Source organism: Sorex fumeus, unplaced genomic scaffold (assembly GCF_029834395.1).
Source record: "Sorex fumeus unplaced genomic scaffold, SorFum_2.1 ptg000008l, whole genome shotgun sequence".
NCBI lineage: Eukaryota > Metazoa > Chordata > Mammalia > Eulipotyphla > Soricidae > Sorex > Sorex fumeus.
Window position 1 is genome coordinate 34,104,978 of NW_026606065.1, and position 71,718 is coordinate 34,176,695.

Sequence of the window (71,718 nt, forward strand, 5' to 3'; positions counted from 1 at the left end):
AGGTAATACAGTGGCTAGGGCCCTTACCTTGCAGACAGCTGACCTGTGTTCAATCCCAGGCACCCCACAGGGTCCCTTGAGCCCTGTCAGGAGTGATCCCTGAGCACAGAGCCAGGAGAAAGCCCTGAGCACAGTTGAATGTGGTCCCCATTAGAAAACAAAAACAGAATATCTCTAGTTTCCCAGAAAACTTTTTTTCCCTCTTCTTTTAATTAATTCTGAATTAATGTTTCTAACATCATTGATTAGTTTTTGCCTATTCTAGAATGTCATCTAAATGCAAGCATACTCACTCAGGGAGTGGTCTCCTGCTTCACATTTTTCTGATTCATCCATGATTTGTGAGAAGATCAGTCAGGTGTGTGTGTGTGACACCAGCTCATCACAACACCAACCACAACCAATTTGTGTATATTTATTAATATGTTGATACATACAATATCTAACATTTTGTATCTATTTGCTTCTTTTCATTGCTGAGTAGCACTATCCTCCTGTTGTTCATCGATTTGCTCGAGTGGGCACCAGTAACATCTCACAACAAATTGTGAGACTTGTTACTGTTTTTGGCATATTGAATATGTCATGGGGAGCTTGCCAGGCTTTGCCGTGTGGGTGAGATACTCTCGGTAGCTTGCCGGGCTCTCTGAGAGGGGCAGAGGAATAAAAGCCAGGTTGGCCATGTGCAAGGCAAATGCCTTACCCGCTGTGCTAATACAATCAGACATCCCCTGATGACATGTGGGTCAATGATGAAAAGCAGAGAAACTGTGTCCCGATGTTGCCTATTAGCAGGCAGTGCCATCAAGGGCTGTGTAGAAACTGATCTTTGCACAATGACAGCACCGCCTCTTTCTTAGATTGTCCCCTCATCGTGAGATGATCTGTGACTATACGCTTTAATTTGTTGGGGTTTTGGGTCACACCTGTTGGTGCTCGGGGTCATTGCAGGTGCTGCCAGGATGTCATCCTCCTGCCCCAAGGCATGAGCTCAGCCCATTGGATCATCTCTCAGGTGTATTTGTTCATTCTTTTCCCTGTAGATCTCTGCACTGTTTCCCGGGTTTGGACTGCTGTGAATGCCACGGCGATCAACTATTTCCAAGTCAAATATCTTGTGCATGTGTGGGTTTGGGTTTTGTGTTTTTCTACGATAAGGTCTTCGGAGTGGAATTCCTAGGTCTTCCATTTAATGTGTGTTTAATCGTAGAAGAAACTGTCAATGGATTTTTCTAACATAGCTCTATCGCCCTAGACTTCCAATCACGATGTGCATGAGTTTGTGTTTCTCACTTTCCAGTGGATAGTGTCAGTCTTAGTGGTGCAACGAGGTACTTGGCTGTGGTTTCCCTTTGATATATCCCTGAGAGCTAATGTTGCTGAACAGGATTTCATGAGCTTGCTGATGATTTATCCTGATTTTGGGGGGCCGCAGGGGTGAATGTGGGTAAAAATGTCATTTCAAAAGTTTGCCTTCTTTTGTAAGTGAGTTTGCAGTTTTTCTATTTACAGGACTACATTATCTATCCTGAAGGAAGTTCTTTTCAGGAATTTTGTGTCAAAATTCTATGAGCCTACGGCTTGCCATTCATTTTCTTCATGGCTGTTTTTGAAAAGCACAAGTTTTGATTCTGATAAATCCCACTCCCTCAGCTTTCTCTGAGGTTTAGAGGTCTTTGTGTGTGACTTAAGCAATATTTGGTCAACCCCCAAAGTATAAGTTTTCTTCTAGACATTTTGTTGTTTTAACTTTTATATCATAGACATATTTTTCCACAAAAATTGATATCGGGGGTGTAATATTAGGTCTGCAGGGGGGTTGGTGGGCTAAGCTTCATGAGTTTGTTGTGTTTTTATACATCTATCCAGGCACTTCACTACGAGCTGTTGCACAAACTTCCCTCAATTTAATTGTTGTGGCATTTCTGTGTTATAAAACAATTCACTGTACAAGTGTAAGCCAATTTCCATTCCATTGACCCATGTAGCTATCTTTACGTCAAAACCATATGATCTTTTTTTTTTTATGACTGTAGCATTACAGCAAGTCTCTTATTTATTTCGTTTTGCAGTGTGAGGTCTCACATAGGCAAGGTCTTTGCCATGGAATCACATCCCTGGTACAGTAAAGTCTTAAATCAAATTCTAGGGATCTGTTTTTGCTCTTCTTTCCAAGCATTATTTTGGCTATTTTACCATAATGACTCTGTCTGAGGATCTTGACCAGTCTGTTTATTTATTTTTGCTTGGGGGGGGGGGGGCATACTTAGTGATGTCCTGGCTATACACACAGGAATTACTCCTAGTGGTGCTCAGGGAATCATATGAGATGTTGGGGATCAAACCTGGGTTGGGGGATTGCAAGGCAAAAGCACCCTATCCACTTTACTACCTCTCCAGCCTCTTGATGAGACTATTTAAACTAACAACCTATCAACCTATTTAACATCTGTCCCTGGGGCAGGAGTGATAGCACAGCAGGTAGGATGTTTGCCTTGTACGTGACCCGACCAGGGTTCGACTCCCAGCATCCCATATGGTCCCCTGAGCAAGGCCAGCAGTAATTCCTAAGTGCATGAACCAGGAGTAACCCCTGTGCCTCGTTGGGTGTGACTCCCCCCCAAAAAAAAGCAAAAAAAAAAAATTCTGTCTCTAAAATCATCCAGGGATTCTGTGAACAGAGCAAACTTTGACCCGAATTTTAACATTTCATTTAAAAAATGTTTATAAAAACAAAACTGAGAGGTGAGAATCTCACATTAATGGTAATTGCTACCACAGAAGAGAGTGTTTTATTGCTTCTACCCGTGACTCACATATTCTTGAGGCCAGTTTTTCCCCTCCTTGACACACCCAGCAGTACTCAGGGGACCCGGTGGTGCTGGGTATTGAACGTGGGCTCAGTGCTTGTGCTCAATCCTTCCAGCCATCTCCCCACACAGCCAACGCTTCTTTGTGGAATATCACATATTTGAGTTTGGCATGAAAATATAATTTTTTTTTTTACTTTTTGGGTCACACCTGGTGATGCACAGGGATTACTCCTGGCATTGCACTCAGAAATTACTCCTGGCAGTGCTCAGGGGACCATATGGGATGCTGGGAGTCCAACCAGGGTCAGCCATGTGCAAGGCAAGCACCCTACCTGCTGTACTATCACTCCAGCCCCTGAAAAAGTATTTTAAAAGTACTTTTTTATCAATGGAATGGATGTGTAGACAGCCTTAAAATAACAAAAGTAAGTTTCCTTTCTTCTTTAACATACCTGAAGAAAGCATAATAGCTCAGAAAAATGAGTGCTAAGCAGGTTCTTTAAGCAGGCATGAGGCTTCTGAAGAAAATCAGCATACAGTGATCCAAGGCATTTGAATACTTTACCAACCTCTCCTCCACAAATCAGTCACAAATAGCACAGAGGAAAGATTCCGCCCAACAAGGCTTTTCCCTCCTACTTGTCTCCTGCTGGGGCCAGGAATGTTGTAGCTAGTCTATCAAAGCATCTTTTGCAAACTACATATGCAATTCTGGGGCACTTCAGAGGAAAACATTTTTAAATTTAATGAAAACATGACATTTCTGAATGTTAAAAAAAACACATAAAACACCTCAAAACAATCAAACTGAATAAGAAAATCACAGAACAGGAAAAAGGTTCCTAATAAACAGTCCCAGCAATGCTCTTGGAGAGTATAAAGGCAATATTGAAGAACTAAATACAAGTTTTGGTAGAGGGATATTCCCTAGAAAAGCAAACAGTCTCTAGGCCTCTGGAGATAAAAACCATTTCCTTTTTTCAATGAAAGACCAGCTGAGCTTTACTCCCGAATCCTTTTCTCCTCCACCAACTCCGTCCTCAGAACTCAGGGCTGCCAGGAATACCTCGGAGCTTCAGCTTCCTTAGAAAAATAAAAATCAAAAAAAATTCCAACTCTATGTAAGCAATAAAAACTGAGCTATGAATCCATCCAGAAGCCTCTCTGACATAAAAATAAGAGGCAAAGGACGGGGTGCCCCCCTGGGTGGCTGCCCCACTTTGCACAGGTGCAGGCTGCAGTAAGAGGGTCATCTCTCTCCAAGGTGGGAACAGCGAGCCCCTCTTTAAGGATGCGCACTCATTATTTCCCTATTCCTCCTCTCCATAGAGCTGACCACTTTGTCCCTCTGTTCCCACACCCCTTGTGCGACATTGCTGTTTTATCTCTAAAGACCGATAATAAATCACTTCAAACATAATAGCCCGCCAGAGAATGGGTTTTATTGGAAAAAAAAAGGCACACCTTCCGAATGATCGCAATCATCAGATGCTCCAATTCTCAAGCATGCACGACCCAGCCCATGTGCATAGGCGGGCTACGGGCGGGCGAGCAGAGCCAGGAGGGGCCCCCGGCTGGGTGGGTCCGCTCCACCCCGCGTGCACTTCCTGGTCTCAGTCGTCATAGGAACCTTTGGAAATGTTTTGTTGTCTTTGCTTGGCTCCTGTCTCTTTGTCACAAGTGCCAACACTTTCCAGATAATGCAGTTTAGGCATGTCACAGCTGTTGAAACACACAGCCTGGGCTTGAGCTGACAAGGGGTGCAGCATCCAGAATGAGTTAACACCCCAACGACATTATGATAAAGGGAAGAAGTCAGAAACCTCACCAGACAAAGGGCAGGAAACGTTGCCTTTGCCTGCCTGTCTGCGGAGAGCAGAGCCCTGAGGAGAAACAGCTGTTTCTGGGCCGGGATTTCTGTGGGGGTCTCTCTCCAAGGGTGGGGTGACCCGGAGGGAAGACAGTGGGTTCCTGGGAGCTGAAGGGCAGGCACTGAAATATTGCCCTGAATAAGGGATTTTTACTTATTTTATTGGGGGTTTGGGGGTGGGGTGGGGGGATCCTCCTGCAGGACTCAGGACCCTCCTGCCTCTGTGCTCAGGACTGACCCTGACAGTACTCAGGGGACCATATGTGGTACTGGGAATGAAACTGAGATTAGCTAGGTGCAAGGCAAGTGTCTTAATTCCTATATCATCTCCCCAGATTCAGGTATTTTAATTTTTTAGGAGGGTCACACCCAGCGATGCTCAGGAATTACTCCTGGTTCTGCACTCAGCAATTACTCCTGGAGGTTGGGGAACCATATGGGATGCGGGGGATTGAACCAGGGTTGGCTGAGTGCAAAGCAAACACCGCCTTATCCATTGTGCTATTGCTCCAGCCCCATATTTTATTATTTATTTATTTATTTATTTGCTTTTAGGGGTCACATCCAGCAATGCACAGGGGTTACTTCCGGCTCTTCATTCAGGAATTACTCCTGGAGGACCATCTGAGATGCTGGGAATCGAACCCCAGTCTTGTGCAAGGCAAACGCCCTACCCACTGAGCTCCAGCCACTGGCCCCATATTTTAATTTTAAAGGGGAAAATAACTTTGAAATCTATAGAAGAATCTTATTTGTTGATGTTGGCTATTGTGTTTAAAATCCGACAAAACTGTGTCCTGAATGCTTTTGATAGTGAATACTCATAATTAATTTTCCAAATTATTTTCTATGTATTTTGAGGAACCATTTAAATACAATTTCCAGGAGGTTCAAAGGATAGTTAGTTTGGAAGCACTGAACTCTAACAAGTATTGAATATCATTTACTTCTATGTAAGCTGATGTCTGTACACAGAGAAATAAAAGAACATTTTTGTTTACTAATTTGATAAGAAACTTCAATCATAGTAATTGGTATATTAAAGAAGTAGCCACATGCACTTTTTGGTATGTCTTAAAAAGTAATCTTCTGAAAGATCTAGGATCTCAGAGCCTAGGCAAGACATTGAAACGTTTGCTTTGTGTGGGTGTAAGTTGGAATGTAGTCGTGTGTGAATTAGATAGAATCTTGACTGTATTCCAATCACACCTACTTGCTGTTCTAACCACATATGTATGATTATTTAAGACAAACGCTTTCATCTCATGGACATTTAAATATTATCTCCATGAATGAATAGACGAGAAACAATCCCAGGTTCACTGAAAGCTTTGCGCACAAACTTCAGGTTTGTAAATCAAGATGACTGTGCCAAGCTGGCACAAGTACCACACCAATCTTTAAAACAATCTCATGAGTGAGTAATATTAGGACCCATCTTTCACCTCTGGCTGTTCCTCGTTTTATCCAGTGAGACCCCATGTCTGTCCTAAAAGTATCATTGTTTTCTCCAGAACCAGATGACAAATTAGAAAAATCATTGAAAAATAGCAAAGCTAAAATTTGAATTCACTTTGTCAAACGACTATACTCTTGGGCCAGAGCAATAGTATGGCACTTGTCTTGCATGGAACTGACACCCCAAAGGGCTCCCCAAGCCCCACCAGAAATGTGATCCCTGAGCACAGAGCCAGGAGTAAGCCCTGAGCACCGCTGAGTGTCACCCCCACCAAACAAAACAGCTATACTCTTTCCAATAGATTACAAGAGCTTCTCTACCATGAAAGATTTTAGCACCTCTTATGCCTAACAACTATATTCTAAAGCACCTAGTACCAATTTACTCAGAATAAGAATTGCAAAAAACAAAAATTCAAACAATCAATTTTTATATTTTATAATAAAAATATTTATTTTATACATTTATGCTTTTTATTGAGTCATCATGAGATACAGAGCTGATCATGGTCAGATTTCAGTCCTACAATGTTCCAACACCCATTTCTCTACCAGTGTACTTTTCCCACCACCAATGTTCCCAGTTTCCCTCCAGCTACCCTCTCTCCAGCCTATTTCTATGGCAGGTACTTTCTCTCTCTCTCTCTCTCTCTCTCTCTCCCTCCCCTTTGGAGAATTATGGTTTGCAGTACAGGTACTGAGAGGCTATCATGTTTGTTCCTTTACCTGTTTTCAGCATGCAGTTCTTATCCAAAGTGATCATTTTCACCTATCTTTGTTATGGTGTTCCCGTCTCTATCCCAATCACCTTCTCCCCCAGCATTTGAAGGATTTGAAGGTAGGAAACTCAATAATTTAAAAGGATTTGCTTTTGGACCTTTCTAGACCAGGACTAAATTAAAAGGCCTCTAAACTGAGTTTTGAGCATGAGGAGAAAGTGAAAATCTCAATCTAGATCTTACTGGAAAAGGTTAAAGGGTTCCCGATTCCTGAAATTCTCTCAGGTCCAGAACCTGCACTGTGTAATACAATAGATTTTTTGATACACTTTCCAGCACAAACAAGAGTCTTAACTTTCATGGACATCCTCAAGAAATGTGAGACTGTGAAAATGTTCTTTTTCCAAACTTACAGTTTATATCCTATTAATTATCCAGGTTCCTTATTGCATCAATTTTGGACAGCACATTTTATTATTTTGGGTCCAGGCATACCCGTAGATGCTCAGCAACTACCCCTGGCCTGTTGCTCAGGTGACTATATAGTGCTGATGATTAAACCCAGGCCTCCATCTTGCAAAACATACACTCCAGCCCTAGGTGCTATCTCCATAGCCCCTGAGATGACAAATGTAAAAATACGAACAACAGTTTCACACCAGGAGGTCAATGAAACATTCACTATATTAATACACAAAGGAGAAAAATGATGCCCCGAGTTTGATTCCTCTGCCCCTCTTGGAGAGCCCGGCAAGCTACCGAGAGTATCTCGCCCACACAGCAAAGCCTGGCAAGCTACCCGTGATGTATTCGATATGCCAAACATAGTAACAAGTCTCACAATGTTACTGGACTCACTCGAGCAAATCGATGAACAACGGGAGTACAGTGACAGTGACAGTGACTTTTTGGATGCCAAAAAGCATTAGAAAACACCTATCCTGACATGGAGAGTATCATGCTAAGTGAAATGAGTCAGAAAGAGAGGGACAGACATAGAATGACGGCACTCATTTGTGGAATATCACTTGATCACTTGACTTCTCGTTAATCATCGATTTGCTTGAGTGGGCACCAGTAACGTCTCCATTTGTCCCTGTCACATGCTAGTGTAGCCCAATGGCATCTGTTCACTCTAGGAATACGAAGAGCCTCAAACCGATCGTTCGTGATCTTGATGAAGTCTGACCATATGGTAGGTGGGCGGCCACGCGGTCTTTTGACATCCCCTGGAATCCAGTCGGTAACAGCTCTAGTCCAGTGGTCATCTTTAAATCTCATTACGTGACCAGCCCATCTGATTTTTGATACCTTGGCAAACAAGACAGCGTCCCTGATTCTTGATCGTCGATGGAGGTCGGAACTCCAGATTCTTTCTCTCATTTGAGTGAAACATGATATTCCAAGCATAGCTCTTTCAATTCCTCTTTGGGAGACCCAAATAGCATTCTCATCCTGTTTGCGTAGGGTCCAGGTCTCTGAGGCATATGTTAATGCAGGAAGAACAGTGGAATCAAAGAGATGTGCCCGGAGCCGGAGGTTCTTCATCCTCTTAGCTATTTCTTCGACGCTCTTGAAGGCGTTCCAAGCCGCTCTCTTCCTCCTGTGCAGCTCGGGTGCCAGGTCATTTGTCATGTTGACTTCTCGACCTAGGTACACATAGCTGTTGCATTCGGAGATGGTCGTTCCATTAAGAGCGAATGGGGTATCAGGAACGAGGCTGTTTCTCATAAACATTGTCTTCATAAGATTTAGCTGTAGACCGACCTTTCCACACTCACAGTCGAAGTTGGCCAGCATTTGTGCCGCTTGCCTGATGTTTGGTGTTTATTAAAACAATGTCATCATCAAAGCAGAGGTGGTGTAGTTGCTGACCATCTATCTTCACTCCCATTCCTTCCCATTCCAGTTGTTGCATGATGTTCTCGAGGGTGGCACTGAAGAGTTTCGGTGAAATGGTATCACCCTGCCAAACCTCTCTCTTGACATCAATGATTATTTCTTTGTAGAGTGGTGAGATCCTGGTAGTGAATCCGTAGTACAGTTCATGGAGGATCTTGATGTGTTGAGCTTGAATGCCCTGATTGGCTAGGGCTTCAAAGACCGCTTCTGTCTCAACAGAATCAAAGGCCTTCTTTAAGTCAATGAATGTTAGACAGAGCGGCATCTTGAACTCCCGAGAAACCTCAATGAGCTTGGTTATAGTGTGGATATGGTCGATGGTGCTGAATCCTTTGTGGAACCTGGCTTGCTCGCATGGTTGTCCTTCATCTAGTGTTCTGCCAATCCTATTTAGGATGACTCGAGTGAACAACTTGTAGATGAAAGACAATAGGCAGATCGGGCGATAGTTGCCAATGTCATGGATGTCTCCCTTCTTGTACAGTAGTACAGTCCTGCTGGTTTTCCATTGGGACGGAATCTTGCATTGAGACAGGTAGCGTGTGAAGAGCCGAGTCAGCGTATTGATGAGTACTGACGGCAGGTTCTTCAGGTGTTCAGGTCTGACCTTGTCTGGGCCGGGTGCTGTTCGTTTCTTTACTGACGAAACGGCGTGTTGGATTTCATAAGGGAGAACATTGGGAACGACATATCCATCTTGTGGAATTTAGTATGTCGGCAAGTGAACATGGCTATTGAAGAGATTTGAGTAGAAGTCATGGATAATCTGTGGAATATAAAATAACGTAATATGAGACTGACACCCAAGTACAGTAGAGACAAGGGCCAGGAATATTGCCCCATAGTTGGAAGGCTGTCTCATGAACTGGGGGAGAAGACAGCTGGAATAGAGAAGGGATCACTAAGTCAATGATGGTTGAAGGGATCATTCGGGATGGGAGATGTGTGCTGAACGTAGATAAAGTACCAAACATGATGGCTTCTTGGTAGCTGTATTGCAAACCATAATGCCCAAAAGTAGAGCAAGAATATGGATAAAATTGTCTTTCATAGAGGCAGGGAGAGGGTTGGAAAGGGGGTGGGGGGTAATACTGGGGACATTGGTGGTAGAGAATGTGCACTGGTAGAGGGATGGGTGTTTGATCATTGTATGACTGAAACTCAAACATGAAAGCTTTGTAACTATCTCACGGTTTTTCAATTAAATAAAATTAATAAATAAAAAAGAAAACAATCATATATTAAAAAAATTATCAGTTATTAATTTTGAGCCATACCCAGCAGTAGCACTGGGGGACATTACCAGGAGTGCACAGGGGGCCATGTGGTGCTGGGTGTGCTTGAACACATGCATGGATCTCCCACATGCATGACATGTACTCAGTCCATCGAGTTATCTCTCTAGCTCCTAGTTTGTTTCTCTTTATGTATGGAGAGATTGTACATGACCAGCTCAGAAATCACCATTGCTTTCAGCTTTTTATCATCAGGTCTAAAGCTCCTTTAAACTTCTGTATACCTATACTCACGTGGATATAAGCTTTCTCTTCTCTGGGGTTAACACCCAGGAGTGGGTTTTCTGGGTCACTTGGTAATTTAACTTTATTTTGTTGTTTTGGGCCACACCTAGAAGTCTCAGGGTTTACTCCTGGCGCTGTGCTCAGGGATCACTGCTGGCAGGGCATGGGGGGGCACAGGGGGTACCAGGGGTTGAACCCAGGTTGGCCACGTGCAAAGTAAATCCCTTACCCACTTCACTATCCCTCCAGTCCAGATCAATTAATTTTGTTTGCTTGATTTGGGGCCACATCTGGCAATGCTCAGGGGTTACTCTTGGCTCTGTACTCAGGAATAACTCCTGGCATTGCTCAGGGGACCATATGGGATGACAGGGATCAAACCATAGTTGGCTCCATGCAAGGCAAGTTCCCTCTCTGCTGTATCATCATTCTGTGCTCCCCCATCAATTAATTTTAAAATTTGTAGCAATATTATTTTCCAGGATGGCCAGTCCATTTTGCGGTCCCAGCTTAATGTAAGGAGATTTACCCTTACTTCATATTCTTGGCAGGATTTGCTCATTTTGTTCGTGCTTTGGGACCACACCAAGCAAGGCTCAGAGTCCACTTCCAGCTCTGTGCTTAGTGATTGTTCCTTGTGGTGATCAGGAAACCGCGTCATGCTGGGAATCAAAGACGGTCTCTTGCATACAAAGCATATGCTCAGCCCACTAAGCTATGTGCAAAATACTAAGAATTTGGCATTTTCAGTTTTTTAATTTTAGCCATTCTAATAGGTATGCAGTAGGACCATGCCAGAATTGTAGTTTCTATTCCCATAAGGGACAACTACGTTCAACATTTCTTCTCAAGTTAATTGGTCTTGTGAACATTCTTTGTGGTGAAGGGCTGTTCAAGAGCTTGGCTCATTTCTTAATTGAGTTGTCTTCTTGCTGTAAGGTTTAAAGTTTTTATAAGTCCCATACAGTGTCCTTTATAAGATATATGATTTAAAAATATTTTCTCCCAGATCATCCCTTATCTAGTTATATCTTTAACTGTGTATTTTGCACAACAGAAAAATTTAATTTGAATGAAGTCAAATTTAGTAGTATTTTTTGTGGATCGTTCCTCTATTGACTGAACCTAACTGAAGTCACAAAGATATCATCATTCTAAAAGCTCTATAGCTTTATGTCTTTCATATTTAAACCTAATTCATGAGTCAATTTTTGTATGTGAGGGTTCAGTTGAGGCTCACTGATGCTATTCATGAATGTCTGTTACTTCCAGTACTCTTGAGTAAGCAAATATACATTTCTCCATTTAATGTCATTTGCATCTTCCTCCTCTTCTATTTTTTTCGCTAGAAGAAACTAAGTAGAATTGCTGGTATTTATTTGGTAGAATACATTGCTGTAACCAAACCTAACTATCTGAACTTGGAGATTTCTACCCCAGAAGGTTTAAATAAGAAATCTTTGTTGTTTCTTTTTTCTTTTGAGGTCACATCTGGCAATGCACAGGGGTTACTCCTGGCTCTGCACTCAGGAATTACCCCTGGCAGTGCTCAGGGGACCATATGGGATGCTGGGAATCAAACCCAGGTTGGTCGAGAGCAAGGCAAACACCCTTCCCACTGTACTATTGCTCCAGCCCCCTAAATAAGAAATCTTTAATAGTTATGGGTTATTTCAGATGTTTAGTTCAGTTTGGATGAATTTTGGCAAATGATTGTGTTGAAAGAGGTTATTCACCATGGTTCCTAGGCAACATAAGTGTTCTAGGCCAAGGATGCAAAGCCTTAACCACTATTTAAAAAAAACAACAGCAATAATTTATTTATTATTTGGGTTTCCTCCACCCCTCTCAGAGAGCCCGGCAAGCTACCGAGAGTATCTCACCCGCACGGCAAAGCCTGGCAAGCTACCCGTGACGTATTGGATATGCCAAACACAGTAACAAGAAGTCTTACGATGGAGATGTTACTGGGCCCGCTCAAGCAAATCGATGAACAATGGGAGGACAGTGGACAGCGGATTATTTGGGAACATGGTTTATGGTACGGATGTACAACGTTGCTGCACCATCATACCACCAAAGTGTCCAAGGCGCTCCCTCTGTGTCCCTCTGTCACCTCTAGTTCACCAGTTACCTGAGTTCATTCTCAAGGTCTGCTAAGAGTAGGAAGGAGATGCTGTCTCCTCTCAACAGTCAGGTAAGAAGGAGAGGAAATCCTGATGTGAACCATGGCGACTATTTAAACTTACCGCAAGTATAACATGCTTCTAGTTCCAGCCCCATGGACCCCATAGACTGGACAGTTTTAGTGCAAACTATAGAGAGGCTTGGGGTGCAGTGGGATGAGCACTACAGCCTATGTTTTCTGAGAGTTGCCCATTTAGCTTGCTCCTTCCTTCCTTCCTTCCTTCCTTCCTTCCTTCCTTCCTTCCTTCCTTCCTTCCTTCCCTCCCCCCTCCTTCCCTTCCAGCCTTCCGTCACTCTTTTCTTTCTTCCTTTACTCTTTCCTTCCTTCTTCCCATCCTCTATTTTCTCTCTTTCTCTTTCTTTCTTTCTTTCTTTCTTTCTTTCTTTCTTTCTTTCTTTCTTTCTTTCTTCCTTTCCTTCTCTCTCTCTTTCTTTCTCTCTTTTTGTGGGTATTTTTGGTGCCAATTTTGGGAGAAGCTTACTAATTTCAGTGACCTTTTTCATAGAACCTGCTTCGGTTTCACTAATTTTTCTTCATGCTCCTCAATAATCACCTTCATGGATTGGTGCTCTCATCTTACTTCCTTCATTCTGCTTGCTTCAAGGTTATTTTTCACATCTTAATTTTTTTCTTTCTGTTTCAGACTTAGGTGACTGACTTGAGTCATCTCTCCTTTCCTCGCTTTCATGACCACAAGTTCCCAACAATCTGCTCAATTGCCCTCCCTCGTGAATTCATTCCCATTTCATCTCTCTCATTTCTTGACATCATCTCCTAAGCCAAGAACTTGGCTCAAGACTTATTTTGTGAGAATCTGCACAAGAGTAAGTTAAACAAGAATAATCAAAAATAAATTAAATGACTGGGAGAAAATCTGGAGGGTTTATGCAACCACAAAGAGGCAAAGTTTACATGTGACAAAGGGATCAGAAAGAAACCACTGCAAGCTGGAGAGATAGTCCAGCAGGTAAGGTACTTGTTTGTCATGTTGCCTACCCCATTTTGATCCCTGACATCATATATGATTCACTGAGCACTGCCAGGAAAGAGTGATCCCTGAGCACAGAGGCAGGAGTAAGCCCTGAGTATGAACAGGTGTGGCCCCAAAACAAAATATTTTACTGGGACCAAAGTGATAGGACAGCAGGTAAAAGCACTTGCCTTGTACCATATAAGCTCATTAATAGCCATGATCCAGAGACTCACAAATCTCAGAAGAGATCAACAAGCTGCAGAGATGTCTCCAGACCCTAAAGTAACCATCAATTAAATTATCAGTTAAATTATCAATTTAATTCCGTCTGTATTCAGCCCTATTTATTTAAAATTTTAGAATTCCTGAAGCAACATCTCACACTCTACACCACTGATGTACCAAAAGTAGCACACCACATTGGATGGGGTATGAAGGAGAAGACAACCAATATCAATAAAAAAATTATATATATATATATATGCACACAAGGTTAAACCTGTAACATCCTGTTAGTAATCTCTTATACAAGGGCTTAATGGCTCCAGGGTGAGATACAATAATCGTCACACACTTTCCTCTAAGGAAACCCATTTTTTTTTTTTTGCTTTTTGGGTCACACTGGCAATGCACAGGGGTTACTTCTGGCTCTGCGCTCAGGAATTACTCCTGGCAGTGCTCAGGGGACCATATGGGATGCTGGGAATCGAACCCGGGTTGGCCGCATGCAAGGCAAATGCCCTACCCGCTGTGCTATTGCTCCAGCCCCTCTAAGAAAACCTTTTTTGGATCATTTTTAGTGGACTACTCATAACAAGAAATATAAAATAAATTATTTAAGACCTGCTGTTGGGGCAGGATTGGTTGGTAATTGGTAAAATTTGAAATAATGGTGGTGGGAAGGTGTAACGGTGGTGGGATTCGTGTTGGAATATTGAATGTAATAAGTTATTGTGAACAACCTTATAAAAATAAGATCAACTTTAAAAGGACAAAAGAAAATAAAAGCCCTTGTCTTGAACTCAGCTGGTCTAAGTTTGATCCCTAGCACCCCATAAAGCCCCCTCCCACCAGCACCACCAGAAGAGATGCTGAAATGCCACTGTGTGTGGCCCAAACACCAAAAAATAGATAAATAAAATAAATTCTACAAGCTTGCCTGAACTTCAATATTGAGCTTTTATTGGGGTTCGCTGCATAAGCATGATTGATTGACTCATCAGTGGCCACGAGGTTGGATTCAACCCCCACACCTCCTTCCTTCCCAGAGGTCGAGGCTGGTCTCTCAGTGACTCAAAACACTAGCAATTGCAACAGATGGTTGGCCTTTGCGGTGTGGCCAGTTCTCATCTTGAGTCATCTGCTTAACATAAACTATCAGGCTCCACCACAGACAACAAAGACACATCAACCATTCTGGAAATGCTAGAGCTTGGGATTTGCCCTGGGGGAAGGTGTGCAGGTGGGGTGAGGTAGGGAGCAGGAAAGGAAGACCAGGAACAATTTTCATTCAAAGGTTCAGTGACTCTATGGTATCCTGCGAAGTGAAATGAGCCAGACACAGAGGGACAGACACAGAAGGACTGCACTCATTTGTGGAATATAAAGTAAGAGAATGGGAGACTAACACCTAAGGATAATAGAGATAAAGACCGGGGAAGATTGCTCCACGGCTTGGAAGCCGGCCTCACATGCTGGGGTAAAGGCAGCTGGGATAGAGAAGGAACCATCAAGTAAAGGATGCTTGGAGGGCTCGGTCGGGATGGGAGAAGTGTGCGTACGGTAGACAATAGACCGAACATGGTAGCCACTTAATGCCTGTACTGCAAACCACAACAGAGAGAGAGAGAGAGAGAGAGAGAGAGAGAGAGAGAGAGAGAGAGTAAAAAGGAATGCGCCTGCCACAGGGTAGGGGGTGGGGTGATGGGGGGAGGGGGGAGGGGGAGGTGTAGGAATACTGGGAACATTGGTGGTGGAGAATGGGCACTGGTGGAGGTCTGGGTATTTGATCATTGTATGACTGAAACATAAGCAGGAAAGTTTGTAAGTTTGTAACTGTACCTCATGGTGATTCATAACAAAACAAAGGTTCAGAGACTCTCTGTAATACCAAAAGACTAAAACCTAACACTGTCCAATAGCAGACTGAGGAAAACACATTCATATACTAGGGTTCTAGGTAATCAGTAGAATGGGCATCAGTGTAGGCAGCCTACAGAAGAAGCGATGGGAAGGAGAAACTGGTTGCTCTTGCTGGCATTGGTATATAGATTTGCATGTATGTGTTTACACAGCAGGACTCCAGAAGCATGTTTATATAGCAGAAGCTTTAGAAACATTGTTTCAAATCACCGTATTTCATTATAACTCTAATTAAAAAATATCTTGGCCAAATGTGGATTTTTTTTTTGAGGAGCAGCTTTTGTTATACATGGCTTTGCTTAAAGTCTGTTTCCAAGACCCTCTGATGCTAAATGAGCACTGACCATATGCTCTCAGGACCATCTCTAGAAAAATAGACAGGACAGGGTAACAGGCACTGGATCTAGAAAAGAAATGAGTAGATGGAAGATGAACTCTTTTTTTTTTTTTTTTTTTTTTGCTTTTTGGGTCACACCCAGCAATGCACAGGGATTACTCCTGGCTCATGCACTCAAGAATTACTCCTGGCAGTGCTCGGGGGACCATATGGGTCCTGGGAATTGAACCTGGGTCGGCCGCATGCAAGGTAAACTCCCTACCTGCTGTGCTATTGCTCCAGCCCCTGAACTTCTGTTTTTTAAACTTTATACAACGTGCACATCCTACCTACTTTATAAGAATAAAATTTGACAACATAGGTGCACATTTCTTCACAGGCAATGAATGTAATAGTGTAACCCTTTGGTGAATGAGGTCCAGTCTCATGAATGATTACAGAGAAATAAAGCTGTTCTCAGTCACACTCAGCGACCCCCAGGCCACCATGATTGGAGTCATCAGGCCAATAAAAGCGTGTTAAGAGTATATGGAGTCTTTTTTTTGTTTATCTTCTCCCAGTGACATCTACCTACCATCAACATCCCTCCCTCAAGCTCACTCAAATGTCTTCCAATGGGGTGCCTGTAGCTGGAGTGAGCTAGGGGTCAACACGGGGAGGGGGTGGGGATAAAGGGGCCAGTCTTTGCTGTGAGGGGAAAAGATCAGGAAAGAGATCAAACATCGAGCTGGGGGTGGGGCCGCGGCTGGAGCGATAGCATAGAGGGTAGGGCGTTTGCCTTGCATGCAGCTGACCCGGGTTCAATTCCCATTATCCCATATGGTCCCTGAGCACCTCCAGGAGTAACTCCTGAGTGCAGAACCAGAAGTAACCCCTGAGCAACCCCTGAGCATAGTTGGGTGTAACAAAAAAGAAACAAAAACAAAAACAAAAAACATCGAGCCAGGGACTGGGTCACAGTGTGTGTGTGTGTGTGTGTGTGTGTGTGTGTGTGTGTGTGTGGTGTTGTGGGGGGGGCTTAAGAACGTTCTGCCTGTGTGTGTGTGTGTGTGTGTGTGTGTGTGTGGTGTTGGGGGGGGGCTTAAGAACGTTCTGCCTGGCGTGGGCCACTTTTTGGTGGAAGGTGGTGGGAAGGAAATGGGCCATTTTTCACAGGGCAATGGTAATTTGTGTTCATTTACAGAGTTTGGGTAGCTTCTGAGCTTGCATTTGGTGGGAATGGTGTGGGGCATTTATTTGGCTCAGGAGTGATCCCCCGGTGAGGACCATATGTGGTGAGGGGGATCAAACTGGGGTTGGCTGCATGCCAAGTAAGTGCTAAACCACTGTACTATCTTTCTGGCCTCTAATACACACTCTTTTTTATTTTTCTTTTTGGGTCACACTCGGCGATGCACAGGGGTTACTCCTGGCTCTGCACTCAGGAATTACTCCAGGTGGTGCTCAGAAACCATATGGGATGCTGGGAATTGAACCCAGGTTGGCCATGTGCAAGGCAAATGCCCTACCCTCTGTGCTATCACTCCAGCCCCACACACTCTTTTGTTTGTTTGGGGGCCACACCCAGTGGTGCTCAGGATTTACTCCTGCTCTGGTCTTAGGGGTTGCTGGCTGGACTCAGGGGATGCTGAGGACTGAACCCAAGTCAGCCATGTGCAAGGCAAGTCCCTGCCCACTGAGCTATCACGCCGTTCCCTAACTCTACGATCACGATCATGATCAACCTGATGTTCGTCGATTGTCTTGAGCAAGCACCAGTAACGTCTCCTTCGTCCTAACCCTGAGATTTTAAAAAGTGCCATATTCAAGGCTCTTTCAGGGTTAGGAGAATGAGACCCATCATTGTTACTGGTATTTGGCATACTGGGTCCACCACGGTGAGTTTGCCAGACTCTGCCGGGTGGGCAGATTACATTCGGTAGCCTGCCAGGCTGTCCAAACTCAAACTTTAAAAAAGGACAGAAGGTTAACACTGACATTGATCATCAGGGTGATTTGCCTTTGTTTTGTGGACAGTGGCTGTGGAGCAGGATTGTGGTGGGACCAGGGTTCACGACCCCCTGAGGCACACACATGCGCGAGAGGCTCCAGGAGGCTGCTGCAGTCCCTTGTCATGCAGCTGCACACTTCAGCCTGGCAGCCTCACCAGGGCGCAGATCTCAGAGAAAATCTATCTTTCCTCCCCCACGCAGCAATATTCAGCTTTAGTCATTATCAATACTTTGTTAGCATAGTTTATATCTCCAGAGCTTTTTGATGAACCCATTTAAAAATATTTTCCATTTATTTATTTTTAATTGAATCATAGTGATAGACACATTTACAAATTTGTTCATGATTAGGTTTCAGTTGTATAATGTTCCAACACCCATCCTTTCACCAATGTACTTTTTTTTTTTTGGCTTTTTGAGTCACCACTGGCAATGCTCAGGGTTAGTCCTGCACTCAGGTTAGGCTCTGCATTCAGAAATCACTCCTGGCGGTGCTCAGGGGACCATATGGGATGCCAGGGCCCGAACCCAGGTCCTCCGGGTGCAAGGCAAACACCCTGCCCGCTGTACTATCACTCCAGCCTTCACCAATGTACTTTTGCCACCACCAATGGTCCCCGTTTCCTTTCTGCCTCCCCATCCCACTCCCTGCCACTATATCCCTTTAACTGTATCCTTCACACTCCACACATTCTTGTGGCAAGCTTCCAACTGTTAATCTGTCCTCCTGGGCCCTGTTTCCCCTCACCTTGGATATTAGTCTCATACTAATTAGGGCATTTGCCTTGCATGAGGCCAACCTGGGTTTGACTCCTCTGTCCCTCTTGGAGAGCCCAGCAAGCTACCGATATTATCCCGCCCACAAGGTCTGGCAAGCGCCCCATGGTGTATTTGATATGCTAAAAAACAGTAACAACAAGTCTCACAATGGAGATGTTACCAGTGCCTGCTCAAGCAAATCGAAGAAAAACGGGGGGGGGGGGGGGGGGGGGGGGGGGGACACAGTGCTACAGTGCTACCATCTATCTATCTATCTATCTATCTATATCCCACAAATGAATGCAGTCATTCTACACCTGACCCTCTCCTCTGACTCAGAAGAAATCAATCTCATGAAGTTAGCCTCATTCACAAAGCCACACAGGAAGTGGAAAAATCATAGAGTTCATGAGTTCTGATTACGGTTCACGGAAGTCACTGCATCATGCACTGCTCAGGGGGGCTACTGCCAGTTCAGAAGACTTAGCAAGCAGAGGGCTTCGCTTCCCCACCCCCACCTCCCACCCCAGCATCATCAACTGCAGCGCTGTTGAATATTATGGGCAATAACAGGCGTCATCTGTGACATCTGGTTAAAAACAGCAACAACAACAACAAAAAATCAGGAGTCCACAGCAGATCGTGACACCCCAAAATCTGCCCCGACTTTCCTGTCTCAACCTGCCGCTCCCATTCATGACTTCGTTACTAAGTACCGAAGAACCATGAAACAATGTCACAAGCAGGCCAAACCTGGTCACTCTGTCCTTCTGCCCATCACAAACATGTATTTTTATGAAATACCCACCATCTGGCTGGCCGAGCTCCACAACTAATGTCCAAAAGAACACCGTGCCACTGAATCTTCCGAGACACACTGGCCCAGGATGTTGATTCTGGGGCCTTCTCAGAACAGTGTGTGTGTATTGGGGGGGGGGGGGGGGGATGGGATATTTAAGAACTGCTAGGAAGCCCGAGGCTCTCTCTCGCCATATGTGTTCAGTGGTCTCGGGTCACTCTTCCCCCCTGCCCCCCCCCCCCCACCCAGACGGCCAATGCCATGGGTAGATGAAGGAGGAAAAGAGGACCAGGATGGTTAATGATCAGTTGCCATTTATTCCATTCTCCCTACGCTCCTGTTCCAATCTAAGCCCCTCATTCCCGTCTCCTTCTGTCCCCCTTGCTAGTCTCTCTGCGCTCCCACTCACAGCTCTGGTCTCTCTCTAGTCTCTCCCCAGTTCCCGGTATTGAGGGTAGCCACCACACACCCAGGCTGGGTAGTGCAATCAACATATATGAAAGCCCTTCCTGATCACTGATCAGGCTCAAGGGCAAAATAGCACTTGGGGGTGGGGGGAGTTCTCCTTTCTTTAGTCCAATAACTTAATGAACATCTTAGTTAACATCTTAATTCTATTAATATTAGTTATTTTGTATGGACACAGAGATAAATTGAGCTTGTAGGGTGGCTCTCCTGGAGACATCTCTCTATAGATCTCAAACTACAGTGCTCAGGTCAGATTAATCTTTCCTAACCCTAGCAGGGTCCTAATCTAGTTGTTACATTTTGGATCATGACAGAATTTGTCCATGACCATACTCTTAACTCATAGTTAAGTATTATGGCACTTGGCCTGGCCCATTTTGATGCCAGGGTAGCTCACAGCTTGCCCTGGGTCCATCCGGTCCCTCGTCTGGACCCTGCTCTTGGGATGCTAGGAAGTAAGGGCAACTGAAGCTTAAGTCAAGAGAACAGATGCCCAGGAGTGAATATTATTTGGAGTTAATCAACTCCCAAGTTACAAAAGCATAGCATTAACTCTCTTCCTGTATCTACACGAAAAGGACATTTTTCTAAATTAATTATGCAAAGGATTTAAGGAGAAGAGAAAAAGCAATATTTACAAGTTAACTGAGTCTGATTAGGAGATAAAGGTGGTTGACAGGTTGGGGAAGCAGAGCACAAAGAAAGAGATTACCAGTAAACACAGAGGATTGGGAGCACTGTGATGGGAGTAACCCAATAAGCCTAAGCTCCCTGTGGCAAGGCAGAAAGGACAAACTAATGTTATCCTACAGGGGGGTGACGGGGAGGCAGATTCCCCTTCCTGAATGAAAGTAAAGCTGTCCCAAGCCACACCTGACTCCCTCCCACACAGGAAGTCCTAGCTCCTCAACTGATCTCATGGAGAGTGACAACCAGCTCAATCTTTCCAGGTGCAACCAGTCGAGGGGCTGAAAACTCTGGGGTGGTTCAGGGGTAGGGCTAGGCAGATTTTCCCCCACCCCTCTAAGCAAACCCCAAAACCACCTTCCACCAGGAAACCCAACAGCGTTCACATGGCATCTTGAGAGCCGAGAAACTGCCCAGCTTCACATCAAGCTGATATGATTGAACATGATGCGGTCGAATCTTTCCGCGTAGAAGGGTCTGACTGAGAACCCTGAGACCTTTCACAACTGAACCTCGTCAAACGGCCAAGCCACCAAATCGTTCCAGCTCTTTAGCTCCTGGAGTGCGCTGTTCCTCCAAATCCCCTAGTACCGTCAGCCTGGTGGAATCACACATAGAGGACCAACAAGCTCAACAGGCAAAAATAACACAGAAGGTTCAAGGCATCAACCAGCCCAGTAGGTCCTCAAAGGCGTCAGTGACACCACTGGGAGACACAACAATCCTCACAAATTGACTTTTATTGGTCTGCGTTTTGATAATTCCATTTACTTTTGTGTTGTGCCAAATGATACAAAGTGCACTTGTGCCTGCTAAGGTCTGCTCAGTGGTGGGTGGGAAACTGAGGATATTGGTGGAAGGAAAGTCACACTGGTGGTGGGATTGGTGTGGGAACATTGAACGTCTGAAAACACTGTATTATGAACAACTTGGTAAATCATGGTGTAGCACTACACTGTAGTACGGTCCTTCCGTTATTCATCGATTTACTCGAGCAAGCACCAGTAACGTCTCCATTGTGAGACTTCTTACTGTTTTTGGCAAATTGAATATGCCATGAGGAGCTTGCCAGGCTCTGCTGTGCGGGTGGGATACTCTTGGTAGCGTGCTGGGCTCTCCGAGAGGGATGGAAGAATCGAACCTGGGTCAGCCATGTGCAAGACAAACGTCCTACTCACTGTGCTATCGCTCCGCTCAAATCATAGTGGAATAATAATTGAAAAATTCCAAGGAAATGAAGGGTTTGGGGAAAAAAAAGTCATGGATATTGTGCTGTTATTTTATCTATTAAATTTAAAATATAATTTCCTCAATCATCACAAAGTGACTTCTGATTTACTTTCTGACAATTCCGTTTGCTGTCCTTTAAGTTTCATTGGAGCAAGTAATACAAAATAAATTTGTTGTATGATTGCCAAGGGGACAGGCTATGGGTGGATGAGGACCTGGGCCATTGGTGGAGGGAGGGGATATTGGTGGTGGGGTTGGTGTTGGTACACTGTATGTCTGAAACGACTCTATTATGAACAACTTTGTAAGCGATGATGTCTTCTTAAAAATCAAAAAGAAAAAAATTTAATTGTCAGATCAGTGCACCATATCTTGGTTGAGAGTGAACAAAATATTTTAATAAGCTCAGGATGAAAAAAAAAAGAAAGAAAATCCTGAAACAACTTGACAGATTAATTTCAACCAGTAACTATGAGTGTGAACCCTCATTTTACACAGTAGGATCAACAGCCATTCAGCAAATATTTAAATAGGTACTTTTGATAGGGTAATTTTTTTAAAAACTAGCATCCTCAGTATTTGAGCACCACGAAAACTATGGCTTTATTACAAAGGATTCAAGATGGCAACTATGTAGAATCCAGTGCCAACACGGATTATAACAAATCCATTGAGTATTTTGTTTTTCAATTATTCATAGAAAATTTAATCCTGATTAAGTATCCTTGGGCAGGAATTCATGGGTAGTTGATGACTGAAACCAACATTTATGTGAAATGCTTCTGTTAATTTAATCTGTGTATACGGCTTAATTATGATGGGGGATTCACTGTTAGAGAAATGAATTATATCAGGATTAAAATTTTAGTACCATATCACAGAGTACCTTTCCTTCTTTCTTTCTGAACATGTAAACCTGCTTGTCCCTTCACCCAAGTGTTCCTATTTTTAAAGCCTTTGTCCTCACAATGTCTCAAAGTTTTACTCTTAATAAACCACCAGAAGCTCATAACTAATAAAATCTGGGCCAGAGAAAAAAACAGATACTTACTCCACTCACGAAAATAAAACAAAACCTTATTCATTCAACTGTCGATGTATTTTATATTCATTTTCTGAAGTTCACTTTCAGTTCCTTCCAACTTCATTATGAAAAGCAATTCCTTAAAGCTTGAAAAAAATATTTTTGTTTTTATGGTTTTGTTTGGGCTGGAGCGATAGCACAGCGTGTAGGGCGTTTGCCTTGCACACAGCCAGCCCGGCTGAGCCGGGTTTGATTCTTCCGCCCCTCTTGGAGAGCCTGGCAAGCTACCGAAAGTATTGCCCGCATGGCAAAGCCTGGCAAGCTACCCATGATGTATTTGATATGCCAAACACAGTAACAAGAAGTTTCAAAATGGAGACATTACTGGGCCCGCTCAAGCAAAATCGATGAACAATGGGAGGATAGACAGGACAGTTTTGGGCCCACATCCAGTGATGCTTAAGGCTGACTCCTGGCTCTGTGCTCAGGGATTACTCCTGGTAGGCTCGGTGGACCATATGGGATGCCAGGGATTGAAAGCAAGTTGACCACATGCAAGGCAAATACCCTCCCCACTCACTATCGCTCCAGTCCTCATTAAAAAAAAAAAAGCATTGCATTTTTAAGTTAGCATACCACACTGATTTCATAAGAGGTATAGAGGTATTCGAGCAAGAAATCATTTAACTGATTACTTTTTATAAGACCATCAAACCTGAGTTTACTACTGATATTATATGCTTACTGAGTTTTACTGATCAGTAAAGTTTTTCAATATACTGATATTATAGGTTTACATATGATATTATGCTTACTGAGTTTACTACTGATATTATAAGTGGTTTGAACCTCTTAATAAAATGTATCATCTCTTTCATCTTTATTCCCATATGGATATGCACAGATCACCTAGCAACACTCTTTCTTGAAAGTTTATTAAGTATAATTCAAAACATTCATGTATTTTTTTTTCTGGTTTGGTACTGCTTAAATGCAGTCATATAAATAACATGCTCTCCTTTCTTGGTTCAATTTTTCATAGCAAAAGTATGAAAAAAAAGTCACTGCATTTGAACTGCTGATTGCACTGTTCCATCAATTGGCTTTTCCTTCCAACGAAAATCGAGCATTAGAAGTGAGGCCGACTCTTGTGTCCAGAGGAGATGGTCAGTGGCAGCGTTACGGAGGAGAGAGAGGAAACTTCCCAGTATAAACTGTGGGACAGGAAGAGTCTGTAGAGAATCACCATGGAAACAGACTGGCAGAGGATGACGCCCATTGTAATAACCTGCAAAGAAAAGAAAGGAAATGTACTTACTGCTCACAAAGGCACGGAAGAAATCAACCCACCTATCATGAACCAGTGACTTATACACACACATACACACACACATGCTATCTACACCACTTTATCCTTCATCCTTAACACTGGCACACCTTAGCAAAGAAGTGTTCAAGAGGAAAAACAGGATGGATGTTCAGACCTGTAATTGTTCAACGGTTAAGATTCCTCTAAGAGTCAGTTGCCAAAAATAAGACAGACAAGAACAATTTGCAAAGCCATCCTGGGCTTGGGCACACATGGTACAGACAGTGGTAAGGCCAACCAGATCTCGGGCTAATCCCGCAATAGCAGTAAAGCCGGCCTCCCCTGCAGAGAAGATGCATCCAGAACGTTCCAGTCACTTCTGCTTCTGTAGATGACATCCCTACCCTTTCCCGCTCGGTAAGGATCTCAGGCTCAGACAACAGTTGTGTGATCACAGGCCGTGGGGGGGGGGGGGGGGGGGGTTGGGCAGGGGGGCATGTAGCAGGCTCCCCACACTCTTGGGAAGGGAAAAGATAGAGGCCCTGCCCGGGGCGGGGGGGAGGGGGTAATTACACTGTGATCACAGGGCATGCCTGGGCGTGGCATGCAGTCCACAGGACATGCAAGCCATGGACTGAGCTTTGGAAATCCACCTGACTTGGGGCCTGAGACAGAGTACGGTGGGGAGGGCGTCTGCCTTGCATGAGACTGACCACGTTTCAATCCCTGGCACCCCAGCTGGTCCTGAAGGACTGCCAGGGGTGATCCCTGAGCACAGAGCGTGGAGTAAAACCCAAGCACTGCTGGATATGGCCCCCAAACCAAAACAACAAACGAAGCCGCCCCCCCCCCCCAAATCTAATTGGCTCTTTACCATTATGGAGCAAAGAATTTCATCCTGTCTTCATATAAATACTTATGATGATGAATTCCCTGATCTGTCTTATGAAATGGATGAAATAAACTTAAGCTAAATGCCAGTTTATATACTGCCTGGTTCAGTATTTTGTTTCAAACTTTTAGAGAATTGAAAAATAGGGGCCAAAGCAATAGTACAACAGATAGGTAGGGTGCTCGCCTTGCATGTGGATGACCCAGGTTTGATCCCTTGAACCCCATATGGTTCCCTCAAACATCACCAGGAGACTAGGAGAAAGCCTTGACCATGCTGAGCAGGCCCACCCCCTACCCCAGTTCCCTGAACAAACCAAAAAAGAATTAAATAAAAGCCCCCAAGTTGGTCAATGGGCCAGGAAGAGCTCCCGGGCTGCAGGGCGCACTCTGCAGACTCAACTCCAGGTACCGCACTTCCCCTCCAGTACTACCGGGACTGGGAGTAGTCCCCTAGCATCACCCGGTATGGTCCCCAAACTAGAACTTACCAATCAAGACTACAAAAAGCCATTATTTCAAGACAGGGGCCTCCCAGAGATGGGGGTGGGGGGTGGGAGTGGGGCCAGGGATGGACACATGCCCCAAGCAGGCAGAGTGCAGGCTCCATCCCTGAGTGACCTCCCCAGCCCTGAGAAGACTCCTCTGATGATGTACGTGGCTTACCTTATCTCTTTGGTAGTCGCTGAAGATGATGGAAATGCAAGCAAGGCCTGGATGGCACAAGAACCACAAGATACAGCCCTGAAATGGGAGGACATCGAGTGAGGCGAGCAGAGACCCTCGACTCCAACTGCCGTGGGAGAAGCTACTCCTCCTTGCTAAGGAGGTCTCTCGAGAGGGCATCTTGCCCCTCAGTGGGTAGTTTGTGGTGAACCATGAAAATACATTCGCTGTTACTGTGACAACATTTTGCTTATAAAAAAAAAGGATTCTTTTTTATTTCCTGTACTTAAAAATCCTTCATATTAAGTGAATTGCTTACATTTAATAAACTACAAAGGCAAAAGAAGAATCAAATCAATGATCAGGAAATAAAAATTGTAAGGTCCCAATCTGTAATACTACTGGAAAAGGGGAAAAACAAGGATGCAGACTCTTAATGACTGCTAGGAGCACAGAGGGGTTCTGGGGTTGAGGAAAGAGCTAGAAGGGCGCCTAAGTCAGCTGTACAAGAGAGAGGCTGGGCTTGACTCCCGGCACTGGGAGGTCTCCGGAGCACCAACCGGGGGACTCCCTGGGTGGTCCCCCAGAAAGTCAAAAAGAAATTCCGTGAGAGTATGGCAATATTTGGTTACCAGTGAGTGTCACTTGTCTGCTGAGGGTCAGGGCACTGGAGAACGGAACTGGGAAGGGAGGTGGGCCAGAGCGGCTGCTTGCTGCATGGGTCTGCCCAGAGCTGCTGGGACCACAGAGCCACACTTGGGGCTGCCCGGGCAAACCCGCAGTTCTGGGGACTGATCCCAGTGCCCCCGTGCGCCCGGCACATGGCTGGCACCAGAGCTGTCTCTCCAGCCCAGATGTGAGAAACATCATAATGTTGGACTCTGCAAACATCTTTCTTGTGTTCCCTAGAACCGTGGAAATAGGGTCTCTTTTTTACAAAATTAAATTTGGAAATAAAAAAAAAATAAGGTGGGGACCAGGAAGATAGTACAGTGGGGAAGGCATCTGCCTTGCACACAGCTGACCCAGGTTTGATTCCCAGCATCCTATATGGTCCCCCAAGCACCACCAGGAGTGATTCCTGAGTGCAGAGTCAGGAGTAACCCCAGAACATTGCTGGGCATGACCCAAAAAGCAAAAAAAAAAAAAAAAAAAAAAAAAAAAGTGCTAATATTACAATGACACACTGAAAATAAAGGTTAAAAACCAAAGATGTTAAAAACTGTATAGAGCCTGCTACTCTTTGTATCTAAAATGCAGGAAAACCATGTCGAAATGCAGGTTAAAACTACGGGGCTGGAGCTATAGCACAGCGGGTAGGGCGTTTGCCTTGCATGCAGCCAACATGGCCAACACAGGTTCGATTCCCAGCATCCCATATGGTCCCCCAAGCACCGCCAGGAGTGATTCCTGAGTGCATGAGCCAGGAGTAACCCCTGAGCCTCATCACCGGGTGTGACCCAAAAAGCAAAAACAACAACAACAACAACAAAATAAACCTTCTCTGAGCGGATAAACTAGGAATGACCAATTGCTGCTATTTTGCTATTTGAGAAGGGAGTGAGGTGATGGGAGAGACCCAGGAAACACCGTCTGCTACTCTTTCCACACACTGGCAACAGGGAAAATAAAACAGACCCAACAACACTTTTCCAAGGAGAAGGGAAAAGGTTGGCCCACGCAGACACAGAAAACGGCCAAGACGAGACGCCAACCCCAAGGAGCTGGGCTTCACACTAACTCTCCAGAGAGGCAGAAGGATGAGGGCATGGAGGGGCTCTGTGGGGGGACTGAGGAGGAGCCCGGCTGTCCTTCCCCAGGGGCACCCCAGACTGTGGGCCAGCGGGGGTGACAGGCATGGTCTGTTCATTACTCGTGGCTCTGCGTCGCCCCAATAAAGGCCTAAGGATTTTCTCCATCTGACAGAAAGAAAACAAAAAACAAAAAAATGGCACCTTCTCCAGAGGAAGCTTCCGGCATGCCACTGCACCCCCATCCCCGGTCTCCTTCATGGGATGGGGTGAGAGATGCCTCCCATGTGCATGGGCTCCGCAGGAGCAGGATAAAAAGGCCTCAGACCCCGCTTCCAGTCGCTCATGCTGAGGAAACGGTCTGCATGGTTTGTCAGAAACCATCACCCAATCCTGAGAGTGACAGTTCCATGGGCAGGAACTTGTTTGTGAAATGCAAATCACATTCTAATCAAATTTAAAAAAAAAAAGGGTGACGATTCTCACACCTCAGGAGACAAAAGTAAAATGCCTATCACTAAAGAAAGGATGATTTTGGCCCCGCTGATCTGCCAATGAGGATGACGTGGAAATGACTGCTCCTTGGGTTTGGGACAGTAGCATCTACTTCCGGGTCAGAAAGGTCAAGTGCACTGAAGCCCATTAGGGGTTCAGAACAGAGCGTGACACATCATACATAGTTAAAGGACATGAGCGAGTGAAAAACCATTTTTCTCAGGACTAGAGGGATAGGAGATAGTTCTCCATAGGGAACTTGCCTTGCATGAGACCAACCCAGGTTGGACCCCCCAGCGCCCCATATGGTTCCCTCAGCCCTGAACACAGAGCCAGGAGCAAGCCCTGAGCGCTGTCTTATGTTACCCCCAAACACACAAACACTCTTTTCTCCCCCAAAAGCATACTTTGGCAAATGTGATGTAGAACTCCCTTTTCAGGGTACTTCTCTCCACCGTGATGATCTGGTACAGGCCGCAGCCGAAGGACAATGCGAGGCCAACTCGCAAAATGATTAGCAGAATCCCGGCTAGGTGGTGTGAGTGGTGGCTGTGAGGACTGGCGTCTTCAAACTGCTCCCAAAGCAGCAACACACTCTGCAAGGACAAAAACCGAAAAACAAAATACAAAAAAATAACAGGATTTCATTGAGAGGGGATGGAAGGAACAAGAAAGACACCTACAACCAAGGACAGTTTCTGTCTCCTCCATTTTCCCCTTAGGCGCAGGATCTACAGTACAGGAACAAAGTTCCCCACATACCAGCCGTGTTGTGTCCCCCCACCAAAGTCTCAAGTTCCCCTCCTGCCCCCACCCTTACCTCCTTGGCAAAGTTCTGTGGGTTCTAAGTCTTATAGACTATTTCAGGGGAAAACTTCCCTAAAGGGTTCTAAAACTGATGAGATTATAAAGGTTGTCCAGAAATAAAGCACACAGACTTTTCCTAAGTCTGAGAGCCCCGAAGCTAGAGAAGAGGCTTACTATCTATCTAGCTATTTATTTATTTTTGTTTTTTTGGGTAACACCCAGCGATGCACAGGGTTTACTACTGGCTTTGCAGTCAGGAATTACTCCTGGCAGTGCTCAGGGGACCATATGGGCTGCTGGGAATTGAACCCAGGTCGGCTATGTGCAAGGCAAATGCCCTACCCGCTGTGCTATCACTCCACCCCGAGGGGCTTATTATTTATTATTATCGTCATTGTCATTTTAGTCAAATGAGAGTACACACAAAAACTTTGAAAACATACTGAAAGAATGATCGTGACTCAAGGAAAACATCTCTCAGGCCAGAAACAAGTCGAAAAGATGAAAAGAACAAATAAAATATATCTTCAAAATCCACCCTCTTCTTACTTCAGCATCGTGTCAGGAATTCAACTGCCCTGCCTGCAAGCCCGTTGTTTCAGGGTAACTTTCAGAGAGCTCATACCTTCAGAGTATCTTTCGCTGCCTTCAGACCTGATGCCAACTCTTGCCATAACACAATGTCTTCCCTACCCCTTCACCCCCTCCTTTCCTCAGGGGAAAGTGCAAATGCAGTCCCCTCACTGCCACAAATTGTACTGTCGAGTTTGTCACATTTGGGGCAATCACAGAAGTCAGCACACACGGGGTGCAACGAATCCGCCTTGCCCTGGGAAAAGCACCTTCATGATCATGGTGCCTACCCAGCCCGTAAGGACTAAAAGGTTTTTTTTTTTGTTTGTTTTGCTTTGTTTTCTGGGTCACACCTGGCGATGCACAGGGGTTACTCCTGGCTCTGCACTCAGGAATTACTCCTGGCGGTGCTCAGGGGGCCATATGGGATGCTGGGAATCGAACCCGGGTTGGCCACATGCAAGGCAAACGCCCTACCCACTGTGCTATTGCTCCAGCCCCTAAGATAGTTTTTAATGTTCGCTTGATGCCAGCCGGAGCGTGGAGTTCCCTTCTCGCCGAACTTTTCTCCCATGACTGTGGCAGTGAGTGCTTGGTGGGCCCCTGCTCCCAAAGCTCCTGTTCCCTTCCTCTTGATCCAATACCCCCTTGAAGGATGATCAGGTTTTCACCACTGCATGGCATCGCACAGCTTTCATTTGCCAACTCAGCCCTCAGAACTGAGTGCTCAGGGTCTGCCGAGGAACTCGGACAGAAACCCACATGGTTCAGTCCCCTTCCTGGGCTTTCTGGGTTCCCAGCAACCTCGTCTTTTCCTCTTTCTCAGAGGCCGGAGCAGGGCGGGGACTTGCCACACATGCAGTCAACCAGGATTCCATCCCTGGCATCACATATGGTCCCCCAGGCACCGACTGCCGGGAGTGAGTCCTGAGCACTGCTGGAGGTGGCCCCCAAATAAAAACTCTCCACGCAATTTCACTCCTGCAGCCATTCGGGACAGATCCTCCCCGGTCCTCCTGCACACAGGCTCCTTCCTGGACCCAACAGTGTTCCCTTATCACTCCAAGTGTCACCGCCCCACCCTGATCAACCCAACAGCCATCCCAATTCCTCAACCTGCATTTCCACACCTAAGTTGGATATCGAAGCAGTGCTGCTGGACGATCCTTGGCTTGTGGTGTCCACAGATGGGGCAGCCCACTGGCCACGGTGACCGCTGCACAATGCACGAGTGTACCGAAAGGCCAGTGTGTGCGCCCTAAGCCAGGCGTCCTTCAGTCTCTTTACACCCACACACTGGCCCCTGTCTACCGACCAGCCCGCAGGCCAGCAGCTACACCCAAGGCTGGTGACTAAGCTGCTTGAAACGTGCAATTTCTAGTTGTCAATTATACCTCATAAGGGGGAAAAAACACTCTTCCATTCCCTGTCATCCATATTTTTCCATAGTCAAACTTCCGAATTCTCGTATCTGTGACACTACTCTGATCTGTGGACGCTGTGCATGGATGATGCGTGCGTGTGTTCTGTGGTCTCTTGCTGCCTACTTCAGAATGTTCATACCAACTCCGGAGGGCTGTCACATCCAACCCTCATTTGCATTTGCTTATGATAACAAATCATGACAAATCATGATATTTTGGTCGTTATTGGGCTGGAGCGTTAGCACAGTGGTAGAACGTTTGCCTTGCACGCAGCCAGCCCCGCTGAGCCGGGTTCAATTCCTCTGCCCCTCTTGGAGAGCCTGGCAAACTACTGGGAGTATCTCGCCTGCACAGCAAAGCCTGGCAAGCTACCCGTGACGTATTCGATATGCCAAACACAGTAGCAAGTCTCAAAGTGGAGACATTACTGGGCCCGCTCAAGCAAATAGATGAACAACGGGAGGACAGTGTTTGTTTGTTTGTTTGTTTGTTATGATAACAAAAATCCAATTGAATAACAGTTACTGAGAAATGAGAACTTAACTGTCACTGATGCTGCTCTTGAAAAGTTCTGCATCAAAACCGTTTACCACTAGAACCCTGTCCGGCATCGGTTCAGAGTTGCTTCTCCTGAGTCCCTCCTTCCTGGCACTATCTCCTTTCTTAATATCTCTACCAGTGTTACGTTCTCATTCCAAATCAATCATCCAATTTAATACACCTACTTCGCTCAGGCCCCTGTTGTTTCAAATAAATGCTGGGTATGTGAAGATGAACAAAGCACAGGTCTTACCCTTCACTCATTAATTTTTCCATTTACTCAATGCATTAAAATTTAGATTACAATGTCCCTTGTGGACACTGCATATACATTTCATTCTCGTGCACAGCTAATAACCATCACAAACTCAGCATAAAATCTTGATCTTGATACTTCTCTTAAAATTTTAATTCTTTTAAATTAACTGCACATAGCCAGATGGAGATCTTAGGGTACTGTCAATTGCATTGCAATTTCAAAAAGATCAAAAATTGATTTTGCATTGGCTTTTAAAAAAAAGAGCCCATTCCTTTTTACTGCTTTCCTTTTTTATTCATCTCAGTTTATCCAGGTGCATTCTTCAGTATATAAAGATCTTTGCCAGTGCTGAATCTCAGATTTGCTGATTTAATGTTAGGTACTTACTCTGTGTTAGAAAATAGGAAAGAAGGCTATTAGGCGGGGAAATGAGACTCTCACCTCCCATTAAACACACTGCACTTAAATAAGTTGACAGGAAGCGCCAAACCGGGTGAAATACCGTTCAATTCCGCAACCCATGCAAAGTGGCATTCAGGAGCCTAATGAGTTATTTGATTTACCACACTGGTCCCCCCCACCCCCACCCCCACTCCTTCATGCCTCCAAATGACAAGATTTCAGTTCTTGTCATTTCAATTCTGACAGAGGATGGGCTCATTTGCATTTCTGAAGAGGTAAGGCTGACAGCGGGGCAGAAGGCTGCCCCTCCCTCTGCTCTGCACTCACCTGGGTGATGACGATGAACACAGCAATGCCCGTGGAGGCAGGGGTGGAGTCCCACTGGAGCGGTCGGCTCTGGGACTTCTTCATCCGGACGATGGTCCAGCCCATGCACAGGCTCAGAAGGAGGTACAACATCTGAATTTGGGAAGCGATGTCAAAGACTAGTAGGAAATGTAAAGCAGAGTGAACCGAGTTTTCACAGTCCAAAGAATGTGATCCGTCTGTATTAAGAATACGATTCTTTTCTTTCTCTTTTTAAACAAGAAAAAAGAAGGGCATTTTTCCAGGAGCAGCTGATGAAATCCAGTAACATACGCCTGCACAATGACTCTAAGGAGTTAAAACTTTGCCAGTCCATTTGTAGCCCTGACGAAAACAGTTACAAGTGGCAACCCTCCTATTTGAAAAGAAGTAAGTCTATTCCCATTTCCGGTTTTCACTAAGGCAAGCTCCAAAGCTCTTTGCAGGCTTCGAAGCTTTTCAAGCTACATAATCTTATTTTCTAAGTTAACTGCTTATTTTTTTAAAAAATTAACATTTCAATATAATTTTTCCAAGGTGGAGCACACAAGTGCCTTCTCTGCTGGAGCGCTCACTTCTCTAATGACGGGATTAGACTGGGAAACCCTGGCCTGAGCCCGGAGGCCGCCCCCAGACAGACCAGCCAATGCATTAGTGCGAGGCGCCACCAAGTGGCCACCATGCACGCTGCAGAAGAGGACGAAGCCAAACTGCCCACAAGTCCCTTGGGGACACCAGCAAGAACCATCTACCAAGAACTCTAGGTCCATACCTATTTATTTTAGATGTCAACGTTTACTAGGTATTTTTTTTTTTTTTGCTTTTTTGGGTCACACCCAGAGATGCTCAGGGGTTACTCCTGGCTCTGTGCTCAGGAATTACTCCTGGTGGTGCTCGGGGCACTATATGGGATGCCGGGAACTGAACCCAGGTCTGCTGCATGCAAGGCAAATGCCCTCCTCGCTGAACTATCGCTCCGGCCCCTACTGGGTTTTTAAAAGGCCAATTAGTTTATCAGGTGTCTTGTTCTTGCTTTGGGGGCCATGCCTGGAGGTGCTTGGGGTTACTCCTCGCTTTCCACTCAGGGGTCACTCCTAGGGAGGTCAGGGGGACCATATGGGGTGTGGGGGATCCAACCTCACCGGCTACACTATCGCTCCAGCTCCACCAAGTGTCTTTTGGTGTGGACTCTGGAATAAACACTATTTTTTTCAATTACCACACATGAAAGGTACTTATGGAAATGGCAGGTGGGCCGGGGGCTGGCGGGGGCCTTCGTGGGTAGGAGGCAAGGTTTGGGAACAACGGGTGGAGGGAAGTTAACACTGGTCATGTGTCACCATTGTTTATCAATTTGCTCGAGCGGGCACCGGTAACATCTCCATTGTGAGACTTGTTGTTATTGTTTTTGGCATATCGAATACATCATGGGGAGCTTGCCAGGCTTTGCCGTGCATGCGGGATACTCTCGGTAGCTTGCCAGGCTCTCCGAGAGGAACAGAGGAATCAAACCTGGGTCGGCTGCATGCAAGGCAAACACCTTACCTGCTGTGCTGTCGCTCCAGCCCCCTGAGGCAGCTATATTTATACTGGTGAATTCTGACCATGACCTATCATTAATCATTACACTGGAATGACAGAACATGCCCTCCAATTAAGCACTTTCTCTTTCAGCACAGAATTCTTTCACTGGAGATCTTCAGTGACTGTTAGGCCAACTGTGTCTCTAGAACGATTCACAACTACATATTCAGTTTTTATAAAACGCAAGTTCACCAAAGGAATATTCTCATTTTGTTTTGAGGCCACACGTGGCAATGCTCAGGGGTTACTACCAGCTCTGCACTCAAGAATCACTCTTGGCGAGGCCCAGGGGACCCTATAGGATGCTGGATATTGACCCGGGACAGCCACAAGCAAGGCAAAGCCCCTGTACTATCACTCTAGCTCCTCACCAAAAGAATAGTGTATATATGTTCTCAATGAACAAAATCAAATACTGGGGGGAAGAAGGCTTGGATTTCTGATTCCTTTCTTTATACACCAAATAATGAGCACAGGATGTGATAAAAGTCCTCAAGGTGAGATTAAGGAGAGCAAGGTTTACCTTGCTGGTTGGTTTGGTTTGGTTTGGGGCCATACCCGGCAGTGCTTAGGAGTTATAAAAATAAACAAATATAAAAATATAAAAATAAACAAATTATGTGAAATACACTGACCCACAAAAATCTCATTGTATGGGATTTGATTAAAAATCTTAAAATTTTGGGCTGGAGCGATTACACAGAGGGTAGGGTGTTTGCCTTGTACATGGCTGACCTGGGTTCGATTCCCAGCATCCTATATGGTCCCCTGAGCACCGCCAGGAGGACCTGAGTAGCATGAGCCAGGAGTAACCCCTGTGCATCACTGGGTGTGACCCAAAAAGCAAAAAAAAAAAAAAAAAAAAAAAAAAAAAAAAAAATCTTAACATTTTAAACATTTGACGAACCAAACCTTTTGCAAGTACTACATAAAAATTAGTGACACTGATTTATTATTTTTAATAAAAACTTTGGGTTTTTACCCTCTGGTCAAGATGATAAACAGTCTGAACACAGTACTGAAGATAGGAGACGCTCACAAAAATTCCAGTCTTTGAACTCAGTATTAGCTTTGCCACCAGAGGACTTGATGTGCTCTGGCCTTTTGAGGGCAGCGATTTCCTCATCTAAAATGCATAAGGCCGGAGAGAAAGTACAGCAGGTAGAGAGCCTGTCTGCATGTGGCCAACCCAGGTTAGCTCCCCAACAATTCATATAGTTCCCTCAGCTCTGTTAGGAGTGATCCCTAAGCAAAGGTTAGGAGAAATCCTTGAGCACTGTCAGGAGTGATCTCTGAGCACAGATCCAGGAGTAATCCCTGAGCATTTTCAGGAGTGATCCCTGAGCACAGATCCAGGAGTAATCCCTGAGCATTTTCAGGAGTGATCTCTGAGCAAAGATCCAAAAATAATCCCTGAGAACTGTCAGGAGTGATCCCTAAGCAAAGATCAGGAGTAATCCCTGAATATTATTAGGAGTGATCCCTGAGCACAGATCTAAGAGTAATCCCTGAGCACTGTCAGGAGTGATCTCTGAGCACAGATATAGGAGTAATCCCTGAGCACTGTCAGGAGTGATCCCTAAGCAAAGATCAGGAGTAATCCCTGAGCACTGTCAGGAGTGATCCTTGAGCAGAGATCCAGGAGTAATCCCTGAGCACTGCTGAGTATGGCCCAAAAACAACCCACCCACCAACCAATAAATAAACACTGAAATATGTAAGCTAAGCTATTTTCTAAGGCTCTATCCAGCTTTTAAATTTTAGGACACTCAGAGTCACCTCAAGAAAAACTGGGAGATCCTAGGGCTCAACGGTCAAGGGGAACCAACATTTGTTCATGCCCACGGGTACATTTCCTCTTCACAAGGGAAACGCAGATTATAGAAACTGTAGTTTTAAAAGAGGTGGCAACAGCCCCAGAAGCACAATGACCTAATGCAGAACCCAGCAGCTTGGAGCAGAAAAGTGAAAGGACTATGCGTTAATCCAGGCAATCATTTCTGCCCAGAGGGGAAAGGGTGTTGCTCCCTTCCGCCCTCCTCCCTCTGGAAAGAAAGATGGCGGCCACATGGGAGCCTTGTGGACAGCAGGTATGAGCCGGGGGTGTGGGGGCGACTAAAACCTCATGGGAAGGGGGGCGTTCTGGTCCGTCCTTCACGCCCTACCGAGGTCACCAGTTGCCCCCCGCGAGCAGCTCTCCAGCACGGCCACGGCCCCAGAAGCACAAGGACTTAATGCAGAACCCAGCAGCTTGGAGCAGAAAAGTGAACGGACTATGCATTGATCCAGGCCATCAAGTCTGCCGGAGGGGAAAGGGTGTTGCCCCATTCGCCCTCTCCTCTCTGGAAAGAAAGATGGCGGCCACATGGGAGCCTTGTGGACAGCAGGTATGAGCCGGGAGTGTGGGGGCGACTAAAACCTCATGGGAAGGGGGGCGTTTCGCTCCGCCCTTCACGCCCTACCGAGGCCACCGGTTGCCCCCCGCGAGCGGCTCTCCAGCATGGCCAGGACTCCAGAACACAGAAACCAATTTCTTAACTATCTGACTTTCAGTAGAAATACTTCCAGGGTCAATAGGTAAAAGAGCAGAAATCCAAAACCAACATTTAATTCTTGAACCCAGCCGTAGAAAGCAAATCACTTCACAATGCTTTTTCAGCATGTCTGATTTGGGGGGGGGGGGTAAACTCTAAATAATAGTGGTGAATCTTTTATTGAAACAATGAATCTAATCAAAGCAGATAGAGTGTTAACTAGAATTCATCTGCCTCACAGGGACGGGGAGGGGTGGGGGGGTGAGGTTTTATTGGGGTTCTTCATGGTAAAAAATAAGTATTGGTAAAGGGAAATGTGTTTGATATTTGCATGACTGAGACATAAACCTGAAAGCTTTGTAACCTTTCCCACAGTGATTCAATAAATAAATAAAAAAATAAAAAATAAAAAAAAAAAAAAAGAGGTGGCAAGATCAGTGTCACAGAAGTGACCTCAGACATCCTATTGAAGAATGAGACCAAAGTGTGGAAATACAAGGAAAATAATTCTCAAGACAGTATCCAACTCAGAATCTTCCTTTTGCAAGCCAGTCTTCTTTTTGCCTTTAAAAAAGCAGTTTTCCAGGACCGAGTACAGCAATGACCTGCTGTCTTTGTGAAGTTTCTGTTTTTAAAAATCTGGATCAGGGTCAGAGCGACAGTAGAGCAGGTAACAGCAACTGCCTCGCACACGGCCGAGATGGATTCGATCCCTAGCACCCCACGTGGTTCCCCCGAGCCCCACCAGGAGTGATCCCTGAGTGTAGAGCCAGCAAGAGTAAGCCCTGAGCACCACCAAGTACAGCCCAATAATATAATTACTAGATTTACTAGAGTGGGCCCAGCAATGTCTCCATTTTGAAACTTGTTACTGTGTTTAGCATATCAAATACGTCACGGGGAGCTTGCCAGGCTTTGCCGTGCGGGTGATATACTCTCGGTAGCTTGCCGGGCTCTCCGAGAGGGGCGGAGGAATTGAACCCGGGTCGGTTGGGTCAGCCGCGTGCAAGGCAAATGCCCTACAGCTATAATAATTTAAAATAATTAAAAGTCTGGACTAATAGAAAATTTTTATGATTTTCCCCATCATGCTTGATTGGAAAAATTACTTGATAATACCTCTAATAAAAGATTTAAGTTATGAGGTTAGCTGATTTGTAGGTATATGCTAATGACTCAGAAATAGAAATATAAAGAGTCAGAGAAAGAGAAGATAATGGGAAAAATGTCCAGCTTGGGGATCGGAAAGCTTGATCTGAGTCTTGGTTCTCACATTTGGTGGGCAAGGCACACTCGGGAGAGTGCTTCGGGCCACTGGGCCCAGTCTTGAGACACAAAATGGGGGAAAAGGACACCTTCTTCACTGAGCTTTTACTGAACAGAAATGAGAGAAACGCACATTTTTTAGAGAACTATGCTCTAAAAACAACAAGGAGACATGGGCATCAACTAGGAAGAAAATAAATCAGACATGTAGGAACTAAACCTGAACCTTGTTCTCATCTAACTGAATCCTAACCAAGCATGGCTGGGATCTGTGCTCTGTGACAAAAAAAAAAAAAATGGCACTGTAGCACTGTCCTCCCGTTGTTCATTGATTTGCTCGAACAGGTACCAGTAACGTCTCCATTGTAAGACTTGTTGTTACTGTTTTTGGCACATCGAATACACCACGGGGAGTTTGCCAGACTGCCGTGCGGGCAGGATACTCTCAGTAGTTTGCCGGGCTCTCCGAGAGGGATGAAGGAATAGAACCCCGGGTCAGCCGCATGCAAGGCAAATGCCCTGCCCAATGTGCTATTGCTCCAAATAATTTACAAAAGTCAGGGAAAACTAACAAGAAGCAGAGAACAAGATTACATTAAAAATAATAACAATAATCACAAATAATAATAATAATCACCAGAAGACACTTACATTCGGCCAAACTCCCCATGAAAGGTACTCCCGTGCCGTCTCTGGAGTACCTGGGGGATGGAAAAGGAGAGTATTAGCAGACGTTACAGATGCAGGGGCGGGGAGGAGGGGGAGATCACGCTTCACAATCAAAGCGAGCATAATTCTGGTGGACTAATTAGGATTAATTAGATGGAACGATGACAGCGGTGGTGGTGTGGAGTTACCTGGAGAAGTGTATGTAATTAGCTAGAGCCGAGGCAGCCTGCAAGAGCAGCGCAGTGGTCAGGACCTTGAGGACCCCGTGCATGGGCCCGCCCTTCCTGATGGCCTGCCACAGCGACTGTGCGTAGATGCAGGCAACCACGAAGTACACGAGCACCAGCAGGAAGAAGAACTCGTGCAGCCCTGCAGAGAGAAGAACGAAGCTGGTGAAGGGGGTGGGGTTGTTTCGCACCCTGTCAGGCAATCTACTTCCAGGACTACTATTTATTTATTTGTTTTGCTTTTTGGGTCACACCCAGCGAGCGATGTTTAGCGATCACTCCTGGCCCTGCACTCAGGAATCTCTCCTGGCTGTGCTCGGGGGACCATATGGGATGGTGGGAATCGAACCTGGGTCGGCCACGTGCAAGGCAAACGCCCTCCCCGCTGTGCTATGGCTTCATCCCCCAGAATTACTTAAAAAAAAAAGAAAAGAAAAACTGGAATCACAGCATTTGCTTTTGTAAGAGGCTAGAACACAATGTGAAGTTTAACTTTCTACTCTAGGACAAAGCATTATTAACTATATAAGAAGGCAGATTATATGAAAGTCATTGAAATCTCATTTATTTATTTATTTTTTAAGGCACAGTGATCAGCAATGAAACCTGAGGAGTAGCCAGGCTGGATGTGCGGATGGTATAAGGAAAACAAAGGGTGACTGCGGCTGTCACCTAGATGGTCTTTTTACCTCCAGAGCGGATCCGTATTCTATGAAGTCGAGGAACAAGGAACATTTGAGGTCTGCAGGATGGCCTGGAGGCAAAGGGTCCTGCCTAGCCAGCACAAGGCTGCGAGTTCGATCCTCGGTACCTCCTGCGTGCACCTAGCACGGTGCCATGGGCGGCTCAGAGTCTGGGACACACAGCATAGCCACGCACTGTGTGATCTCTGGCCAAGTGCACGGGGGTGTGAGAGTGCATGGCGCACATGTGCAACACTCTGTACCCCCATGCACCTCCACTGGGGAGTCACAGGCACCGAGGCCAGGGCCGCCCCGGCAAGCATGGCAGCCAGAGTACAAGGTGAAACTAGAATCCCCAGCCAGTGCGGCAGCCGGGACAGAGACCAAGCTGCTGGAATGCCAGCAACAAGGATGTTCGGAACCTCTAATACACGAGGACAGGGGTCGGGGTTCTCCGGAGGGCGAGCCCCGGGGACCAGACGTGACATTGGAACCAAAGGGAGCATGGCCTCGAATGTGGCTCACCGTGGATCGGGACAAGCAGCTCCAGCGGAGACCAACGAATGGGGTCACCGCGGAAGGAGAGAAGAATAATATACTTTTCCAGCCCCCCCCCAGCCCAAACCCCCACCCACACACACACCAAATAATTTTGAAAAGGCAACTGTAGCACTGTCTTCCCATTGTTCATCGATTTGCTTGAGTGGGCACCAGTAACGTCTCCATTGTGAGACTTGTTGTTACTGTTTTTGGCATATAGAATACACCACAAGGAGCTTGCCAGGCTCTGCCATGTGGGCGGGATACTCTCGGTAGCTTGACGGGGTTTCCGAGAGGCGCGGAGGAATCGAACCCGGGTCGGCTGCGTGCAAGGCAAACGCCCTACCCGCTGTGCTATCGCTCCAACCCAAATAATTTTGAAAAGGCAACTAGTAGGGAAAACAAAACAAATTGAAACAGTGGCCCATAAAAAGTTCCATCTCCATCATGCTGCCTGCACCGGGTAGAGAAATAAAGACGTGTGAGAATTTCAGCCACTGGGTGTCTCTCTTGCTCTACGCAGGGAAAACTCAAGCGTCCACTTCTCTAGTGGGAGGGAAAAGTTTGGCTGAAACCGGGAAGAAATGATCAAATAACAGGAGAGGCCGTATTTTCTTCCCCAATATCTGACACCGAAAGTACTTCAGCTTTAGATGTAATGAGCACCCCGGCCTGGGGTTGCTTTAAGGACAGAGCGAGCCACGATGTTGAAAACCCCATTTACTGGGGGTCAGTGAAATGCATTCTGTGATCTTGTGCTCTGAATCTTTGTCTTTCTCTTTTGGCGTAAAGAATTGGGGATGGAGGAGCTTGAGCAACAGCACAGTGGTTAGGGATTTTGCTCTGCACGCGGTGGATCCCGGTTCAATTCCCAGCATCCCATGTAGTTCCCCGAGCACCGCCAGGAGTGATTCCTGAGTGCATGAGCCAGGAGTAATCTTTGTGCATCGCTGGGTGTGACCCAAGAAGCAAAAAAAAAAAAAAAAAAAAAAAATCAAAAAACCCAACAATTGGGCTTGGCATTCTACTTAAAAATCTTACCTCCCTCTAAGCTTCATGGGTTACTCATTGCAAGGTATTCGTAACCCTCAGATGGCTCCACCGTTAGACCAACACAGAGGAAAGAGTGAAAACAGGACATACCAGTGGCATGTCCCATCCCTGTGATCAGAGATTAAGTAACCTGAACTGGTCCCTTGTTTTGACCTCTGCTCACTGGAGGCGCAAAAATTAATTCTTGCTTCAACCCTACTCCAATACTTGGAGGGAAAACGCTGGCTCTGCCCTCGGTGAGGTTTCAAACAGACCCCCTCGATCAGCAAGTCTGGAGTTTGTTTCCTCAGCAAACCTCCCTCTGCCATCTGCTTACATGGCGTTGAAATTAAAAATCTAATTTTAGGGGCCAGAGAAGTAGTACAGCGAGTAGGGCACTCGCATTCTACACTGCCCGGAGTAGTCCCCAAGCAGAGCCTGAAGGGAGCCCTGAGCACCACTGGGTGTGGCCCAAATTGCCTCCGCAATGTAATTTAAAAACAAGTGGGTACTTGGGGGCCAGAGCGAAAGTACGGCGGGGAGGGCATTTGCCCCGCACACAGCTGACCTGGGTTTGGTCCCCAGCAACCCATACCGCTACCCCTGAGAACCACTAAGAGAAATTCCTGAGTGCAGATCCAGGACCAACCCGAGTATCTCTGGGTGTGAATCAAAAACTAAAATAAAGAGTGACCCCCTTGTTCTAAGGGCAACCCCTGGGCATAACTGGGGAGCTGCGTGGGGCAGGATGGAAGCCACGGGGTTCACATGAGCTGAGCACGTGCTTTGCCACCCGACCCTCTTTTCTAGTGGAGCACTTCCAACGCTGAGGATTCTGGGAACTATTTTTCTCTTAACATGAGCACAGATCCAATTAACATGACTCTACCTCTTTTAAGGGGAAGTTCTGTTTGATTCTGACTTAAGAGGATGGTATTCCTATGTATTGTTTTTAATCAAAAGGCATCAAGCTTTCCTTCTTCTTTTTTTTTTTTAAAAAAAAACTTTCTTGGAAAAGTCTAAACAAGATCTAGAAAAACAGAAGATGAAACAAAGCCTGGTTTCATTATCGCTATAAAAATTGGTTTGAAAAATACAATGTGCAAAACGCAACCAAAATAACATCTAACACATCTGCATCAATTTGCACCAGGTTAGGCTAATTCAAGCCTCTCAGATGTATGGCTTAACAGTCAATTCACAGGAAAAAAGCAGAGCAAATCAATTTTTCCCGAGGCAGGGCAGAAAATTAAACAAATGAGCAAAGGTTACAAAAAACAACAGCAACAACTAACCAGGGGTGGAGAGGGGAGGGAGTTACTCCCTAAAAGTCAATTTAATACCTGACGCTCTCAGGTAGGAAGAATTCCCCTTAAGGGTCCACTTTACAACCAACGTGTTTCCGAGGCGATGTTAAATGTACGGTCTGCACACAGCAGCATCCACCTCCCAGACCAAGGCTGGGGTGTCTGAGGTGGACATCTGGGCCCGGAGATCCGAGGGAGCTGCCGACTCAGACTTCAACAGGGAATCAATCACAGAGTCAAGCATGGGGAATTTTATGTTTGGCTTTTGGGGCCCCACCAGGGGCTTCCTCCTGACTCTGTGCTCAGGATCACTCCTGGAGGTGCTCGGGGGATCACATGTGGTACTCTGGCATGTATGAGGCAAGTGCCCTACCCACTATACTACCTCTTTGGCCCCCAAGTTTGGGGAATTTTCATCAACAAAAATGAAGTGGTCCTGAGCAATTTAAGACAGCCATTTAACAAATCTGCACTTTCTGACAATCCATCCATCCAGATTCGCTTGCTGCAGGATGCCATGCTTAGTGAAAGTACACACGATGGTCTTTTAGTCACAGCCAGGGTTGGTGACATGCTGGTGACCTGACCAATGTCATGTTCCATCCCAGCATAGAAAAGGCAGATTGAAGACACAAGGAAAAGCACTGACTCAAAATCAGAGAAGACAGGGACAAAGGGCGGTTCATGGGGATTGAGAAATCAACCTGAAGGGCCAGCCTAAAAGAAAATGCGGCTGGCCTTTGGGACACTGGAAGAACAGGAGAAGCCAGGGGCAAGGTTCAGGCTGAGAACAACCAATAGGGACACTAGGCCCCTCCCTGGGCCATTCACCTGGTGGCCTGCGCTCAACGTTCAGGCGGCAGGGTGGGAAGGAAGGCAGGCATCTGCAAAGTGAGGAAATGAAAGTCTGGTTAAGAAGACAAGAAACAGGGTGATGGAGAATGGGCACTGGTGGAGGGATGGGTACTCGGTCATTGTATGACTGAAACATAATCATGAAAGTTCATAAATCTGTAACTGTATCTCACGGTGATTCGTCAAAAAAAAACTTTAAAAAAACAACAACAAAAAGACAAGAAACAGCATTTCAGGAGGATCCACCCAGTGAATAAAGGAAGCCCTTGGGCTGGGTTCGGGATGGGCTCCTGGGCAGGACCTCTGGGCAGGTACTGGGGTCTGAGTGTCTGGGCCTGAGGTAGGCTTGGTTTCCGACGGAGTCTGGATCAGTCTGAAGAGACTTTACACGAAGACTTCAGGTTGGAAGGCACCCGACAGAAGCGCCCATCCGGACCAGCGCCGTCTGGGGCTCAAGATTCCCCCGGCCCACCCAAAGGGACAGGAAGCCAAGACCAACAGCTCTTTGGAAAATAAATGGTGGGACCACATCAGCACCCTGCAAGATGCCCTGTGGGACCGGGACCAAGGCAGCATTTTGTGGGATTTAATCTGTAATGTACAAAGTCTCCAATGGAGACGTTACTGGGCCCGCTCGAGCAAATCGACGATCAACGGGAGGGCCTTTACCTTTACCTTAATCTGTAATGTCATTTGCATTCCAAAAAGAATTGGAGCAGTTTGTACTGCTGTCATTTCTATCACAGAGAGAACTTGTTTGTGTTTGTTTGGTTGGTTGATTTTGGTGCGAGGTGTCAGGATGGCACTCAGGAACTTGTACAGGAGCTGAGCACTCTCTACCTGCTGAGCTGTATGCCAGGCCCCAGGAGGAACTTTTAGGATGAACTATTTTAAAACACTTAGCATGAAATGTGTGGTGTGTATGTGTGTCTCTGTGTGTTTTATTCCAGAGAAAGCGTTTGTTTTTTAAATGTGCATCCCTTCACACCTTCGCTGCCTTTTTACCATATTATCCAAAACACAGGTTCCCTAAGTTGCTTTTGTGACTATAGCAATTTATATTCTGGACTAACTGAGTTAGTCTTCTGAGTTAGTCTTCAATTCCTGCCAGACCTCCACCTACCCACCCACCAGCCCAGTGCGAGATACCGGAATTAAATTCTTCCCTGTAGGTTATGAACTTCTAAAGAGATTGACCCTTGGGCCAAGGAACAGCTCAATGAGCTGAGTGCTAGCCTGGTGGATTCCCAGCACTGTGTGGTCCCCTGAGTATCTGCCCCCTCCCAAGCCCCCAGCACAGAGCTGGGAGGCGCCCCTGAGCAGTGCCTGCCTTGGCCACCAAACAAACAAGGCAACCCAAAAAATAACCAAAAATAACAAAAGAGAGGTCCCCCGCCCCGAGCCCGTCTCTTTGAAAGAGGGCCTGAAAATCTGGTTTCCAGTCTGATATGTTAACTTTACAAGTCTGCTGGGATTCCATAGAACCTGAGCTATCATGAAGCACAGAAAGCATTCACTTCTGTGTGGGCTAGGAGTCTGCCTCAGCAGGGCGGTTACACAGTCAACCTGAACACAAATACTGATCAAACCCTTTCTAAGTTAAATGATCTTTAAAGGCACGACCAACTTTGTTCCTGAAATGAGAACAAACACCTCTGAAAGCAAGCGTTCACTGCGCAAACCTAAGATACAACAGGGTGCTACAGATTCTAATTTCACCTAATCACTGAGTTTCCAATGGAGAGTGATCAATTTCTTACCATTGTTTCATAAAACAATGCTGAGTTATCATAAAAACTATAAGATTTGGAAGCTGGAGCACAGCGGGCAGGGTTTTTGCCTGGCACAAGGCCGACCCGGGTTTGATTTCCAGCATCCCACAATAAATATGGTCCCCCGAGCACTGCCAGGAATAATCCTGAGTGCAGAACCAGGAGTAACCCCTGTGCATCGCCAGGTGTGACCCAAAAAGCAAAAAAAAAAGACAGGATTTCAGCACATATAGAGAACAAGAAGCTCTTCATAATCTGATCCCCAAATACGGGAGAATTAATATTTTTGAACTCCTGCTTTATTCTCTGCACCATTTAACGTGCTGAAACCACACAACATAAAACGTAATGTTGTTTTTTTTTTAAAAAAAAAAAACTTACTAGGACAGCTACTAAAATGTCTTTAAGATTCACTTAGTCACTTCCCCAGTGTTAGACACGGAAGGTTTTTTTAATTTTTCACATTCTGAAAACATCAAGACTTTGTCTTAGCTCGTTTTTATTTAGGACATATACTTAAATATATATTCTTACCAGATTCTCCAGCACTAAAATGATCAAATGGATTTCCTTCGGCATCTGGGTTTAGCAACATCATTTCGAATGAAATATCTTCCACCTGAGAGTTCTCATGATCATCTTTGCATGTGAATTTGTCTGCATAAAACACGTGCCACATTTGTGGAGACGGAATCTGGGACACTGTCAGATTATGTTCAGTCTGATTTATGGTCACTTTAAAGAGAAAGAAAATAGCACTTTCAAAGCAAAAACCTTCACATGTATTCATTGTCTTAGTCACATAATCAATCTGAAGTTAGAATTCTTGGGCTTAGTTCTTATTTGTCTTGGAATTCCAAGCCCTGGTGTAATATTGGAATAAGGTCTGTAAATAAAGCAGATGAAAGTTAGGTGTCTAACCAAAGGAATTACTCTAAAAACACTATCTAAACACCACAAATGAGTAGAATGCTCCCCCCCAGTATCAGAATTGTAATTTTAAAATATTTTCAAAGTTTTCAAGTGGGTTACTGAAATCTAAATTTTAGGAAAAAAACCTTTTAAAATATAGCAAAAATAAATATAGTAAAATATATCCAACACAACGGAACCATTTTTAAGTCCTGTGGCTTTAAGTACATTCACAGTGCGGTGTAAGTATCAGACAGTTTTAAAAACTACTTATTTGAGTTAAATTTAAAATAGGGCATTAACTTACACACACACACACACACACACACACACAAGCATATGTTTTAGAAACTGTACCGACAAATATCTTCAAAAGATTTTTTTTCTAAAATCCTTTTCTAATTGGCTGTTAAGAAGGTACAAAAGAGTATAAAAAGAGAAATGACAGGTGATCTAAGAATTCTTTCACTGGGTCAGACCTGCAGCAGAAAAGAGATGGGGGTGAAGAGGCTCCCACAGGTCTGTGATTAAATCTGGGCTGCAGTTCTCAGCCTCGGTGCACCCTTGGACAAATGACCTAAGTGAGGACACTCCCTTTCTTCCTCTACAAAAGGAAGATGATCCCTAAAGAAGAGAAGGGTGAGACGTGAGTAACACCAGCTGCCCAGGATCTGTCTGGAGGAGGCTGCTGGATAAAGGGTCATGCTCCTTCTGCTTTCTTTTCTTTTCTCTTTTTTTGGTTTTTGGGTCACACCAGCAATGTCCAGGGGTTTCTCCTGGCTCTGCACTCAGGAATTAATCCTGGCGGTGATTACAGGACCATATGGGATGCTGGGGATCGAATCTGGGTTGGCTGCATGCAAGGCAAACACGCCCTACTCGCTGTACTATCTCGTTCTGGCCCCTCCTTCTGCTTTCTTCAAAAACAAAGTCAATACACCAGGGGATTCTCAGTCCAAGCGAATCCTACTCCCCATACCAGCCATCAGACAAAGTGAGGGTTCGGCTGTGTGGTCAAGGAAGTTAAGGGTAGGGGACCAGAGAGATAGGATACTTGCCTTGCACTCAGCCAATCCTGAATGATCCCAGAGAACAGAAACATGAAGACCAACTGGTATGGCACGCATACACACACACACACACACACACACACACACACACACACACACACAATCAATAAAAGCTGAGCAGACAGGACAGGATGTCTCACCTCATGTATTGCAAGGGTGAGTCTCCTAGACTGGAGAACAGAGTTGCTCTGCCCCCAAATGCTAACAGCACCCAGTTTGAGAAACACTCAGAGCTTCGCAGATATCCGTCAGGTCTTGACTACTTTTCCAGGGGCAAAGGGACCTCAAATAGCACATCAGACTAAGTAAGCAGGCACAGGGGCTAGGCTCTCTCCACACCAGCCTAGAGAGTTGGCAAATAAATGCCTCAACTTCCCCCAACACAGCTCGGTTCGTAGTAAAATCCAGATACTGCCTCCCTGCTCGGCATTCCCGTGGGGTGCAAATGGACGGCGTCTACAATTTCTGGGCCAGGTCTGATTCAATACAGAGTAGACACCCCTTAACACACAAGGCCAGGAAGCTGGGCATGACTTCCCAGGCTGGACTGCTCCTGCAAGCAGGCCGAGCTCTCTTCATTCATTCCCTCCTCATTCAAAATTTTGATGGAAAAGAAACAAAAACAATAAAACAAATCCTGGGGCTGGAGCGATAGCACAGCGGGTAGGGCATTTGCCCTGCACACAGTCAACCCGGGTTCGATTCCCAGCATCTCATAAGGTCCCCTGAGCACTACCAGGAGTAATTCCTGAGTGCATGAGCCAGGAGTAACCCCTGTGAAACGCCGGGTGTGACGCAAAAAAAAAAAAACCCAAAAAATCCTCTCAAATCAATAAATGACTTTCTGAGGTCAGTGTGGGAATTTGCAGAGAGGGGCAGCTGGGTGGGACATTCTGAAAGCATTCCTTCATTGGGGTTGCTCATGGTGCGGTGAAAGGATGTTCTTTCTCACAGGAGCCGAGATGACCATCCAGCTCAGCACTCACACCGAGTGAAGGCAACAGTGACGGAGGCCCGGCCCCAGGGGACAGATGTTGGCTGTCCTATACTTTCAACAGTTGTATACGACTGAACAATGCCAGTTGTAAAAGAGTTGGGAAGGGCCAGAGAGAGAATGCAGGGTGAAGGCACTTACTTTCCCTTGCATGCAGCCCACCCCGACTTGATTCCTGGCTCCGAACACAGCTGCCCAGTAAGACCAGCTACACTCCCGAACAGAGAGCCAAGAATAGCTGCCGCTGCTAGGTGTAGTCCAAAAACCCAAGATAAAGAATAAATTTTTGTCAAGTTGGGTAAATATTATCTGTAGGTTGCTTGATTGATAAAGGAGAGAGACGTATCTATTCAAGATTCAAATTTTGAGGACTTGGGATTTTACAACTGGCAATTTTCACTCATTAGCACTTCAACTGCACAAGATGATTTTACTGATGATATGCAGCAGAGGTCAACTCACTGCCATGTATTCTGCTCGACTTCCGGAAAGTGCTGCCAACACCCCCATCCAAGACTTGAGGATCCTTAACAGGAATGCAGCGCAGTGATCCACTGCGGCCTTTGAAATGTGCCATTGGCAGTTCTGTAATTGGGACCGCATCTCTGGAAGGCCCTGCACGGTTCCTACTCTATCACTTGCACTTTTTTCTTTCAGCTAAAACAATACCAAAAAATTAGCCACTGTATTTTCACCCGCACTGCTTCCTGATGTTTTCTTCTAACCGATGTGGTACATCACAGAGAAACAAAGGGTGCAGCATGAAGGGACTTTGCCTGCAGCTTTTGTCTCGGTGCCCCTTTTCCGGCAAGCCTGGAAAACAAGGCTCTTGACAAAACTGTCTTCATTGTGGTTGAGACAAAAGACTACAGCCCGGCCCGCACATTCTATGTAATTAGTACCTCAAATATTAACAAAACTCGAATAGCAGAGAATGGTGGTGAATGGCTAACTGCTCAATTATATTATAAAAAGAAATGAGTACTGTTATCCAAAACAGAGGGGATAATCAAACACTAACGCTGGTACAAAATCCACCTAATCTGTCAGCTAGGTTTACAAACTAAGTCTAATGTACAAAAGGGAATGGGTGCCAGCGAGACAGACAATGCTGAAGATGTTTTACACACAAAATTATATCTGAGGGCAAATTTTTTTTATAAACTCATCATTTTTAGTGCTTTTAAATGTTTTGTTTGCTTGCTTTAAATGGGGTTTTTTTTAAATCATTTTTTTAAAACTAACTGTTTTATGATATTGCTGGAAAAGAACAAAGGAAGACTGAAAAATAATTTCTCAAACGTTAATTCTGGGAGAATGAAGTCAGGCAACATTTGACACTACGGGGCTTTTCCAATCTGCATATCTTTTCATAGTTCATAGCAGCGGTGAGGTTTCACAGAGCAGCCGGGCAAAGCTAACGAACTCATTACCCAGGAAGTGAAAGGTCATTAATTCCTATGTCTCATTAACGGCCAGGAAACGAGAACTATTTCTAGAAGGGATAATTATAAAGTATGTGGCACTACTGCAATGCGATGGCTTCAAGGATATGGGTCTGTTTCAATACCAGAGCTCCCAAGAATAATATACTAAAAACATGATAATACTTAAAAGTTCAGAGAGAATCATTTTTCTCAAGATTGGATTTGGCGGGGGCCAGAGAGATAGCTCAGTGGGCTGGACTCCTGCTCTCTAGGCAGGAGGCCCAGGTGTGACACCCAACACTACGTGGTCCCCTGAGCACCACCAAGAAGTGGGGAGCAGCACACCCAAGCACCACTAAATATGGCCAAACAAAAATAAATTTGAATTAAATTATTTGGATTTTGTTTATCCATGTCTATAAGATGGAGAGATTTTATTTCAGGTCTTAGGTTTCATCATAATATTCAGTGACCCAAAAATTTCTCTTTTGGCACTGGAATGATAGCACAGTGGGCATTTGCCTTGCACATGGCCAGCCCAGGTTCAATTCCCAGCATCCCATATGGTCCCCCAAGTACCGCCAGGAGCAATTCCTGGGTGCAAAGCCAGGAGTAACCCCTGTGCATCGCCGGGTGTGATCCAAAAAGAAAAAAAAAATTCTCTTTCCTGAGCTCTTCCATTCCAGTAATTCCAAAGAATAATCCTGCCCACCACAGAGTAGGGAAAGGAAGGAAAACAGTAGGAAAAAACAAAAACAAGAAGTTTTGTGGGGGCCCTTCTGCCTGCAGTGGCAGGTCCTCTGCCGAGCATGGCCAGACCTGAAGAAGCCTCGGCGAAGACAACCGGGTCCTGCATGGTGCAATGAGCGGTGTGGCTGCAAGATGACAAAATCTGGTTCCAAGGAACCAAAAATGAGTCTTGCTTTAGCGCTCTTTCTATCACACTATGCAGTCTCCCTGTAAATGCAAATTATTTTGGGGAGAGTAAGGGGATGCACGAGGGTGATGCTCAGGAGTTACTCTCTGCTCTGCACTCAGGGATCAATCCTGCCAGTGCTTGGGGGAATTCTATAGGCTGTCAGGATCAAATCAGGCTAAGTGTCCTATCGCTCCAGCCCTGTAATGGGGAGTTCTGAGACTGAAACTGACAGAACACGCTGTTTCTGCAAGTATATACACTATGCAATACAGTGACCACGGGGGACTATATGGGCTATCAGGGAACCAGCCCAGGTTGGCCGAATGCTAGGCAAGTGCCCTACCGGCTGTATTAATGCTTCAGCTCTGTGAGTCCTAAGGTGAAACTACAACTACACAACTGACAGAAAACACTTTCCTTGCAAGTATGTATGGTATATGCTCACACAGCAGCCCAGGATACAAAGGCAGCACACTCGTTTCTCCAGTTCTGTGCTTTATAATGCTGGAAAAATTTTTATCAGAGTAACAGGACTACTCCGAGGGGTCAAATACACACAGTGTGACAACTTACCAACCAAAACATAAATCGAGCACTAAGTTCAGTGACCATTCTTGCTACAGAAAGTCAATGCTTCCTTTTGTTTGTTTGTTTGTTTTGGGTCCACACTGGCAGAGCTCATAGCTTACTCCTGGCTGTGTGCTCAGCAATCACTCCTGGCAGGGCTTGGGAGGCCAGATGGGGGAGCCAGGGATCTAACCTGAGTTAGGTGCCTTACCTACTGTACCACTCTGGCCCCAAAAGAGTCAACTCTTTTTTTTTTTCTTTTTTAGTCACACCCGGCGATGCACCAGGGTTACTCCTGGCCATGCTGGGAGACCATACGGGATGCTGGGAAGCAACCCTGGGTTGGATGCATGCAAGGCAAACGCCCTACCCATTGTGCTAAAGCTCCAGCCCAAGAGTCAATTCTTAATTCGGCCCCAAGGAGCAGCGAATTCTCGGAGCACTATGTAACAAACACTCATAGTACTTACCACAATGGCAACTTCACAGATACTCAGATTGGTATAATTTACTCCTGTCAAGAACCCTGAAGGACTTAGAACATCAGGAGCAACCCTGATTTGGCACTAGCGCTAAGCTTGAGGGCTGAGTGAATGAATGAGTGAGGAGACCCGGAGGACCTGCTGTGCTGACAACAGGCTTCTATACAGAAGAAAGGAACTGTAAAGAGGCAACTGTGACAAGTGCCAGGGGCAAAGCAAGGGCAATAAAAGCGCAAGCGTCATCTAGGGAAAACAGCCAACTAGGGGCAGGAAGGGAGCAAGAACACCCATGCTGACTGAGGAGAGAGCAGGAGAAACACTGTTGGGGGAGTAAAGAGTTTGTGTGTGTTTGGTGGGGGGGATGATGGGGCTCAGGCTGAGGATGCTGGAGGCCAGGTGGGCTCCGAGGAGCAGGCTAAGGGGCCCATCTTCCTCCCGAGAGAAGGAAACCACGAGCCCCCAGTGCTGAGGGGAGGAAGTGAGGGCACCTTGACCCCAGAGGACCCTGGGGACAGAGGAGGCCCGGCAGGCAGCAGGGGACAGTGACGACAGTCCACGAAAAGAGAGAGGGCATCGTGGAGGAACACAGTGAGGGTAGAGAGGAGGGAAAGGAGAATTCTAGAGCTACTTAGACACCAATGAGAGTGTGGAAGAGGGTAAAGGAGGCAAAGAGGCGGGGTGGGGGGTAGACCTGGTGAGAGGAATCCTTAAACAGAGCACCGGGCTGAGATGGGCAGGATGGGATGATCAGTGAGGGGCAGGAAGAACATGAGGAGGGGAAAGGGAGAGAGGGAGAGAGGGAGGAAGGGGGGGCCCAAAGAGAGAGAGAGAGAGAGAGAGAGAGAGGGAAGAGAGACAGAGACAGAGAGACAGAGACTAGATGAACAAACTGGATTGAAGAGGAATAGGTAACCATTAATAAGCATCTGCGAGAATTCCCCAGGTAAGGCCTGAAATTCAGGCCTGATGTACACAGGTCCATGCAACAAGCTTTTTGATATCTGTATCAAGCCATTCAGACATCTGCAACACATGTTCATGTCATCAATACACACAGATAAACCAATCTCACAGTGGGTGGCTAGAGTTGGGGACACTCCCGGATCCTTTTTCTGACTAGGCGCCCTGGAACGCTTCAGACAGGGAGACCAGGTGATCAGAAACGGCAGATGTTTGGGGCCAGAGACACAGCTCAGAGGGGTGAGTGCTTTGCATGCGAGGAGTCTCGGTTCCATTCCTGGTACCGCCTGGCCCCCCAGCACCACTGGGGTGACAGCTCATGCTGCCAAGTGTTCTTACCTGACTAAATGGAGATTCAGAAATGCACCGATGAGCAGAATGTGGTAGAGGAAATAGGGAGAGGAGAAATGCCTATTTCTTTTTTTCCCCTCAAAGATGCTTTAAGTTCAGAAGGTTCCAACAACTAACAAATATCCAGTGGGTCTGGATGAGTAATCCCCAAAGCAGGGATGAGAATCAAAGACCTCAGGATTCGAGCAACTGGGGCAGGGTAATAAATAAAAGGCAACACTTCGCCGGAACAAAAACCTAGAGGTTTGCCAAGGACCGATGCTAGGACAACCTCAAACCACAGGATCTTGTTTTCCAGTAACACCACAAAATACTATCAATTGGGTGAACTACAGCAACTAACTGGGGTAAAACATGCTTAGTGCTTAGTTCAGTGCAAATACGTAATAAGCACTCAGTGATGATTGGCATTCATCCAACAATAACTGCCTTATTGATATGAATTCTGTAGACAGCAGCCCCCCCTGACTAAAAAGCAGCTTGTTTGCAAGTGTGAGGTCATGAGTTCAATTCCCAGTGCCACCCACATGCGGTGGGTGGCTCCGTTATCTGGAACCCCTGGTGTTGCAATAGTATTGATCTCTAGAGTACCACAGAGAGGTGTATTTGGGCATCACAACTAAAAAATGTGTGAGCACCATGGCCAAGGAACGCAACCCTGAGGGGACCTACAGCCAGATGGACCTGAGCACCACAACTGAGGTGCAAACCCCAACGCACATGTGGGCAAACACCTCAACTACAGTGGGTGAGCCGCTGAGATCACAACCAAGCATCATAACCAAGAGTGCAGGTAACCCAAACTACAGTAACAAAAGAGAAGGGAGGAGAAGTCAAAGGGAAGGAAAATGCATCAAGTACAAGTGAAATTCCCCTCCCACAAGTTTTGAATGATAAAGGGGGAGCATTCTTTCTTTTCATCAAGCAAAAAAGTTAATTTCCTGAAATGTTAACTTAAAACCTTCTAGACAAAATAATCAACCATTATCTTGAAATATCCTAGTATATAAACACTCTATGGGTGTGTGTGTTGGGGGCTAGGGGGGAGGCAAGAATGTATCTAATGATCAAAGGAAAAACAAGACATACTCACTTGTTATTTGTGCTTTGGACAATATTTCACTGCAACTATAGTGGTCATTGTTTTCCTGCAGCTTTATCCACTCCTGAGCTTGGTACAGGTAGAGCTTAGCTTCTTTTGCGATGGCTCCGGCTATATTTGTGATTCTGACACACAGCAGAGCGTGGTCCCCTGGACGCAGAAACAAGAATGACCGACTAGAGTTGATCTTGCACAGATCTTTGTTGTTGTTGTTGTTGTTTGTTTTTTGGGTCACAGCCAGCGGTACACATGGATTACTCCTGGCTTTGAACTCAGGAATTACTCCTGGTGGTGCTTGGGATGGTAGACCATATGGGATGCTGGGAATCGAACCTGGGTCAGCCGCATGCAAGGCAAACACCCTACCCTCTGTGCTATGGCTCCAGCCCCAATCTTGCACGGATCTTGACTCAATGTCAGGGCAACCTAACATGCCTCCACCGAAATGGGAATTCCAAGAGCAGGTTTTTCCCAATCATATGTAACTAGCTAGACACAGAATAAATATCCCATTTAGACTAAGTCAAGAGACTTAACTATTAACTATCCCATTAGTGGATGGTCTTTCCTTATTCTTTAGCTGATAACTGGGGTTATTTTGCTGTGTTTCAAACTTCAACGAAACAGAATTTTTGGCTTGATTTGACAATCACTCAAGAGATCTTTTATACCATCTATAAACTACCTGAAGAAACTTTTCTTCAAGGTTTCTTCTGTTTTCTAATATAACACAATGTAAAATTGTAAATAAATAAATGGTAAGACTAATAACAAAAAACGTTTAAAGGATGTTGGGGGTAGAATGTGGGACTGGAGTACAGCGGGGAGGGTGTTTGCCTTTTATACGCCACCCCCAGGTTTGATCCCCAGCATCGCATATGGTCTCCCAGGCACCCCAAGGAGTAATTCCTGAGTGCAGAACCAGGAGTAAGCCCTGAGCATCGCTGGGTGTGACCCAAAAGGCCAAATAAATAACACACCCAAACCCCAAAGTGTAGTATTTGTGACTTTTACGAAAGAACTTTCAGAATAATAAATGTTGTAAGACTATTAAGAATGAGTGTGATACACATGTCAACTACATTTAAGATCCTGGAAAAAGTTAGCTGCTTCTAAGCAAAGGGGTACTGAGTAAGAAATACTGCAGGGACAACTTTTTCACTTTAAGTTCTTCTAATCTCTGTGGTCGAGGGATCTGGCACTGGCGAGGTGGACGAGGGTGGCAGGGATGTATGCCAACCTGCTTTGGATGAAGCACGAAGGAGCATTCCAGTAACACACACAAGATGCAAACCAATGCTATCACCATTAACAATCCCCAGCCCCCCAAAAAAAGAGGAGGCTGGAGAGATAGTAGAGCAGGAGGGCACTTGCCTTGCAAGCATCTGACCCATGTTCAATCCTCCGCATTCCTCATGGGCCCCCGAGCACCTTCAGGAGTAATTCCCGAGTGCAGAGCCAAAAAATAACCCCTGAACCTTATAGGGTGGGAGACCCAAAAACAAAAATAAAAAAAAAAATCTGGACTGTTTATCACTGCTATAATTATCGCCTTGATTAATCACTTTAAATAAAATTATAATACGTGTGAAAGAATGCCTAAGTCTGCCACAATCCACGAGAAAGTCTTCAAATGACCAATAATCTCAAAGAACATTCTGTTCATTATTTCCACATATTTTTAGTATCCTTACACTGAATTCTAACTCAGAAAATTGTTAATAATCTATATAAGCGTGGGGGCTGGAGTGATAGCACAGCGGGTGGGGCGTTTGCCTTGCACACGGTCGACCTGGGTTCGATTCCCAGCATCCCATATGGTCCCCCGAGCACCTCCAGGAGTAATTCCTGAGTGCAGAGCCAGGAGTAACCCCTTTGTATCGCCGGAGGTGACTCAAAAAGAAAAAAAAGTATCTATATAAGCGCACATAATGTGTGCGTGTGCGTGTGTGTGTGTGTGTGACAGACTTGTCACTCCCCCCTCCCCCCGCCCCGCCCCTGACTGTGTGAACCCTGAATGCTCCTCCGCTGGGTTTGCAGGTGACCATCACCAAGTATCTAGGTTATCTGGGTCTGCTGGTGGCCCTGTGTCAAGCCACATCACAGCTGCCATAACTTCCCAGTCCGGGGCCAGCCTGTGTCACGTACTGCTGCAATGGAGACTACCACTGTCATAACTCAGAACAGTGACAGTCAGTTGCTTCAGAAATAGAAAAATGGGACCTGCGAAGTAATAGCCTCTGTTTTCATCATTTCTTCTTCCTTAGCGCAGGCCTGGTCCCCATCACAGAGACTGAAAAATGGACTGCCATCTCCTTCCCTCGGTGATCTTGAAAACTTTCAATTAAAAAAAGAACTCCAGGTTCCAGGGGCCAAAACAACAGTACAGGGGCTGGAGCGACAGCACAGCAGGTAGGGCATTTGCCTTGCACGTGGCTGACCTGGGTTCGATTCCCAGCATCTCATATGGTCCCCCGAGCACTGCCAGGAGTAACTCCGAGTGCAGAGCCAGGAGTAACCCCTGAGCATCGCCGGGTGTGGCCCAAAAAGCAAAAAACAAACAAGCAAAACAACAGTACAGCAGACTGGGCGTTTGCCTTATAGGAGGTCTACCCAGGTTTGATCCCCGGCACCTCATGTGTTCCTCTGCAACAGAACCCTGACTGTAGAGTTGCATGGCCAGGTACAGCCCCAAATACAAAAATTCAGGTTCCCTTCTTTAACACTAATTCTGTCCCTTCCCAATACTTGAAATTCCTTTCCCACACCAAAAGAGCTTCTCCTTTTATGACCGTCTCAGAATTCTCTCCAGGACAGTATTCTGACCTGGTATCTCTTAAATGCTTAAAAACTATGACATTGGTGGAGGGAGGAAAATGATGGGAGGGCGCTGGAACACGGGATACCTGAAATTTCAACTATGAATGACTCTGTAAATCACTGAGCCGTTAATAAAAAAAAAAGTAAATAATAATAAAATAAATGAAAACCTTGAGTGTAGAAGCTAACGTCATCAAGGCGAAAGATGATCTGAATCCAGTACCCGACATATGGAGAGTAGCAAGAAGTGCACTTAAAGACTTTCAAGTTACTCTGCGTAAAACAAAAACTGCCAATTCATTTCTTGACGTATTATATTGATTTGAAGTGGGGTGGGGCGTCTGGAAGGGAAAGAATTTCTGAATGCAGCTCTGATTTCAAAGAGAGCTCGGAGAGAATACGAAGCTTGTGGACACACATGCACACGGATTTCTGCTCTGGGGTGGAGTGGTCAAACAACTAGACCTGATCCAGGTGTTGAACTTGGGTTTCAGAGAATCTCTCTCTGTCTCTCTGTCTCTCTCTCTCTCTCTCTCTGCAGCTGCAGTGGGCTTTGGGCTGGTCTGAACAACTAACCCCCCCTGGAGATGGAAGCCCTGGGCCCCCCAACGGACCGGGCATCACAACATGTCATCTCCGGGGATCTGATTCATCCCGGGCTGATGCGGGAGGGAGCAATTGGTGCTTCTTGCGGGGAATGATCTGGAAAGATTCCGGCTGCTTGCCGGCCTATTCATTTATCTGCGGAGCTTCGGAGAAATCGGCCTGTTAGCTGCAAGATCCAGTCGCGTGTAGTGCGTGTAGAGGGTGTCCAGGGGGGCCGCTCGCTGGAGTGTGGGATGTGGGGGACAGTCCAGTGGGGACGGGGAGAGGACTTGGCAATAAACGTACCCCAAGACCGCAGAGAGCGGCGGGTGGGGGGCGGGGAGGGCGGCCGGGCGTGCAGAGGGGACGTCCAGGTGAGCAGGGCCTCGGCCCCCGAGGGGTCCAGCCACCAGCCCTCCGGGGTGGCCTCCACGCGCCTTCACCCCTCTCGGCACCCCTCCTCCCCTTGCACCTACCGTGGAACTCGAAGAGGCCGATGCTCTGGCCCTGCGCGTCGCGGGCCGCGGCGCTGCTGAAGCTGCCCCGCAGGGTCTTGCCCTGGCTGCCCGGCGGCCAGCAGCAGCAGGTGAGGGCCACAGCCAGCAGCCGCAGCCCCCCCATGCCCGCCTCCCGCTGCGCACCCGCACCCGGGGCTCCCAACCGCCCGCGGCCGCCGGCCCCACGTCGGCAGCTGGAGTGGGGGGGGCGGGGGGAGGAGGCGGGCCGCTCCGCCACGAGCTCAGGCTCTCCACCAATCAGGAGCCGCAGGGGGCGGGCAGAGCGGAGACGCTCGCCCTATCACGCCCCGGCGTGCGGGCTAGTGCCCACCCTTTTTTTGATGGAGACTCGAGAGGATGTTGCTTCGGGTTACGGAAAAAGATCCGCCCTCCCGGCGGGCGGAGCCAGCGCGCATGCGTGGCGCCGCCGGCCTGGCCCGGCCAGGTGCGGCTGCAGAAGGCCGGTGGGCTTCACGGTGGGAGCAAAGAGTCCGCGCCTGAGCCCTTTGGGCTGTATAGCTACCCAGTGCATGGCTTTCAGACAATCATTCCCTCCTAGGTTCCCAGGCTTCTGGGATTCAATTTCTTTAATCATCACTAGGCCAGACAGTGGGGAATCACAAGCGACCCCTCCAGCCGTTTACCTCCTTGCACTGATGCAATGCAATGAACGCAATGTAATTTAGTGATGGTCAGGAGCCCCGGGCACCCCCATCGCCATCCTAAGACCTACCTCCAGTCTGAATTTTTTGTCCCCATTGGCTTCCCAAAGTCCGCGAAGTCCTTCAGAAAGCGGTGGGAAATACGAACTGACAGACTCTGTTCCCTTATAAGCCTCTCCAGTGCCTTTAGAACACAGGTCACACTTTATTTACTTATTTATTTTTGTTTTTTTTCAGGCCACACTTTAGATCAGAGTTTTTAAATGGCCAATTCTGACTTTTCCCACGTTGAGTCAGTAAGGACTCCCCTACTTTTCATCTCTGGACCTGAAGCCTGTTGCAAATTCCTCAGGCTGAAATACTTCTGCTTATCTTACCACTCAATTTCCACAGCATCTCCTTTCCCCGTTTAATGTATACTTCCCTTCATTACAAAGACTTGATTTGAAAAACTACTTCAAGTCCCTAGGTTTGTGTCAGATGCCCCTAGCTTCCGGACTAGATTGCTCACCACAGTATTCTGTGAAGTCTAATGAGTTAGTGGAATGTACTACTGTATTATAAGCTTGGGCTGTTCTAGTGGTCTAGTGAGACTAGTTGTCTTGATGGAAACACAAGTTTAAACGTCTTTGATGAATTCATGGATTTCATTTTCATTTGCCATCAAGCTTTACTACACTATATCTTGGGCCCCGTTTGGTGTTGGTCCATATTTTTATTTGTTTTTTTACTGAAATAAAATAGTTTTAAGTGAAAAAAATTTCTTAGAGAAATATAAAAGCAGAGGAGAGAAAGATCTGAGAGCATACAATGTCTCAGATTGAGATGTAGGGGAATCTCCAGGGTGAAGAATGAGCCAGAATATGACTATTACTTAGTGAAGCAAGATAGTGAAAGAAGCCTAAGTTTACCCTTGCCAGCTGTAGGGAGCAGTCCTGCTTTTGCCTGGCTTAACCTACATTTTTGACCTCCTGAAAATTCCTGAGTTTTTCTGATAAACAGGGAGTTAACAATTCCATCATAAAATTCTGTCCCAGAGTCTAGGCTCACAGAGAGACTAAGATAACAGACTACGATAACAGACCTGAGGCAGATCACCTGAAAGACTCAAATCAGCCAGACTACCCTGTAGATTCCCTGAATTCTCTGTAATCCTTGCAGATTAATAAGAAATGCAAAGAGTCTTTAAAAAAGACCGACACAAAACTCTTCCTTTTAACTTGGTCCTATACTATGTTTCTTTCCACATAGAGAGTTCCTTTATTTTTCTCTTCTACTTTCCAATAAACTTTTCTACTTTTCAATAACTCTAAGTCTGAGCATCTTTATTACTCAAGATTTTCTTTCTTGAAAATGTTAAAAAAAACCCTTGGAATCGGAAATGAACAGAGACCTGCCGTCAGCGCTCCAGCATCATCTGCATCAACAGTTTTTCTGTATGAAATTAACATAGAAAGATGGGGGGGGGGGGGAGAGAAAGAGAAAATCCGTATTTGAGAGCAAACACTGGCTTATTGAGTGTGTGTGTGTGTGTGTGTGTGTGTGTGTATGGGGGGGGGGAACAAGCAAGAAAATTCTCATTCAATGGAGAGCAGGGGCTTGAGAGAACAAGCCAATTGAGAGATGTGTTCAAGAGAGAACAAGAGCTTGAGAGGGGAAGTCAGAACATTGTATTTATTAATTTAATTTATTTATTGGGCCACACTGTGCTCTGACAGAAGGGATCACTACTGGTGGCCTCAGAGGACCATATGGAGGTGCAGGGTATTGAACCCAGGCCAGCCACATGCAAGGGAAGCACCGTACCTGCTAGGCTGTCACTCTAGTTCCCAGAACATTGTTTTAAAGGCTGTTATATTTTATTTATTTTTATATTTTACATTTACATTTTATTTTATTTTTATTTATTTGTATTGAAGCACCATGAGATACAGAGTTACAAGGTTGTTCATGATTCAGTCATACAATGTTCCAACACTGGTCCCTTCACCAGTGTACATTTCCCACCATCTGTGTCTTCTGTTTCCCTTCAGCCACCCCACCCAGCCTGCCTCTATGGTAGACACTTTTCCTCTCTCTCTCTCTCTCTCTCTCACTCTCTCACCCTCTCTTCTTTTGGGCATTATGGTTTGCATTACAGGTACTGAATACTGAAAAGGTATCAGCAACATTATATTTTAAAAGCGAGACAATACTTTTAGACAGAGTGCAGTGTTTTTCATTATTAATACACAATATTATAATGAGCACGTGTTTTTCTTCAATGTTCTTTATTACAAATTGCAGGATCAAGGAAAGCGCTTCACAGGGACTTTCAAGTAGTGTTCATACTAACATAAATGGCAAACTCCTGCAACTCCCAACTGTCATTCCTTTGCAAGGGAACTCTCAGCTGCACCGCGAATACTTCTGTAGAAGTCGCTGTAGACCAACAACGGAAATAATTCCTAACTCAGCCGTATATCTAAGGAAAGCCTAAGCCAGACAGGGAAGACCTGAGAGTTCCTACCCAACTTTTCTAGCCGCCTCCAAATTTCCAGGTCCGCCCGGCAAGCGCGGAGAAGAACTGCGCCTGCGCGCGCGTAGTAGGCGTGGTCTTGCTCCCGGAGTCCCCGCCCACTCAGCTGGTGGGCGGGGCCAGGGAAGCCCAGTGCCGGAAGCTGCCCCCGACAGTCCCTTTAACGTGTCGGGGGCGTAGCAAAAAAGTCGCTGTGGGAGTTGCCTCCGAGTTACCGCCTCGGCGCTTTACGACACCGGGTACTGCAGAGCTGGGAGATGTCGGCTGCGGACCAGGCAGAGACCCCGCATCCTTCTAACTGCTTTGCCAAACGGGTCCTGGTCACCGGGGGTGCTGGTTTCATGTAGGTAACTGCGTCCCCCCCCCCCCCCCCCCCCCCCAGAAACCCTAGCTCTTTCCTTTGCTTCCCCCCACCGCCCTTGGCTACCGGGGACCTGTTTCGGGGGTGAGGGTGGGCAGATCGGGGGAGGTTGTGAATGTACGAAGGGCCTCCCCCTACCTGCTCGCCTCCTACCTCCCGGGTCGCCCTCCGCCCCCTACCTGGCTCAGAGGCACCTGGCTCTCTTCCCGGGGGCGTGCTCCTTGCTGTAAACTGCTCACGCCCCTCCCCCACTCCTAGTCTTATCCCCCCACCCCCACCCCAGATTAGCGGCTGACTTGCATGTGGGTGCCCAAAGCGTGTGATCGCCTCTTGCCTCCGTTTCCCAGACTGCCCCTGCAGCGAGCGTCCTGATGGGACTCTGGGTCCCCGAGAGTCTGATGCTTTTTTAAGTGAATCTGCATGCAGCTGATTTCCGGTTGGACTTAGCATCCACGTCCTTACCAGCCCTACTCAGGTCGCAGGTTGCCCTGCCATCCCACCCTCTTACTTTCCTGGGCCTGCCACGCTTCATCTCTCAAACCTCCCGCCCTGATCCCTGGGCTCAAGCTTCCTGTTCCTTTACAGGGAGCTAGCGTGGCTCAAGTCACTTGACTCCTGATTCACCACTCCCATGTCACACCTGAAGTTGTGTTTGTGCTTTTCCTGGCTTGTGACTGGCTTTCCCTCACCTAATAGGTCAACTGGGTTGAGGGTAGAGACTCTTGCTCACTCAGTTCCCAGAAGGACGCCTGGCTGAGGCGGTCCAGTAATTGGGACCAGTGTCGGAGTTACTAACTGGAAGTTCTTCCAGGGTCTAGTGGAAGGAGGAATATGAAAATCTGTTGTCATTGGGAGTTTTTCCCCCACCTTTTGTCCATCGGCACATTAAGTCACCCCTTAATCCCACCGGGTCATGAAGTGAGAAGAGGAACGTGGATATTATAAGGCGGTGATGCTGGTCCAGGAAGGGTGTAGTGCTATGTATGAGAAGCCTGTCCGTTGCAAACTGAATTTTTTTTTTGAGGGGGAAGTGCTTTTTGGGTGACATCAGCGATGCACAGGAGTTCCCCCTGGCTCTGCACTCAGGAATTACTCTTGGCAGTGCTTGGGGCATCATATGGGATGCTGGGAATTGAACCCGGGGAACTGTGTGCAAGGCAAACACCCTACCCACTGTACTATTGCTCCACCATACTGAATTCTTTTTTTTTTTAAATTTTTATTAGTGAAACACCATGAGGTACAGTTGTAGACTTACAAGTTTTTGTGCTTGGGCTTCAGTTGTACAATGATCAAGTACCCATCTCTCCACCAGTGACCATTTTCCACCACCACGGATCCCAGTATCGCCTCGCCCCCCCTTGGCAGGGCATTCCCTTTTGTTCTCTCTCTCCTTTTGGGTGCTGTGGGCAAACTGAATTAATGCAGCCAGGCGCTGCCCTGGTTCCTGGGTCTCCACCGTTTTGTTTCTAACATCTGCTGGATCATCCCACTGAAATGGGTTTTGGCTTGTTTCAGACACCTCTAAAACATGAACTCCCCAGCCCAGGATTTAGCTGCTTTGGTTATGAGGGCTCTCCTGGCAGTGTTGGTGTCGACCCTCAGTTCTTGTGCCAGGAGTTGGGGATTGTGGTAGAGTTACCGTTCACATAGACAACAGACTACTCAGATTAACAATATTCACGTTTTTCCCCCTATAGTCCCCAAGTCTGCATTACTTCGACCCACCACCCCTTCTTATGCAGATCCTCCTTTACAGCAGTCTTAGTGGAATGTGGCCTTTGGCAGCATTTGATGCTCTGTTTTTTTTTTTTTCTTATACCCAGGATTAGCAGACAATCTGCTCTAATGCAAGCATTTGTAAATCATACTTCTTAGAAGGTAAATGAAAACTGTGGGAAACTGTTCAGCATATTTAGATTATTTCTGTGACTTCCAAGAATGTAACAGTAACTTAGATTATTAGCTGAATACCTGACAGCTGAGGGAAATATTTAGAGAAAAAGTTTAAGTGACCTAACCAGATATACTTTTTTTTTTTCTCCCTACAGTGCATCACATGTGATTGTCTCTTTAGTGGAAAATTATCCCAATTATATGATCATAAATCTAGACAAGGTGAGTTTTGGAACTTAGGTACATTTAAAAAAAAAGTGTAATTTTGTCACATTGCAATTGTAGGACTTTCAAAGTCATTTTAACAGCTTAAGAGTTGATATAACCTTGGGGTTGTGTTATATATAATCTCACAGAAAGTCATTGAAACTTTATTATAGTAGCCCATAAAGCAAATTTGTGGATTATATTACGCATGTGAGCATAAATTCTAAGATTGAGTCAAATCTCTAACCTCTAAAATAAAGTGTTTAAGTGCAGTATTTTTACCAAAAAGAAAAAAATAGTTGTCTTTATTAAGTTCAATAGATAGTGTAATTATGTTTTTTTTTTATAAATACACACAACAAATGGATGTATCTCCAATTCTTTTTTTATTAGTGAGACACCATGACGTATAGTTGTAGACCTACAAATTTTTGTGCTTGGGTTTCAGTTATAGACAGTGTAATCATGTTAATGAAAGTTTTCGAGTTCAAGGCTGGAGAAAGCTCTTGGGTGCTAACCTTGCTTGTGGCCAGCTCTGGTCTAATTCTTGCTCCTGCCTCTGGCACTCCTGCTGGAGTGACCCCTGGGCAACTCCCCACCTTTTTGGAGTTTAGATACTTGATTTGGTATTATTATTTGATTCTGTAACTTCTAATTGCTAGAAAACATTTTTTTTATTTGAGGTCACTGTCACTGTCACTGTCCTCCCGTTCGTTGTTCATCGATTTTCTTGAATGGGCCCAGTAATGTCTCCATTGTGAGGCTTTGTTGTTACTGTGTTTGGCATATCGAATACGTCACGGGTAGCTTGCCAGGCTTTGCCGTGCGGGCGAGATACTCTCGGTAGCTTGCCGGGCTCTCCGAGAGGGGTGGAGGAATCAAACTCGGGTCAGTCATGTTGGCTGTGTGCAAGGCAAACGCCCTACCTGCTGTGCTATTGCTCCAGGCCTTATTTGAGGTATTTTATATATATATATATATATATATAATATATAGTATGATGTATCATATAATATATAATATGAAAATGAATATTAACTCTGGCTGTGTTTAGGGCTTACTTCTGGTTCTGCACTCAGGGATCACTTCTGGAGGGCTTGGAGACCATGTGGGGTGCCAGGGATTGAACCTGGGTTTGCCATGTGCAAGGCAAACACCCTCCTTGCTATACTATCACTCTGGTGCTGAAAATGTTTTTTAAATAAATTACAGGTAAATTAGCTTTGAGAATTATTTAGAAGTTCTCAAAGAGAGTTTGGAAGCCAGGATTGGATCAGCCAGTTCTTTTTTTTTTCTTTAAACATTAGTGCAGAGCTGGAGAGATAACTCAGCATGCTGGAGTGTATGGTTTGCAAGCACAAGACTTGGCTTTAATCCGAGCACTGCATAATGGTCCTCTGATCACAGCCAAGAAGTTAGCATTGAGCTAGGGGTGGCCTCCAGATGTGCTCCCAAACCAAAATTAATAATAAGTACAGATAAAAATGATGTTAATTTTATAAAATATACGTGAAAATATATGAAAATATATGGGCAAAATGTCTTAGAAAGTCTTGCTTGTCTTACCATCATGTAGCAGCAGTAACTCAGAAAACTGACCGCATACGTCAAGAAGATGGTTGCCCAGGGCTGATCACCAATTCCTGCCAGTGACAAATGGGAACCTTTTCTAGCCACTGGAGCTCTAGGCAAATGTGGGTGGCAGAATATCTGAAAAGATATTATTAAAACAGAGGGTTTTGTGAGCACCATTAGGAATGAGCCCTAGGCACCTTGTGATGTATGTAAAAAAAAAACCCAAAAATTAATAAAGAGGATTTTATGTGTTTTCATATTTTGATAGGTAAAATGACTTTTTTTGGGGTTTTTATTTTGTTTTGATTTTACTTTGAAAATTTCAGAAACTTATTTTTTTTTCTTTTTGGGTCACACCCAGTGCTCAGGGGTTACTCCTGGCTCTGCACTCAGGAGTTACTCCTGGCGGTGATTGGGAGACCATATGGGACACTGGGGATTGAACTCGGGTTGGCTACGTGCAAGGCAAAGACCCTATCCACTGTACTATCGCTCTGGCTCCAAAAATATCAGAAACTTCTTAAGATATAAGAAGCAAACTCTTTAAATGTTCTCGTGTGCAGTCAGAATGCCTATCGAGATACCTTCAAATCAATTGATAATGCACAGGAAAAACAGTATGTGTCTAATGAACTTGTGGAAATGTGTTTCTCCCACTCCCTACTCCTCAACAATTTCTTATTGAAAGTTGGACTACTGTGCAAGCTTGAAGAATCTCGAGACCATTTCTACCCAACGAAACTACAAATTTATACAGGTAGGAAGGTTTCCTTGTCATCTGTAACTGTCAGACCATATCTCTTTTGTCCTTTAGACATGTGGCTGCCACTTTACAAACTTGGATCATATGAGCTTTGAAAGCCTGTGAATTAAAGGCCTGTCACCACAAGCACAGTGTGCTGTAAAAATACTTCTTCCAAACCTGTGGTTTTTGGTGCCTTGGCAGCAAATCTATACGTGACTGAAGTTTTGTGATTTTTTTTTTTAAATTTTATTTTTATAAAGTGGTTCACAATATTTGATTACATTCAATATTCGAACACCAATTCTACCACCATTACACCTTCCCATCACCATATTTCAGGGGTTTCCTTCCCAAACCCAAACCCCTGCCCCAAAGCAGACCCAAAATAATTTATTTTGTATGTTATGATAAACTGCTGAAGTTGAAGTTTCCTTAGAGGACAGTGCGTGAAGATTGTTGTATTTTACTCAGGGGCCATTAAGTTTAATGGCTGTTCTATCGCTCTGGCCCCCAAAATATCAGAAACTTCTTAAGATATAAGAAGTAAACTCTTTAAGTGTTCTCGTGTGTAATCAGAATGCCTATTGAGATACTTTAAAGTCCCCATTCCCGGTTCTATTGAACCCAGAGTTTTCAGTCACAAGTCCTGCATACCTGGATTTTCTACAGATTCACTCATGGGTGAGGCTCGGCCCAAGCATGTGGAAAGTAGCCTTGAGCAGGGTGGTGGTTGAGTTCTGGAGGTTTTCAGCTGCTGGGGTTGGGTCCTTGGGGTGGAGAGGGATCTCACCCCCCGCCAAATACACACTCCGGGGTGCCCCGAAGGAAACAGCCTGGCATGGGGTCTGGTGGCATGGTTTGGCTGTGATTTTTTTTTTTTTAAGTTTAGGTCTCACTGGGCTGGAGCGATAGTACAGCGGTAGGACATTTGCCTTGCACACAGCTGGCCAGCCGAGCCAGGTTCGATTCCTCCACCCCTCTCGGAGCGCCTGGCAAGCTACCGAGAGTATCTTGCCCACACAGCAAAGCCTGGCAAGCTACCCATGACATATTCAATATGCCAAACACAGTAATAACAATCTCACAATGGAGATGTTACTGGGCCTGCTTGAGCAAATCTATGAACAACGGGAGGACAGTGCTACAGTGCTACAGGTCTCACTAGTCTCTTGACTAGGGCCTTGCTGTAATGTAGAGGTGGCTGTCAAGTTAGGTCTTACTCAGAAGGGCCAGCCAGCATCCTAAGAGCCACTGTTATGGTCTTGGGAGGTCTTTCCTGTGATGCCAGGTGGACTGACTCTGGTAGCTGCCCTTGGGAGACTCCAGAGTACAAACCAGGCGAGGGCCAGGGCAATAGTGCAGTGGGTAGAGCACACAGCCTGCACACAGCCGACCCAGGTTCAATCCCTGGCACCCCCTAGGGTCCCAAGGGCCTACCAGGAGTGATCCCTGAGTGCGGAGCCAGGAGTAAGTCCTAAGCCCCACCAGGTGCAGCCCAAAAAACAAAACCAAAAAACCCGAAAACCAGAGTATGAACCAGAGATCCAGGTCATTAATTTATGCCGGGAAGTTTTAATGGCAAAGGAAACTCTCTTCTGCTTACTTTTTTTTTTTAAGTAATCTCATATTTTTTTGAATTTTAAAGGAGATATTAGGAGATAGTTTAATGATTATTTTCCTTACACAAGTGATTTTTTTTGGAGGGTGGGGTGGGGCACACCCAGAAGTACTTGAGACTTACTCTAGGCAGGCCTTGGGGGTCCATAGGGGATACCAGAATCGAAGCTGGGTGAGAGCCTGGATAGCTCAGTCAGTAGAGCATCAGAATTCGAAGCTGGGTCGGCCACGTGCAGGGCAAGTGCCCTCCCCACTAGACTATCACTCCAGCCCCTGAATGTGATTTCTTTAGTTACTGAAGAACTGTTGAAAATCAGTATTTTTAATAATTAAATATATGTGTCCCATCGGAAGTTCACCTGAGTCTTTTTGGTGCTTATGACAAAATAGGATTTTCAGATGTGATTCCAGTTATTGCTCTTATTAAAGATATATTTGAGCAATGGTTATCCAGTCTTTTAAACATCTACGTAAATATTTTTTGTTAGTATAGTGACCTTAGGTTGGGAAGAATGTTATAGAAAATATTAATCCAGTACTTCATACGATTCAGCACTCATGAAATATTTTGTTTCTTTGCAGGGGGAGGGCCCATGACTTGTGATGGTTGGGGTCCATGCAGGTCATGGGTCACACTCAAGGCTCTTGCATACACAGTAGACACTCTGCCTGTTGCGCTATCTCCCTGGACCTAAAATTTTAGACAGTTGCAAACAAACAAAAACAAACACTGCCCTCCTGTTGTTCTTTGATTTTGCTCGAGCGGGCCCAGTAAGTCTCCATTTTGAGACTTCTTGTTACTGTTTTTGGCATATTGAATAAATCACGGGTAGCTTGCCAGGCTTTGCCGTGCGGGCGAGGTACTCTCGGTAGCTTGCCGGGCTCTCCGAGAGGGGCGGAGGAATCGAACCTGGCTCAGTCAGCCTGACTGCGTGCAAGGCAAATGCCTTATTGCTGTGCTATCGCTCCAGCCCAGACAATTGCAAAAAAAATAGAAAGATTTTTTTTAAATGAATGTGAAACACATCATCTGTACTTGACCACTTGGTTGACTTTTCATAATGTTCTCTTGAAACCTGGGTGGGGGTATTATTTTGGCTTGTTTTTTGTTCATATGTAAAATGGTCATTAAGAATGAGAGTGTGCAGTGAAACCTAGTTTTTATTTTGTTTTAATATCTGCCATTTTCTACAGGGTGACATATGTGATTCTCACTTTGTGAAACAGCTTTTTAAAACAGAGAAGATAGATATAGTGCTGCATTTTGCTGCACAAACACATGTAGGTAAGTGTTATCTTAGGTTACAGTTGTTGTTTTTTTATTAGTGAATCACTGTGAGGTACAGTTACAGACTTACAGACTTTTCGTGCTTATGTTTCAGTCATAAAATGGTTGAGTACCCATCCCTCCACCAGTGCCCATTTTCCACTACCAATGTTCTCTGTCTGGAGGGAGCCCTGCTAACCGTCACTCCTTTTTCCTTAGATCTCTCGTTTGTCCGCGCCTATGAGTTTACCTACGTGAACGTGCACGGCACTCACGTTTTGGTCAGTGCCGCACACGAAGCCAACGTGGAGAAGTTTATTTACGTCAGCACAGATGAAGTCTACGGTGGCAGCCTGGATCAGGTCAGCATGGAAGCTTCCTGGGCTTCCTCATCCTCCACTCATGTACCCAGAGCCGGGGGTCTTCCAAAGACTCTGGCTCTGGGCACTTCTGTTCTTGCCGAGGGAGGCTCAGGACGAATTCACATGGATTGACTGCCAAGATTTTGCAAAAGAGCCGCTGATGTCGGTGTGTGGGCCTGTGTACCTGATGCCCACCATCCCCTTGGGTCAAGGGTTACCTCACCTTTTATATGTTGATTTTGTTTTTGTTTGGGGGGCCACACCCAGTGGTACTCTGGGTGATTCCTGGCTATGCTCCGGGAACTCTGTGGGATGACGGGAACTCTATGGGATGATGGCTGTGTGCATGGTAAACACCCTCCCTACTGCACTATTGCTCCAGCCCCAGAGCCCACCTTTTAGCACTTGCCGTTTCCTCTCCCACATAGGAAAATGCACCCAAAATCTCAGACAGAACCCACTCTTACTGGGCACACTGGAATCTCTCTCTCTCTCTCTCTCTCTCTCTCTTTTTTTAATGCATCATTATTGTACTTTTTTTTCTTTGGTGCAGGAGATGACTCATATTTCATTCTAATAGAATCATAGTAGTTCAGTCCATCATTCTGTTTTGTTACTTATTGTGACCAAGAACAAAAAAGAAGGTGGAAAATATAAAGTCTTGGATTAATGTCATTGATAATTCCCAGGGAACTGTGATTGGAGGGAAGCAGGGTGTAGTAAAGGACATCGCAGGGAACTGTGATTGAAGGGAAGCAAGGTATAGTAGAGGATATTGCGTCCTTTCACAGTCAGCCCGAGTTTTCTCTTGAAAAAGTCTCAGGAAATGACACAAGGATGTTCGCTGAGCTCCTGCAATAGTTCCAACAGTCTTCGGGTGAGAGGGGCAGGAGAGAGGCTCAGAGGGCTGAAAAAGCTGCGGCTCAGCCTAGCGTGAGCTTGAGGTTTGCTCCCCAGTACCAGGTGGTACCCAGTGGGCCCCATGGGGACTGTGAGGGTGGCAAGGGTTCTGGAATACCGAACACCTAGCATTAGTGTTGTTAGTGCTGTAGATCGTCACACATCCATAAGAACACGAGGGAAAAGCTGGACCCTCAGCCACTTCTCCTCCTACTCTCCCCTCTGAGAAGCTGCTGTTTTTGTCTCTGCAGTTTTTTTTTGTTTTTGCCTTTTGGGTCACACCCGGCGATGCCCAGGGATTACTCCTGGCTCATGCACTCAGGAATTGCTCCTGGTGGTGCTCAGGGGACCATATGGGGTGCTGGGAATCGAACCTGGGTTGGCCATGTTGGCTGCATGCAAGGCAAACGCCCTACCCGCTGTGCTATCGCTCCAGCCCTATTTTTTTTTTTGTCTCTGCAGTTTTTATCCAGGAAACTTCCTCCTTCTTGCATGTTTATTATCTCTGCATCGGAGCCCGGACACCACCACACGGTGCTGGGGATCAAACCTTGGGCCGTCCCCAAACCAAAAAACAAAGGACCTGGGTTGGAAGTGTGCGCGGAGCAGCAGACGGGGAGGCCAGAACAAGGGCGGGTCTGTGCACAGTCACCTCACGGTTTGACTCGCCGCTGTGCCAGCAGCTCAGATGAGCACCCTGTAGTGCTCAGGGCGTACTCCTGGCTCTGTGCTCCGGGATCACTCCTGGTGGTGCTCAGAGGACCACATAGGATGCTGGAGGTGGAATCCAGTGCCAGCACCCTCCCTGCTGTGTGCTCTCTCCAGCCCAGGACCTCTGAACTCTCTCCACTGCCCTCCAGTGTGAGTCTCTGGAGCTCACTGCAGATCATGGTGATTCAGTGGGAAAAAAAAAAAAAAATTACGAGTTAAAATAAATTTCAGAAAAAGAACTGGTTCTAGGGTAAAAGGTTCAGAACATGCCGGGCGGCAGGACTGAGGCTCCGTAATGAGGGTTTTTGTTGTTTTGTTTCTTTTGCTTTTTTTTGTCACACCCGGCGATGCTCAGGGGTTACTCCTGGCTCTGCACTCAGGAATTACTCTTGGCAGTGCTCAGGGGACCATATGGGATTGCTGGGAATTGAATCTGGTTTGGCCGCATGCAAGGCAAACGCCCTACCTGCTGTGCTATTGTTCTAGCAACCCCGCCCCGCCCCCCCCCACATAGTGAGGGATTTTTAGCGTTGTGAGAAACACTCCCAAGTTTGTTATGCTTCCTAGTTTTTCTGCTTAGAAAGTGACCATAGTGCTCTCTTATTTTTAATATGCCCTTTTTTTTTCAAAATTAGGAGTTTGATGAGTCTTCACCCAAGCAACCCACGAACCCTTACGCATCGTCGAAGGCAGCCGCTGAAGGATTCGTACAGTCCTACTGGGAGCGCTACAAGGTAAGGGCGCATGGGGGCACTGGCCTGGGACTCTGGCGCATTAGCAGCCTTTCGTTTTTCCAGTTGGAGACACAGATGGAGAGGAATCACCTGGTCAGGAGTTTAAAAAAGGAGAGGAGTTTCTTGTTTTGTTTTGGTGGAGCCACACCCGGCCAGGTTCAGGGTGGACTCCGGGGCTCTGCTCAGGTGAGGCATGGATTGTACCTGGCAGCCCTGGCCTCGAATTTTTCCATCATGTGGACACAGTAGAGACGGCTCTTTCTGGTTCTGTTGGGCATTTGGAGGAGGAGGAGGAGGAATTGTATGGAATTCTTTCCCATAGGGGTAATGGGTGATGTCCCTGTGCGGGTGATAGTACTGTTGGAAACCCTGCTTTCCAGGAAGGAGGTGGTGATTCGTGTGTGTGTGTGTGTGTGTGTGTGTGTGTGTGTGTGTGTGTGTGTGTGTCCCGCCTCCCCTTCAGACATGCCCCTTCAAGTGGCACTCAACACTTTGCCCAACTCCCCCAGTGGAAGTAGCCCCTTGGGGGAGTCAGTGCCACTCCGTGCTCTGTGCAACTTCCCCGGCGCTTTGCGCAGGAGCCCTTCCCAGCAGCATCACCAGCTCGCGTTTCCTATCAGCGCTCTCCCAGTTAGGACCAAAGGCAAAGGCAGGAATAGCATGGAG

At 46.0% G+C, this 71,718-nt stretch overlaps 2 protein-coding genes and 1 non-coding gene across 3 annotated transcripts in view; 1 reads left to right on the forward strand and 2 right to left on the reverse strand.

Moving 5' to 3' along the window:
• Positions 1 to 23,799: 23,799 nt before the first annotated feature.
• GPR180 (G protein-coupled receptor 180) lies at positions 23,800 to 57,690 on the reverse strand. The gene is made up of 9 exons (XM_056109801.1): positions 57,477 to 57,690; positions 53,587 to 53,745; positions 45,346 to 45,546; positions 38,584 to 38,764; positions 38,378 to 38,427; positions 32,325 to 32,482; positions 28,400 to 28,588; positions 25,747 to 25,824; positions 23,800 to 24,168 (listed from the first exon to the last, which is right to left on the reverse strand). Exons 1-9 carry the CDS (start codon positions 57,619 to 57,621, stop codon positions 24,010 to 24,012), a joined length of 1,320 nt encoding a protein of 439 aa, XP_055965776.1. The 5' UTR covers positions 57,622 to 57,690; the 3' UTR covers positions 23,800 to 24,009.
• On the reverse strand, positions 29,514 to 29,677 carry LOC130019555 (U1 spliceosomal RNA). The gene has a single exon (XR_008791862.1). It is a non-coding gene; the product is annotated as a U1 spliceosomal RNA (small nuclear RNA).
• A 3,115-nt stretch (positions 57,691 to 60,805) lies between the features above and the next one.
• TGDS (TDP-glucose 4,6-dehydratase) overlaps positions 60,806 to 71,718 on the forward strand; it is a 19,346-nt gene continuing 8,433 nt past the window's right edge. Inside the window, exons 1-6 of the mRNA XM_056109788.1 lie at positions 60,806 to 61,020; positions 63,090 to 63,156; positions 65,405 to 65,473; positions 68,273 to 68,363; positions 68,565 to 68,707; positions 70,954 to 71,052. Of these exons, the coding sequence (XP_055965763.1) occupies positions 60,935 to 61,020; positions 63,090 to 63,156; positions 65,405 to 65,473; positions 68,273 to 68,363; positions 68,565 to 68,707; positions 70,954 to 71,052 (555 nt within the window). The 5' untranslated portion in view covers positions 60,806 to 60,934. The remainder of the gene's footprint in view (positions 61,021 to 63,089; positions 63,157 to 65,404; positions 65,474 to 68,272; positions 68,364 to 68,564; positions 68,708 to 70,953; positions 71,053 to 71,718) is intronic.

Coding starts and splice junctions, on each gene's coding strand:
- GPR180 (XM_056109801.1), bottom strand. CDS start 57,621: ATGGGGGGGCTGCGGCTGCTGGCTGTGGCCCTCACCTGCTGCTGCTGG. Junction 32,483..38,377: donor CATGGGGAGTTTGGCCGAAT/GTAAGTGTCTTC, acceptor ATTTCCTACTAG/TCTTTGACATCGCTTCCCAA. Junction 24,169..25,746: donor GCGACTACCAAAGAGATAAG/GTAAGCCACGTA, acceptor TTTTCTTTGCAG/GTTATTACAATGGGCGTCAT.